At 39.2% G+C, this 60948-nt stretch overlaps 2 protein-coding genes across 14 annotated transcripts in view; both read left to right on the forward strand.

Annotated features, from left to right (window-relative positions):
* agrn (agrin) overlaps positions 1–25729 on the forward strand; it is a 329502-nt gene extending 303773 nt beyond the window's left edge. For 11 of the 12 annotated variants that reach the window (XM_073875252.1, XM_073875243.1, XM_073875247.1 and 8 more), the window contains 2 exons: positions 20214–20317; positions 23265–25729. In XM_073875252.1, coding sequence (XP_073731353.1) covers positions 20214–20317; positions 23265–23422 — 262 coding nt within the window. In that variant the 3' untranslated portion in view covers positions 23423–25729. The remainder of the gene's footprint in view (positions 1–20213; positions 20318–23264) is intronic. The other variant, XM_073875244.1, reaches the window with a different exon arrangement.
* A 2665-nt stretch (positions 25730–28394) lies between these two features.
* ptpn11b (protein tyrosine phosphatase non-receptor type 11b) lies at positions 28395–60662 on the forward strand. Of its 2 annotated transcripts, none has more exons than XM_055187605.2 (15): positions 28395–28562; positions 40079–40201; positions 48672–48866; positions 49651–49843; positions 49933–50049; positions 51425–51538; positions 51864–52040; positions 52160–52315; positions 52787–52918; positions 53783–53937; positions 54150–54217; positions 54324–54475; positions 56042–56142; positions 56550–56664; positions 58877–60662. In XM_055187605.2, the coding sequence occupies exons 1-14, from the start codon at positions 28411–28413 to the stop codon at positions 56629–56631; spliced, it is 1917 nt and encodes a 638-aa protein (XP_055043580.1). In that variant the 5' UTR covers positions 28395–28410; the 3' UTR covers positions 56632–56664; positions 58877–60662. The 2 variants fall into 2 exon arrangements, with proteins under 2 accessions (XP_055043580.1, XP_055043582.1); XM_055187607.2 differs by lacking the exon at positions 28395–28562 and adding an exon at positions 35197–35397.
* Positions 60663–60948: the final 286 nt, after the last annotated feature.

Consider the following 60948-nt stretch of genomic DNA (forward strand, 5'->3'; position numbering starts at 1 on the left):
TGCTATTTAGCATGTTGATGAACATTTGTATAATCATGGTTTTCCTGTAAATTCCATTGTTAAACTGTAGCAAAACCATGTTTAATTTGTTGTTACCATTGCTTAATAGTATTATCTATGTTTTTGGGTTTCATCGTTGTAAAATCATGGTTATTTTTTATTAGGGTGTAACTGCTTGCCAGTAGAAGCATGCATTAATATTTACCAAAGGTTTGCCATGTAACTGCTAGTACATGCAATATTTATGTTTGCTAAAGGTTTGCTTGTTGTTTGGCAACTTGTTCATGGCTACAAAAGTCACATTTATTTGCATATAGCATTTTTATTTCTATAGCGCTTTTTTGTTTCATTGCTTAAAAGCACCTTTGCAAGAAAGACCAAAAAAAGAAAAACAGGGAAATGATTAAATATAGCATATATACATTATATATAGAGTATATATGTAGTATATATATATATATATATATATATATATATATATATATATATATATATATATATATATATATATATATATATATATATATATATATATATATATATATATAATAACAAAATATACTAGATGAGGTTAAAGTTTGTGAACAAACTTTATGTTGGCTTGAGAAAGCCTAGTCTGAGAGTAATAGCTGGAGCTGCAGTTGGGGCAGTTAAGTTAGTTGGGGCAGATGGGTTAGTTGGGGCAGAATTGGGCTATTGGGGCAGAATGGGGCAGATGGGGCATTTGGGGCAGATGGGGCATTTAGGGCAGTTGGGGCATTTAAAGCAGTTGGGGCATTAAGGGCAGTTGGGGCAGAATGGGGCAGATGAGGCAGTTGGGGCATTTGAGGCATTTAGGGCAGTTGGGGCATTTAGGGCAGAATGGGGCAGTTGGGGCATTTAGGGCAAATGGGGCATTTAGGGCAGATGGGGCATTTAGGGCAGTTGGGGCATTTAGGGCAGATGGGGCAGTTGGGGCATTTGGGGCAGAATTGGGTAGTTGGGGCAGACGGGGCATTTGGGGCAGATGGGGTATTTAGGGCAGTTGGGGCATTTAGAGCAGTTGGGGCATTTAGGGCAGTTGGGGCATTTAGGGCAGTTTGGGCAGAATGGGGCAGTTGGGGCATTTAGGGCAGATGGGGCATTTAAGGCAGTTGGGGCATTTAGGGCAGTTGGGGCATTTGGGGCAGAATTGTGTAGTTGGGGCAGACGGGGCATTTGGGGCAGATGGGGTATTTAGGGCAGTTGGGGCAGAATTGGGTGTTTGGGGCAGATGGGGTAGTTGGGGCATTTGGAGCAGAATTGGTTAGTTGGGGCAGACGGGAAATTTGGGGCAGATGGGGCATTTAGGGCAGTTGGGGCATTTAGGGCAGAATGGGGCAGATGAGGCATTTGGGGCAGTAGGGGCATATGAGGCATTTGGGGCAGATGAGGCATTTGGAGCAGAATTGGCCAGTTGGGGCAAAATGGGGCGGTTGGGGCATTTGTGGCAGATGAGGCATTTGGGGCAGAATGGGGCAGATGGGGCATTTAGGGCAGTTGAGACATTTATGTGTGTGTTTGTGTGAGTATGATTGGGTGTGTAATATTGTGTTTGTGTGTGTAATATTATGTTTGTGTGTGTAATTTTGTGGTTGTGTGTCTGTGTGTGTGTAGTTGTGTGTGGTGGTGGGTTGTGTGTGGTTGTGGGTTGTGTGTGTGTGTGTGTGTGTGTGTGTGTGTGTGTGTGTGTGTGTGTGTGTGTGTGTGTGTGTGTGTGTGTGAGTCTGTGTTTTGTGACAGTATGTTATATAATTTTGTGTTTGTAATTGTGTGTCTGTGTGTAGGTGTGTGTCTGTGTGTAGTTGTGTGTCTGTGTGTGGTTGTGTGTGTGTGCATGTCTGTGTTTTTGTGACAGTATGTTATATATAATTTTGTGTTTGTGTGTGTAATTGTGTGTCTGTGTGTAGTTGTGTGTCTGTGTGTAGTTGTATGTGGTTGTGTGTCTGTGTGGTTGTGTGTCTGTGTGTGTGTATGTGTGTAGTTGTGTTTGTCTGTGCTATTGAGTGAGTTTTGTGAGACAGAGATAGACTGAGAGAGGTTGAGAGATTATGTAATGTATTTGTATGAATGAGAGTTGACAGTTAGAATTTGAAAATAAACACTCAGCCTAAACATTCTATGAATGTAAGTCTATGGGACTTTTTTGGGATGTTTGATCGGACGGTTTAGGTGAACCGTAAGTCCGATCCCTTAGAAAAGATATAGCACACCTCCTCAGATCAGACTGAAGGTCTGTGCAAAGTTTGGTGGCTGTAGCTTAAAAGCTCTAGGAGGAGTTAGAGTTAGAAATTTTAGTCTCAGAAGAAAAAGAAGAATAATAATAACTAGATAGGTACATTTCCTGAAGAAAATGTGAAGTGGTGCTTGCCGTGGCAAATTACTCGGCAATATATGATTATACTCCAACCCAAAATTAAAATGGTCCAACCCCCATGTCTCTACGATGTTCTGATGCGGAGATATGAGGCTTTGTTTATTCCGTTGCTAGGGTACTGTATTTGGTTGCTAGGGAGAAAATTGGCATCCCATAGTGACTACACTCTGAGTAACGAGTCAAACGGTCCAACCCCCGTGTCTCTACTAGGTTCTGATGCGGAGATATAAGGCTTTGTTTACTCTGTTGCTAGGGTACTGTATTTGGTTGCTAGGGAGAAAATTGGCATCCCATAATGATTACACGCCGAGTCACGAGTCAAACGGTCCAACCCCCGTGTCTCTACGATGTTCTGATGCGGAGATATAAGGCTTTGTTTACTCTGTTGCTAGGGTACTGTATTTGGTTGCTAGGGAAAAAATTGGCATCCCATAATGATTACACTTTGAGTCACGAGTCAAACGGTCCAACCCCCATGTCTCTACGATGTTCTGATGCGGAGATATAAGGCTTTGTTTACTCTGTTGCTAGGGTACTGTATTTGGTTGCTAGGGAAAAAATTGGCATCCCATAATGATTACACTCCGGGTCACGAGTCAAACAGTCCAACCCCCGTGTCTCTACGATGTTCTGATGCTGAGATATAAGGCTTTGTTTACTCTGTTGCTAGGGTACTGTATTTGGTTGCTAGGGAAAAAATTGGCATCCCATAATGATTACACTCCGAGTCACTAGTGAAACGGTCCAACCCCCGTGTCTCTACGATGTTCTGATGCGGAGATATAACTGTTTGAATTTTATGTTGCTAGGGTGCTCAAAAATGGTTGCTAGGGGCGTGGCTTAATACCTATGTAAGGATCCTGAGAGACTGATTGGATGCCTGAGTAAAATGAGCCCACCCCCATGTCTATATGACACTGTGGTGCAAAGATATCCATCTGGGCATTTTATAATGGCAGTCTATGGGAGATGTTGCTAGGGTGCCCAAAATTGTTGCTAGGGGCGTGGCTTAATAGCTCTGGGATGATCCTGAGGGACTGATTGGATGCCCGAGTGAAATGAGCCCACCCACTTATCTCTAGGACACTGTAAAGCAAAGATATCCCATCTGGAACTGTTTTATTCCCTTATATGGGCATGTTTCCTGCCCCATTATAAGTCAATGGGAATTTTCGGGTGCCTCTTACACCCCAGGGGTACAACTTACACCCCAATGTCATGTATGTTCTTATAGAGTCTACCACCCTCTTCAAATGTTATAACCCACATGTTTCTACAAAATCCTCGAGCGGAGCTATGACCCGTCAAAGTTCGGCGCAATGTTAAGTCAATGGGATTTTTTGGGTGATTTTTTGCCCCCCTTTCGGAAATCCTGCACCCGATCCCTTATAAAAGTCATAGCACACCTCTCCTCAATAAACCGGTCGATTTGAGCCCTCTTTCATGGGACTACGGCAAACCGTGCGGGACGAGTTACGCGCCGAAAAAACGTGCAGACATAAGAATAAAATATAATAATAATATCCCTGAGGAATAGTAATAGTGATGCCTTGCATAAATGCAAGCACCACTAACTAGATGAGGTTAAAGTTTGTGAACAAACTTTATGTTGGCTTGAGAAAGCCTAGTCTGAGAGTAATAGCTGGAGCTGCAGTTGGGGCAGTTAAGTTAGTTGGGGCAGATGGGTTAGTTGGGGCAGAAATTGGGCAGTTGGGGCAGAATGGGGCAGATGGGGCATTTAGGGTAGTTGGGGCAGAATTGGATAATTGGGGCAGACGGGGCACTTGGGGCAGATGGGGCATTTAGGGCAGTTGGGGCATTTAGAGCAGTTGGGGCATTTAGGGCAGTTGGGGCAGAATGGGGCAGATGAGGCAGTTGGGGCATTTGAGGCATTTAGGGCAGTTGGGCCATTTAGGGCAGTTGGGGCATTTGGGGCATTTAGGTCAGATGGGGCATTTAGGGCAGTTGGGGCAGAATGGGGCAGATGAGGCAGTTGGGGCATTTGAGGCATTTAGGGCAGTTGGGGCATTTAGGGCAGAATGGGGCAGTTGGGGCATTTAGGTCAGATGGGGCATTTAGGGCAGTTGGGGCAGAATGGGGCAGATGAGGCAGTTGGGGCATTTGAGGCATTTAGGGCAGTTGGGGCATTTAGGGCAGTTTGGGCAGAATGGGGCAGTTGGGGCATTTAGGGCAGATGGGGCATTTAGGGCAGATGGGGCATTTAGGGCAGTTGGGGCATTTAGGGCAGATAGATGTTTGTGTGTGTAGTTTTGTGTCTGTGTGTAGTTGTGTCTCTGTGTGTAGTTGTGTGTCTGTGTGTGATTGTGTGTGTGTGTGTGTGTGTGTGTGTGTGTGTGTGTGTGTGTGTGCATGTCTGTTTTTGTGACAGTATGTTATATATAATTTTGTGTTTGTGTGGTGTAATTGTGTGTCTGTGTGTAGTTGTGTGTCTGTGTGTAGTTGTGTGTAGTTGCGTGTCTGTGTGGTTGTGTGTCTGTGTGTATGTATGTGTGTAGTTGTGTTTGTCTGTGCTATTGAGTGAGTTTTGTGAGACAGAGATAGACTGAGAGAGATTGAGAGATGATGTAATGTATTTGTATGAATGTGAGTTGACAGTTAGAATTTGAAAATAAACACTCAGCCTAAACATTCTATGAATGAAAGTCTATGGGACTTTTTTGGGATGTTTGATCGGACGGTTTAGGAGAACCGTAAGTCCGATCTCTTAGAAAAGATATAGCACACCTCCTCAGATCAGACTGAAGGTCTGTGCAAAGTTTGGTGGCTGTAGCTTAAAAGCTCTAGGAGGAGTTAGAGTTAGAAATTTTGGTCTCAGAAGAAAAAGAATAATAATAACTAGATAGGTACATTTCCTGAAGAAAATGTGAAGTGGTGCTTGCCGTGGCAAATTTCGGGGGACAGTATATGTTTATACTCCATACCACAAGTAAAACAATCCAACCCCCGTGTCTCTACAATGTTCTGATGCGGAGTTATAAGGCTTTGTTTACTCTGTTGCTAGGGTACTGTATTTGGTTGCTAGGGAAAAAATGGCATCCACTAGTGATTACCCTCCGAGTCACGAGTCAAACTGTCCAACCCCCGTGTCTCTACGATGTTCTGATGCAGAGATATAAGGCTTTGTTTACTCTGTTGCTAGGGTACTGTATTTGGTTGCTAGGGAAAAAATTGGCATCCACTAGTGATTACACGCCGAGTCACTAGTAAAACGGTCCAACCCCCGTGTCTCTACGTTGTTCTGATGCGGAGATATAAGGCTTTGTTTACTCTGTTGCTAGGGTACTGTATTTGGTTGCTAGGGAAAAAATTGGCATCCACTTGTGATTACACTCCAAGGCACAAGTCAAACGGTCCAACCCCCGTGTCTCTACGATGTTCTGATACAGAGATATAAGGCTTTGTTTACTCTGTTGCTAGGGTACTGTATTTGGTTGCTAGGGAAAAAAATGGCATCCCATAGTGATTACACTCTGAGTCACGAGTCAAACGGTCCAACCCCCGTGTCTCTACGATGTTCTGATGCGGAGATATAGGGCTTTGTTTACTCTGTTGCTAGGGTACTGAATTTGGTTGCTAGGGAAAAAAATGGCATCCACTAGTGATTACCCTCCGAGTCACGAGTCAAACGGTGCAACCCCCGTGTCTCTACGATGTTCTGATGCGGAGATATAAGGCTTTGTTTACTCTGTTGCTAGGGTACTGTATTTGGTTGCTAGGGAAAAAATTGCCATCCACTAGTGATTACCCTCCGAGTCACGAGTCAAACGATCAAACTCCCGTGTCTCTACGATGTTCTGATGCGGAGATATACGGCTATGTTTATCCGGTTGCTAGGGTACTGTATTTGGTTGCTAGGGAAAAAAATGGCATCCACTAGTGATTACCCTCCGAGTCACGAGTCAAACGGTCCAACCCCTGTGTCTCTACGATGTTCTGATGCGGAGATATAAGGCTTTGTTTACTCTGTTGCTAGGGTACTGTATTTGGTTGCTAGGGAAAAAAATGGCATCCACTAGTGATAACCCTCTGATTCACGAGTCAAACGGTCCAACCCCCGTGTCTGTACGATGTTCTGATGCGGAGATATAAGGCTTTTTTTATCCGGTTGCTAGGGTGCTCAAATTTGGTTGCTAGGGGCGTGGCTAGGGAGTGGCCAATGATGTGCCCAATTGGTACACCCCTAGTCACAAGTAAAACGGTCCAACCCCCGTGTCTCTACGATGTTCTGATGCCGAGATATAACTGTTTGAATTTTATGTTGCTAGGGTGCTCAAAAGTGGTTGCTAGGGGCGTGGCTTAGTAAGTATTTAACGATCCTGAGAGACTGATTGGATGCCTGAGTAAAATGAGCCCACCCCCATGTCTCTGTGACACTGTGGTGCAAAGATATCCATCTAAGCATTTTATAATGGCAGTCTATGGGAGATGTTGCTAGGGTGCCCAAAATGGTTGCTAGGGTAACCTTACACCCCATTGTGGGGTACGTCCTGAAAGAGTCTAGCACCCTCTTCAAATGTTGTGACCCACATGTTTCTACGAAATCCTCGCTCGGACCTATGACCCGTCAAAGTTTTTCGCAATGTTAAGTCTATGGGATTTTCGCCCATTGACTTTGAATGGGAAATTTCGGGTGCCTCTTACACCCCTGGGGTACAGCTTACACCCCATTGTGATGTATGTTCTTAAAGAGCCTACCACACTCTTCAAATGTTGTAACCCACATATTTCTACAAAATCCTCGAGCGGAGCTATAGCTCGTCAAAGTTGGGCGCAATGTTAAGTCAATGGGATTTTTCGGGTGGTTTTTCGCCCCCCTTTCGGAAATTCTGCCCCCGACCGCTTATAAAAGTCATAGCCACCATCTCTTCAATATACCGGTCGATTTGAGCCCTCTTTCATGGGAGTACGGCAAACCGTGCGGGACCAGTTACGCGCCGAAAAAACGTGCAGACATAAGAATAACAATAGTAATAATAACTAGATAGGTACATTTCCTGAAGAAAATGTGAAGTGGTGCTTGCCGTGGCAAAATTCTGGGGACCATATATGATTATACTCCAAGCCAAAAGTAAAACGGTCCAACCCCCGTGTCTCTACGATGTTCTGATGCGGAGATATAAGGCTTTGTTTACTCTGTTGCTAGGGTACTGTATTTGGTTGCTAGGGAAAAATTTGGCATCCCATAATGATTACACTCCGAGTCACGAGTCAAACGGTCCAACCCCCGTGTCTCTAAGATGTTCTGATGCGGAGATATAAGGCTTTGTTTACTCTGTTGCTAGGGTAGTGTATTTGGTTGCTAGGGAAAAAATTGGCATCCCATAATGATTACACTCTGAGTCATGAGTCAAACGGTCAAACCCCGTGTCTCTACGATGTTCTGATGCGGAGATATAAGGCTTTGTTTACTCTGTTGCTAGGGTACTGTATTTGGTTGCTAGGGAAAAAATTGGCATCCCATAATGATTACACTCCGAGTCACGAGTCAAACGGTCCAACCCCCGTGTCTGTATGATGTTCTGATGCCGAGATATAAGGCTTTGTTTACTCTGTTGCTAGGGTACTGTATTTGGTTGCTAGGGAAAAAATTGGCATCCCATAGAAATTACACTCTGAGTCACGAGTAAAACGGTCCAACCCCCTTGTCTCTACGATGTTCTGATGCGGAGATATAAGGCTTTGTTTACTCTGTTGCTAGGGTACTGTATTTGGTTGCTAGGGAAAAAATTGGCATCCCATAATGATTACACTCCGAGTCACGAGTCAATTGGTCCAACCCCCGTGTCTCTAAGATGTTCTGATGCGGTGATATAAGGCTTTGTTTACTCTGTTGCTAGGGTACTGTATTTGGTTGCTAGGGAAAAAATTGGCATCCCATAATGATTACACTCTGAGTCACGAGTCAATTGGTCCAACCCCCGTGTCTCAGCGATGTTCTGATGAGGAGATATAAGGCTTTGTTTACTCTGTTGCTAGGGTACTGTATTTGGTTGCTAGGGAAAAAATTGGCATCCCATAATGATTACACTCGGAGTCACAAGTCAAACGGTCCAACCCCCGTGTCTCTACGACGTTCTGATGCGGAGATATAAGGCTTTGTTTACTCTGTTGCTAGGGTAATGTATTTGGTTTCTAGGGAAAAAAATGGCATCCCATAATGATTACACCCCGAGTCATTAGTCATACGGTCCAACCCCCGTGTCTCTACGACGTTCTGATGCGGAGATATAAGGCTTTGTTTACTCTGTTGCTAGGGTACTGTATTTGGTTGCTAGGGAAAAAATTGGCATCCCATAATGATTACACTCCGAGTCACGAGTCAAACGGTCCAACCCCCGTGTCTCTACCATGTTCTGATGCGGAGATATAAGGCTTTGTTTACTCTGTTGCTAGGGTACTGTATTTGGTTGCTAGGGAAAAAATTGGCATCCCATAATGATAACACTCCGAGTCACGAGTCAAACGGTCCAACCCCCGTGTCTCTATGATGTTCTGATGCGGAGATATAAGGCTTTGTTTACTCTGTTGCTAGGGTACTGTATTTGGTTGCTAGGGAAAAAATTGGCATCCCATAGAAATTACACTCTGAGTCACGAGTCAAACGGTCCAACCCCCTTGTCTCTACGATGTTCTGATGCGGAGATATAAGGCTTTGTTTACTCTGTTGCTAGGGTAATGTATTTGGTTTCTAGGGAAAAAAATGGCATCCCATAATGATTACACCCCGAGTCATTAGTCATACGGTCCAACCCCCGTGTCTCTACGACGTTCTGATGCGGAGATATAAGGCTTTGTTTACTCTGTTGCTAGGGTACTGTATTTGGTTGCTAGGGAAAAAATTGGCATCCCATAATGATAACACTCCGAGTCACGAGTCAAACGGTCCAACCCCCGTGTCTCTATGATGTTCTGATGCGGAGATATAAGGCTTTGTTTACTCTGTTGCTAGGGTATTGTATTTGGTTGCTAGGGAAAAAATTGGCATCCCATAGAAATTACACTCTGAGTCACGAGTCAAACGGTCCAACCCCCTTGTCTCTACGATGTTCTGATGCGGAGATATAAGGCTTTGTTTACTCTGTTGCTAGGGTACTGTATTTGGTTGCTAGGGAAAAAATTGGCATCCCATAATGATTACACTCCGAGTCACGAGTCAAACGGTCCAACCCCCGTGTCTCTAAGATGTTCTGATGCGGAGATATAAGGCTTTGTTTACTCTGTTGCTAGGGTACTGTATTTGGTTGCTAGGGAAAAAATTGGCATCCCATAATGATTACACTCTGAGTCACGAGTCAAACGGTCCAACCCACGTGTCTCTACGATGTTCTGATGCGGAGATATAAGGCTTTGTTTACTCTGTTGCTAGGGTACTGTATTTGGTTGCTAGGGAAAAAATTGGCATCCCATAATGATTACACTCAGAGTCACAAGTCAAACGGTCCAACCCCCGTGTCTCTACGACGTTCTGATGCGGAGATATAAGGCTTTGTTTACTCTGTTGCTAGGGTAATGTATTTGGTTTCTAGGGAAAAAAATGGCATCCCATAATGATTACACCCCGAGTCATTAGTCATACGGTCCAACCCCCGTGTCTCTATGACGTTCTGATGCGGAGATATAAGGCTTTGTTTACTCTGTTGCTAGGGTACTGTATTTGGTTGCTAGGGAAAAAATGGCATCCCATAATGATTACACTCTGAGTCATTAGTCATATGGTCTAACCCCCGTGTCTCTACGACGTTCTGATGCGGAGATATAAGGCTTTGTTTACTCTGTTGCTAGGGTACTGTATTTGGTTGCTAGGGAAAAAATTGGCATCCCATAATGATTACACTCCGAGTCACGAGTCAAACGGTCCAACCCCCGTGTCTCTACCATGTTCTGATGCGGAGATATAAGGCTTTGTTTACTCTGTTGCTAGGGTACTGTATTTGGTTGCTAGGGAAAAAATTGGCATCCCATAATGATAACACTCCGAGTCACGAGTCAAACGGTCCAACCCCCGTGTCTCTATGATGTTCTGATGCGGAGATATAAGGCTTTGTTTACTCTGTTGCTAGGGTACTGTATTTGGTTGCTAGGGAAAAAATTGGCATCCAATAATGATTACACTCTGAGTCATTAGTCATACGGTCCAACCCCCGTGTCTCTACGACGTTCTGATGCGGAGATATAAGGCTTTGTTTACTCTGTTGCTAGGGTACTGTATTTGGTTGCTAGGGGCGTGGCTTGGGAGTGGCCAATTATGTGCCCAATTGTTACACCCCTAGTCACAAGTAAAACGGTCCAACCCCCGTGTCTCTACGATGTTCTGATGCCGAGATATAACTGTTTGAATTTTATGTTGCTAGGGTGCTCAAAAGTGGTTGCTAGGGGCGTGGCTTAGTAAGTCTTTAAGGATCATGAGAGACGGATTGGATGCCTGAGTAAAATGAGCCCACCCCCATGTCTCTATGACACTGTGGTGCAAAGATATCCATCTGGGCATTTTATAATGGCAGTCTATGGGAGATGTTGCTAGGGTGCCCAAAATTGTTGCTAGGGGCGTGGCTTTATAGATCTGAGATGATCCTGAGGGACTGATTGGATGCCCGAGTAAAATGAGCCCACCCCCTTGTCCCTACGAAGCTGCAATGCGAAGATATCCCTTCAGGAAAATTTTGATTCCCTTATATGGGCGTGTTCCTTGCCCCATTGACTTTTCATTAGGGCACTTTTGGGAGCCTCTTACACCCCAGGGGTACAGCTTACACCCCAATGTGATGTATGTTCTTACAGAGACTACCACCCTCTGTAAATGCTGTAACCCACATGTTTCTACAAAATCCACGAGCGGAGCTATGACCCGTCAAAGTTGGGCCCAATGTTAAGTCAATGGGATTTTTCGGGTGGTTTTACGCCCCCCTTTCGGAAATCCTGCACCCAATCCCTTATAAAAGTCATAGCACACCTCTCCTCAATAATCCGGTCGATTAGAGCCCTCTTTCATGGGTCTACAACAAAGCGTGCGGGACGAGTTACGCGCCGAAAAAGTGTCCGGATGTAAGAATAAAATATAATAATAATAACTAGATAGGTACATTTCCTGAAGAAAATGTGAAGTGGTGCTTGCCGTGGCAAAATTCTGGGGACCATATATGATTATACTCCAAGCCAAAAGTAAAACGGTCCAACCCCCGTGTCTCTACGATGTTCTGATGCGGAGATATAAGGCTTTGTTTACTCTGTTGCTAGGGTACTGTATTTGGTTGCTAGGGAAAAATTTGGCATCCCATAATGATTACACTCCGAGTCACGAGTCAAACGGTCCAACCCCCGTGTCTCTAAGATGTTCTGATGCGGAGATATAAGGCTTTGTTTACTCTGTTGCTAGGGTAGTGTATTTGGTTGCTAGGGAAAAAATTGGCATCCCATAATGATTACAGTCTGAGTCATGAGTCAAACGGTCAAACCCCGTGTCTCTACGATGTTCTGATGCGGAGATATAAGGCTTTGTTTACTCTGTTGCTAGGGTACTGTATTTGGTTGCTAGGGAAAAAATTGGCATCCCATAATGATTACACTCCGAGTCACGAGTCAAACGGTCCAACCCCCGTGTCTGTATGATGTTCTGATGCCGAGATATAAGGCTTTGTTTACTCTGTTGCTAGGGTACTGTATTTGGTTGCTAGGGAAAAAATTGGCATCCCATAGAAATTACACTCTGAGTCACGAGTAAAACGGTCCAACCCCCTTGTCTCTACGATGTTCTGATGCGGAGATATAAGGCTTTGTTTACTCTGTTGCTAGGGTACTGTATTTGGTTGCTAGGGAAAAAATTGGCATCCCATAATGATTACACTCCGAGTCACGAGTCAAACGGTCCAACCCCCGTGTCTCTAAGATGTTCTGATGCAGAGATATAAGGCTTTGTTTACTCTGTTGCTAGGGTACTGTATTTGGTTGCTAGGGAAAAAATTGGCATCCCATAATGATTACACTCTGAGTCACGAGTCAAACGGTCCAACCCCCGTGTCTCTACGATGTTCTGATGCGGAGATATAAGGCTTTGTTTACTCTGTTGCTAGGGTACTGTATTTGGTTGCTAGGGAAAAAATAGGAATCCCAAAAACAATACACTCCGAGACACAATACATACCCTCCAACCCCCGTGTCTCTACGACGTTCTGATGCGGAGATATAAGGCTGTGTTTACTCTGTTGCTAGGGTAATGTATTTGGTTTCTAGGGAAAAAAATGGCATCCCATAATGATTACACCCCGAGTCATTAGTCATACGGTCCAACCCCCGTGTCTCTACGACGTTCTGATGCGGAGATATAAGGCTTTGTTTACTCTGTTGCTAGGGTACTGTATTTGGTTGCTAGGGAAAAAATTGGCATCCCATAATGATTACACTCCGAGTCACGAGTCAAACGGTCCAACCCCCGTGTCTCTACCATGTTCTGATGCGGAGATATAAGGCTTTGTTTACTCTGTTGCTAGGGTACTGTATTTGGTTGCTAGGGAAAAAATTGGCATCCCATAATGATAACACTCCGAGTCACGAGTCAAACGGTCCAACCCCCGTGTCTCTATGATGTTCTGATGCGGAGATATAAGGCTTTGTTTACTCTGTTGCTAGGGTACTGTATTTGGTTGCTAGGGAAAAAATTGGCATCCCATAGAAATTACACTCTGAGTCACGAGTCAAACGGTCCAACCCCCTTGTCTCTACGATGTTCTGATGCGGAGATATAAGGCTTTGTTTACTCTGTTGCTAGGGTAATGTATTTGGTTTCTAGGGAAAAAAATGGCATCCCATAATGATTACACCCCGAGTCATTAGTCATACGGTCCAACCCCCGTGTCTCTACGACGTTCTGATGCGGAGATATAAGGCTTTGTTTACTCTGTTGCTAGGGTACTGTATTTGGTTGCTAGGGAAAAAATTGGCATCCCATAATGATAACACTCCGAGTCACGAGTCAAACGGTCCAACCCCCGTGTCTCTATGATGTTCTGATGCGGAGATATAAGGCTTTGTTTACTCTGTTGCTAGGGTACTGTATTTGGTTGCTAGGGAAAAAATTGGCATCCCATAGAAATTACACTCTGAGTCACGAGTCAAACGGTCCAACCCCCTTGTCTCTACGATGTTCTGATGCGGAGATATAAGGCTTTGTTTACTCTGTTGCTAGGGTACTGTATTTGGTTGCTAGGGAAAAAATTGGCATCCCATAATGATTACACTCCGAGTCACGAGTCAAACGGTCCAACCCCCGTGTCTCTAAGATGTTCTGATGCGGAGATATAAGGCTTTGTTTACTCTGTTGCTAGGGTACTGTATTTGGTTGCTAGGGAAAAAATTGGCATCCCATAATGATTACACTCTGAGTCACGAGTCAAACGGTCCAACCCACGTGTCTCTACGATGTTCTGATGCGGAGATATAAGGCTTTGTTTACTCTGTTGCTAGGGTACTGTATTTGGTTGCTAGGGAAAAAATTGGCATCCCATAATGATTACACTCGGAGTCACAAGTCAAACGGTCCAACCCCCGTGTCTCTACGACGTTCTGATGCGGAGATATAAGGCTTTGTTTACTCTGTTGCTAGGGTAATGTATTTGGTTTCTAGGGAAAAAAATGGCATCCCATAATGATTACACCCCGAGTCATTAGTCATACGGTCCAACCCCCGTGTCTCTATGACGTTCTGATGCGGAGATATAAGGCTTTGTTTACTCTGTTGCTAGGGTACTGTATTTGGTTGCTAGGGAAAAAATGGCATCCCATAATGATTACACTCTGAGTCATTAGTCATATGGTCTAACCCCCGTGTCTCTACGACGTTCTGATGCGGAGATATAAGGCTTTGTTTACTCTGTTGCTAGGGTACTGTATTTGGTTGCTAGGGAAAAAATTGGCATCCCATAATGATTACACTCCGAGTCACGAGTCAAACGGTCCAACCCCCGTGTCTCTACCATGTTCTGATGCGGAGATATAAGGCTTTGTTTACTCTGTTGCTAGGGTACTGTATTTGGTTGCTAGGGAAAAAATTGGCATCCCATAATGATAACACTCCGAGTCACGAGTCAAACGGTCCAACCCCCGTGTCTCTATGATGTTCTGATGCGGAGATATAAGGCTTTGTTTACTCTGTTGCTAGGGTACTGTATTTGGTTGCTAGGGAAAAAAATGGCATCCAATAATGAATACAATGTTAGTCAGTAGTCATACGGTCCAACCCCCGTGTCTCTACGACGTTCTGATGCGGAGATATAAGGCTTTGTTTACTCTGTTGCTAGGGTACTGTATTTGGTTGCTAGGGGCGTGGCTTGGGAGTGGCCAATTATGTGCCCAATTGTTACACCCCTAGTCACAAGTAAAACGGTCCAACCCCCGTGTCTCTACGATGTTCTGATGCCGAGATATAACTGTTTGAATTTTATGTTGCTAGGGTGCTCAAAAGTGGTTGCTAGGGGCGTGGCTTAGTAAGTCTTTAAGGATCCTGAGAGACGGATTGGATGCCTGAGTAAAATGAGCCCACCCCCATGTCTCTATGACACTGTGGTGCAAAGATATCCATCTGGGCATTTTATAATGGCAGTCTATGGGAGATGTTGCTAGGGTGCCCAAAATTGTTGCTAGGGGCGTGGCTTTATAGATCTGAGATGATCCTGAGGGACTGATTGGATGCCCGAGTAAAATGAGCCCACCCCCTTGTCCCTACGAAGCTGCAATGCGAAGATATCCCTTCAGGAAAATTTTGATTCCCTTATATGGGCGTGTTCCTTGCCCCATTGACTTTTCATTAGGGCACTTTTGGGAGCCTCTTACACCCCAGGGGTACAGCTTACACCCCAATGTGATGTATGTTCTTACAGAGACTACCACCCTCTGTAAATGCTGTAACCCACATGTTTCTACAAAATCCACGAGCGGAGCTATGACCCGTCAAAGTTGGGCCCAATGTTAAGTCAATGGGATTTTTCGGGTGGTTTTACGCCCCCCTTTCGGAAATCCTGCACCCAATCCCTTATAAAAGTCATAGCACACCTCTCCTCAATAATCCGGTCGATTAGAGCCCTCTTTCATGGGTCTACAACAAAGCGTGCGGGACGAGTTACGCGCCGAAAAAGTGTCCGGATGTAAGAATAAAATATAATAATAACTAGATAGGTACATTTCCTGAAGAAAATGTGAGTGGTGCTTGCCGTGGCAAATTTCTGGGGCCAGTATATGATCATACTTCCAGTCACGAGTAAAACGATCCAAACCCCGTCTCTCTACGATGTTCTGATGCGGAGATAAAAGGCTTTGTTTATTCGGTTGCTAGGGTACTGTATTTGGTTGCTAGGGAAAAATTTGACTTCCAATAGTGATTACGCTCCGGGTCACGAGTCAAACGGTCCAACCCCCGTGTCTCTACGATGTTCTGATGCGGAGATATAAGGCTTTGTTTACTCTGTTGCTAGGGTACTGTATTTGGTTGCTAGGGAAAAAATTGACATCCCATAATGATTACCCTCCGAGTCACAAGTCAAACGGTCCAACCCCCGTGTCTCTACGATGTTCTGATGTGGAGATATAAGGCTTTGTTTACTCTGTTGCTAGGGTACTGTATTTGGTTGCTAGGGAAAAAATTGGCATCCCATAATGATTACACGCCGAGTCACGAGTCAAATGGTCCAACCCCCAAGTCTCTACGATGTTCTGATGCGGAGATATAAGGCTTTGTTTACTCTGTTGCTAGGGTACTGTATTTGGTTGCTAGGGAAAAAATTGGCATCCCATAATGATTACACGCCGAGTCACGAGTCAAACGGTCCAACCCCCGTGTCTCTAAGATGTTCTGATGCGGAGATATAAGGCTTTGTTTATTCGGTTGCTAGGGTACTGTATTTGGTTGCTAGGGAAAAATTTGAATTCCAATAGTGATTACCCGCCGAGTCACGAGTCAAACGGTCCAACCCCCGTGTCTCTACGAAGTTCTGATGCGGAGATATAAGGCTTTGTTTACTCTGTTGCTAGGGTACTGTATTTGGTTGCTAGGGAAAAATTTGACATCCCATAGTGATTACCCGCCGAGTCACGAGTCAAACGGTCCAACCCCCGTGTCTCTACGATGTTCTGATGCGGAGATATAAGGCTTTGTTTACTCTGTTGCTAGGGTACTGTATTTGGTTGCTAGGGAAAAAATTGACATCCCATAGTGATTACCCGCCGAGTCACGAGTCAAACGGTACAACCCCCGTGTCTCTACGATGTTCTGATGCGGAGATATAAGGCTTTGTTTACTCTGTTGCTAGGGTACTGTATTTGGTTGCTAGGGAAAAAATTGGCATCCCATAATGATTACACTCAGAGTCACGTGTCAAACGGTCCAACCCCCGTGTCTCTACGATGTTCTGATGCGGAGATATAAGGCTTTGTTTACTCTGTTGCTAGGGTACTGTATTTGGTTGCTAGGGAAAAAATTGACATCCCATAGTGATTACCCGCCGAGTCACGAGTCAAATGGTCCAACCCCCGTGTCTCTACGATGTTCTGATGCGGAGATATAAAGCTTTGTTTACTCTGTTGCTAGGGTACTGTATTTGGTTGCTAGGGAAAAATTTGACATCCCATAGTGATTACCCGCCGAGTCACGAGTCAAACGGTCCAACCCCCGTGTCTCTACGATGTTCTGATGCGGAGATATAAGGCTTTGTTTACTCTGTTGCTAGGGTACTGTATTTGGTTGCTACGGAAAAAAAATGCATCCCATAATGATTACACTCAGAGTCACGAGTCAAACGGTCCAACCCCCGTGTCTCTACAATGTTCTGATGCGGAGATATAAGGCTTTGTTTACTCTGTTGCTAGGGTACTGTATTTGGTTGCTAGGGAAAAAATTGGCATCCCATAATGATTACACTCTGAGTCACGAGTCAAACGGTCCAACCCCCATGTCTCTACGATGTTCTGATGCGGAGATATAACTGTTTGAATTTTATGTTGCTAGGGTGCTGAAAAGTGGTTGCTAGGGGCGTGGCTTAATACCTATGTAAAGATCCTGAGAAACTGATTGGATGCCTGAGTAAAATGAGCCCACCCCCATGTCTCTATGACACTTTGGTGCAAAGATATCCATCTGGGCATTTTATAATGGCAGTCTATGGGAGATGTTGCTAGGGTGCCCAAAATTGTTGCTAGGGGCGTGGCTTAATAGCTCTGAGATGATCCTGAGAGACTGATTGGATGCCCGAGTGAAATGAGCCCACCCACTTGTCTCTAGGACATTGTAAAGGGAAGATATCCCAGCTGGAACTTTTTTATTTCCTTATATGGGCATGTTTCCTGCCCCATTATAAGACAATGGGAAATTTCGGGTGCCTCTTACACCCCAGGGGTACAACTTACACCCCAATGTGATCCATGTTCTTACAGAGTCTACCACCCTCTTCAAATATTGTAACCCACATGTTTCTACAAAATCCTCGCTCGTACCTATGACCCGTCAAAGTTTTTGCAATGTTAAGTCTATGGGATTTTCCCCCATTGACTTTTCATTGGGGCACTTTTGGGCGCCTCTTACACCCCAGGGGTACAACTTACACCCCAATGTGATGTATGTTCTTACAGAGTCTACCACCCTCTTCAAATGTTGTAACCCACATGTTTCTACAAAATCCTCGAGCGGAGCTATGACCCGTCAAAGTTGGGCGCAATGTTAAGTCAATGGGATTTTTCGGGTGGTTTTTCGCCCCCCTTTCGGAAAACCTGCACCCGATCGCTTATAAAAGTCATAGCACACCTCTCCTCAATAAGCCGGTCGATTTGAGCCCTCTTTCATGGGTCTACAAAAAACCGTGCGGGACGAGTTAGGTGCCGAAAAAACGTGCAGATGTAAGAATAAAATATAATAATATCCCTGAGGAATAGTAATAGTGATGCCTTGCATAAATGCAAGCACCACTAATAAGTTTAATAGCAATAACAATATATTGGCTTTTTCAAAGCCAACATAATAATAAGTTTAATAGCAATAACAGTATGTTGGCTTTTTCAAAGCCAACATAAATATAATATGTATTAACATGAATGTATAAATAAATGTTTACAATGATCTTAATTGTTTTTAAATCTAAAGGTGTATGGTTAAATGCTTGAAATCACTTTCGTAGACAAAAAATATACCTGTGGCAAACAGAATAATTTCTGTTATTAGAAAACTTTTTTTTAAATAATTTTTAATGGATGACTTGAATATTGAAGAAAAAGCACCCAACAAGAGCCCAGATGAAATGTGAACTCCTTCAATATTCTTTCAAATTCATCCTAAGGTGAAACTAAAAAGCTTATTGATAAAATGACACGAGTACGGTTTTGCAATTTCTAGGCAAAGTGTGACTGCACTTCAGATGATAAGTTTTTCAAAAGTTTGATTGATTTTGGATGCTTTTAGTCACAACATAAAACCAACAGTTACATTTGTGTAATACCATAGTTGGTATGAGTTTATTATTATTATAATGTGGAAAGAAATATATAAAAAAAGTATATTCATATTTCTACTATATTTTATAGGTTATAACAACTCATCTATAGTCAAGATAAATAATAGTAAGTTGAAATAATTAAGGCAGCAAAGAATTGTTTTACAGTGGTCTTAAAGTGGTCTTATAATGGTTACGACACTCATGTACAAATCCAATGTGTGGAATCTGTACCTTATTAAATTGCATGGCATCATATTTTTTCATTGCATTATACTGCATTGAATAACATCTTGTTGAACCAAATCGATAATCAGACCGCAGTGCATCGTAATGAGGTGAATTGCATCGATAACTGCTTCATATGTATCTGTAATATATTGTGTCGTGGCTATGCATCTAGATCTCAGTTATGGATATATATATATATAAGGGCCGGGACTCAATAAAAAAAATGAATCTAATTAATCAGAGGCTTTGTAATTAATTAATCGAAATTAATCACATTTTAATCACATATAAATATTTGACCTGAGAACATTGAGAAGTTATTTTTTCACATGGATTTTTAGTATACCATGAATAATGACTGAATACATAAGCTTAAGCAACAAAATATTGTTTATTTTTGTTCAACCAAGTCGTTGTACTCGGAGTCGGGCTAATGTCCACGCTAGCTGCTATATGTTTTGCATTGAGATGATACTTGAGGCTCGATGTGCTGCGGTGATATGTGAATTCCTTGTTGTATAGCTTACACACAACCATGCTCTTATCAACGCTTCCATCCGTTCGTTTTTTATAAAAACATTTCCCATCCACGGGGCCAACCAAAGCGATCTCATTAGCTTCTTCATTCATGTTCACTGTGGTTTGTTGTTGTCTGAAGTCATGAACGCTAGTTGGTGCTCCAGTATAATCGGGCCGCCGAAACTCATCCAATGAGAAATGTTCTGCGGTGCAAAATATATATATATATATATATATATATATATATATATATATATATATATATATATATATATATTGTTCTTTATTGTCCAGTTTTTTACAGAAAATTGGTCTTTGGACTAGATAAACATATATATAATGCAAATTTGATATATTTTTTAGTAGACATGTCTTTCCATCTTACATGGAAATGGCCTTTAAAATACCTCTACCAATACAAATACCCATATCTCTACAGAACTTCAAACTACTGTTTATGTGCTGCTAATGTACAGTATTCTTACTGCATATCTGTGGAAAGAGTAATCTTCCGTTGTTTTTTACAGTTCTGTTGCATTCGTTTTTTTCCAGTTGTTTACTATTCATCTCTGCTTTCTCGACAGAGCACTGAGAGATGGCTCTCTGCAGGTTGGTAATGAGGCAGCTGTCACTGGGTCATCGCCCTTGGCTGCCACACAGCTGGACACAGACGGCGCACTCTGGTTGGGTAAGTCCTTGGGTAAACTCCTTTGCTAAATCTTGGCTCGTTTATAACCAAATACACACCTGCTTTGCCACAGAGAATAAATTCTCCACTTTAGCTTGTACTCTCTAATTGGATCTTGCCCCACAGCAAGTGTTTTTATGGCCTAAATCTCATTCCACTCGAGCATTACCCGAGAACTTCATGGTTGCACCTCATTTGTTATTAAAATAACATGTTATTGGCTTGTTCGAGATTTGCTGTAAGTTAATGGGTAATCATTTGCTTAAGGAGTTTTAAAAATGTCTATGTTTGACATGCAGATATGTTTGACAGTATTAAAAGAGAGAGTTTTAAGGATGTGGCCTAGACGACTTGAGAAATGCATTTGTGCCGAGCAACACAAGGCCAGCAGGTTTCAATGAAACAGGTGCTGTGGATGCCCGATAGCAAGAATACATTATTCTTACAAGGCCTGAACATCAAAAGCTCTCCCTTAAAATTCCTTCTTTCAAATGCTATTATTTATTTACTTCACCCAGATGTAATTCACTTGAAATTTGCCCTGTCAGTCCTTCTTGTCCAAAGCATACAATCCGATTAAAGGGGACAACACAGGGAGGCACAATAAAGCAAGACTACGTGAACTCAAAGCTAACAAATTATAACAGAATACATTTCATGCTCAAAGAGAGAGAAACAGAGATGGATTTTGACAGCGTGAAGGAATGAAGCTCTCACTATGAAAGCTTTTTAGCATCCCTGGAGCCTGAACTTCCAAAAACACATTTTGAACTTCCCACCTGTTCCTGAGTTCTGCTCAACTGTCTCTCAATCTAAGACCCCTACGTTAGACACGTATGTGTTTTGAGAGTGATAACGTTTTTAACTCTTTCCCCGCCATTGACGAGTTATCTCATCAATTAAGAGAAAATTTGCATTAAAAAACATGTTTCAGATTATCCACTAGATGCAGGTTTCCCACGGGTCCTTGAAAGTTTGTGAATCTGGGGAAAATAATTCAAGGCCCTGGGAAGTTTTTGAAAATTTACACACATAGATAAAAGTCATTGAAAGTGCTTGAATCTATTTTATGCAAGAAAATCCATATTATTCCCTGTGTTGTTTAGGATAATATTATACAATTTGTAGCCAAACTGTTCGCTTTAAATGCTTATAATATCTTCTGTATGCGAATGTTGATTCATACAAAAATGCTTTTTTGCCTAGTTGTGTTGGACACATGAAAACGTCTTGGGTTACATATGTAACTGTTGTTCCCTAAGAAGGGAACGAGACGCTGCGTCTCCCTTGCTATACTTCCTGCGTCCTTGTAACGCCGTCTTTAACAATATTTCAGATAGCGATATACTTCCTGGCTCCCGTGTCACAATGTCTTTGTCGTTAAACCTCACCATTGGTTGAATTTGATATACACATTCAGACGCACTTACCTCTGGAGGCGTCCCCAAAGTGTCACCGCAGTGACGCAACGCGAGTTCCCTCGAAAATTATATAGACAGGATGTTTTTTTCCCGTTTTGTTTATTTGTTTATTGTTTGTTTGAAAGCAGTTTTTCCATCATTTGATATATTTGTATGTTCATATATTTTTAGAAGAAAATATTCCTGGAAGGCATTTTGTGAAACTTTTGTGAAAATCACAAAAAAATGCTGGCGGGCAACTTTTAAAAAAAATGACTGGCGGGGAATGAGTTAAGAGTGTGCTAGGCCGAATCTCCATAACAGTATTATTATTTTCTTATCTTTATTTTATATTAAGATTTCATGGCCGGCAGGTGTGAGTTCACTACTCTATAATGGGTTAAATGCAGAGGTCACATTTTGAGTATGGGCTACAATACTTGCCAATCACACGTTGTGTTCATATCTATTTTAAGTTACACAATGATTTGCCTATTATTTTGAATCTGAACAACACTTCAAACAAACTTTAAAATTGCATACTTGCCTATTGTACAATAGTTGATACATACAGAACATACTGTAATCTGCATGTAACTGAAGTGTGTGTCCTCTGCTTTAATGCTACACACTTTATACCACCAAGAGTACTCAGAAATACTCAAAAATGTATACGTAAGCAATAAGGTACGAGAGGCTGTGCTGTATCGTGAATAAGTAACGGCTGAAGGGCGTTGTTAGGCACGACGCGAAGCGGAGTGCCTGCAACCCCTTCAGCCGTTACTTATTCACGATACAGCACTTGCCTCGAGTACCTTATTGCTTTTATAAAACGGTTACTAGACAATATTAAAGTAAAAAAAATATTAGTGCAACTTTCATGAAGTTAAATCAATAAAAGCATTCCTTCCGCTAGAAAAAATAGTCCCTGACTGCGAACAACAACATGAAAGCTCAAATAAAAACAACAAACTGTTCTCAAACATTAGCCGTTTCTCAATACCAAGTACGCCAAACTCGGACTTGTGTCGAACTTAGTTCGAACTTGCAAGTTCAGACTCGGAAGAACGAACTCCTGACGCGAAATGCATTCTGGGAAACTTCGCTGTCATAAGTCCACACAAGTCTCCTCTGATGCATCCTCGATAAAATGGGCGGATCAAGAACACATCCGGGGATTTTATGTGAACTTGGGCTTGATGCGAACTTTGAATTGGAACAGTACTTGGGCCGCGACTGATGACGTTTCACAAGTCCACAAGAACGCAAGTACAGACAAGAACGCATATTGAGAAACGGCTTTTGTCTCATTATATGTTTATGTGTTGCTATGGGTGTTGCTAAGGGCGCAGTGATATTAAATACAACTGTTGGGTGAAGCGGTCATAGCAGTGTTTTATCGTGAATAAAGCACACCTATTGACCAATCAGAATCAAGGATTGGAACTAACCGTTTTATAAATAAAAAGTAATGTCAAGTACTGTACAGTCATTATTTTTCAATCACGTGTACTTTATCTGATCATTTTAATATTTTTTTTCTCAAGGTGGTCTGGAGGAGCTGTCGGTGGCTCGCCGTTTGCCCAAGGCTTACAGCACAGGCTACGTCGGATGCGTTAAAGATGTGATAGTTGACGGGGTTGAACTTCATCTGGTGGAGGACGCCTTAAACAGTCCCAAAATATTACACTGTTCTGCCAAATAATGCGGCATCCCTTCCTCCCAACACCATGTCTACTGCTGTAATTATTTTTTCTTTTATTTTGTATACTATTCTTTTTCTTTTATATTGGAAAATTACATTGTTTTAAATATAATTTTTTGTTTTCTTTAATTTTTTTCATCGTTGCACCCATCACATCCTCAGTTGCAGGTGAACATGGTGTCACAGGACATGCAAAATGCGTATTAATTCAGTGCTGTTTCTATGGCAGACAAAATAAACATTGACTTGCTCATTACTTGAACTGAGGCAGATGAGGTTGGTGCTTTTGTGCTGTCTGGATTGCCTTCCGGTGCCATATCTCACTGATGTCCGGCAATCACCATACATTCCTCTGAGCTGTTGCTGCGGTCCATTACTACATCTAAGAGATCTAAAAAAATGACTTTCTGCTTCATCAAGAAACGACAGCAGCCGTGAAATAAGCTGAGCAAACGTATGTACGATATTTCTCATTTATGATACCACTAACAGGGGTGAACGCTCAGCGATTCGGAGCTTTGCATCTCTAGACGATAGTAGCTGACATTACACTTAGCATTCCTCAAAATTCAATATTTTTTTTCCATGCAAATGTCATTATTGACCTGTGAGATGTAATAAATAGTAAAGAAATACATGAGACTGTGAATTTTGAAGATGCTATTTTTTGTTGCAATCGTTCGTCTCATGTGTTGTGCATATCTAAAGAGCAATTACATATATATATGAATATATATATATATATATAATATGACCACTTGTTGCATGCATCTTTTTAAGTGTTGAGTTGATTTTCCTTTGGTTTTCTTGATATCCATTATTCTATTCAGGGCAGAAATGTAGCTTACCAGGAGGACTACATTGCAATGTAAATGACCTTTATTACAGTACTTCTGTTTCGACATTTGATCATTCAAGTTGGGAAAAATATTGAATTTTTATATATATTTGCTTTTTGTCAATCTGGACTTGTGTGTATGTGTGTGTGTGAGACGGATGGATAAAAACAGTTACAACAATTCAACATCAGGAGGCGCTGTAACACAGAAAGAGATTAGAGACTCATTGAACACATCAGATGGACATAAAAGCAGAATACTTGGCATGTTCAGTCAATGAACAAATATCTTGTATTCACGGCATTATTTTCTATTCTATATCGACCGAAAATGTTGCTTTAAAATGCTGCCAGCACTTGCTGTAATGGGATGACGTTTGTTGTAGACCCCCTTGCATCCTATGACTGTGGCCCCCAAAACAGCTGTCATGTCACAACAGTAATCAGTGAAAATAGTAATGCATGAGTTTGTCATGTCAAAATGGTTTTTGTAACCTGTTTCAAGGCAGATGCAATGCTATGGTTTCTACTGCTGTCTCATTGTAAGAAATATTACGAGTTTGATACTAGATGCTTCGCAATATTCAAAAACAAATGCCTGTTCGAGGTAAATTACCACTGTATGTTTTTTGTTTTTTTGTCATTTTCTTTCTAAATCCTGGGACATGCAAATTCATCATCATGTACAGCCCTGTGACTATCTAAGTTACTGAGGTTTTGTTTTAGTATTATACACTGGAACTAAGTCTGACTATACACAAAGCATATCCAGATGTGGCTCATATATGAGGGATGATATCAGGAAATATTTGATTATGTAACAGGATGTCTAGTGTTGTAGACTAAGACCAAGAGCCCATTGTTACTGCAAGAGCTATGGATCATCCACATTTTTAGTATAGTGCCCTCATCTTTTCAACCGGACTCTTTCTCTTTTCTATGCTCCTGCATACTCAAGGAACGAGGCTCATGGTGCAGATCGCCATGGAAATCTGCTCCGCGTGTGAATGGAAACTGAGAAATGCCTTAAAGTCATTCACCATTCATGGGTGACAAAAGTTAATGTCCATACTGTTCTGTGCTCTCACTTTAGACAGTATTTTACTCTCATTCCCATGATGTAAATTAATACATAAATGTTGATAATTATATTAATAATGCTTATAAAAAATTTCAGAAGCCTCAATAATAGTGGACTCTACAAAGTACTATTTACTGTACAAATACTATTTTCAGAATCGTATTTATGTTGATTCCCTGTCTGGCATTTGTAACTATACTGTTTAACTATACCTGATGGGCAGTGCACAGAATGAGAGGCATGACATTACCATTACTAACTTTATTACCTGTGTCTTGTGTTCCAACCACCATAAAATAAAATGTAAAACAAACTGAACTGACTTTGAAACCTTTCTGTAACATTTCTTCCTGATCAAATCCGTGAATAAATCCCTACATTTCCCAAACTAGATGTCTTTTATACCCAGTGTACTGTTTCCACAACATAGACCTAACTATTCTTGTTTTTTGTTACAGTACTGACAAACATTTGGATGTTCTGTGATAATTTACTTGTCTTAATGTTTTTCTACAGTAATTCTGTACGACTTCCTTGCATGGATAAAGAATTATATACTGAGTAATATCTGAGCTGCTTTTTCCTAAAATGAAAGTAAATAGGATCACACTTGTCTCTATCTAATTTTAATGTACAGAAATTAATAAAGTACTGTGTTCTCTTAAAGCCACATAAAGTTACCAAACTCATCAAAGAAATTTGTCAGGTGTAAGAAATAGTTGATGAAAAAATCTATTAGATCTAGAAATATATTAGATTTCTCTGCAGGGCAATACGTATGAAATAATTCCTAGATGAGCAGAGATTTGTTCTGTATTTATATTCATACCAGTGCAATAAAGGGGCTTTGACTGCAAGTAAAAATGTTTCAGCTGTCTGACAAAATCAGGGGATCTGTGGCTTTCTTTGTTCTTCCTCACGGGTTTTGGTTTGGACCATGGAGTCATCAGGCTGTAGGGTCAAGGGGCATCTTGGAGGGAAGGGGGCTTGTCGGTAGCACTGGTTCTTCCTTTGGGGAATGATTTCCTTTAGTGCACTTCCTTAAGTGAAATATACGGCACCCCTGTCTACAGTTCAGAAAATCTAATAAAATTTTTTTTTTTGTATTTTAACTCAATTTAATTAGTGAATACATTGTAAATAAAACACATTTTTAAGTATAATCAACTTGGATTTACAAGTCATTTCAACTCTTTAATCTAGATAGTGAAGATGCTGTAATTTATAAAAAAGTTGAATTATTAAGTTACAGCAACATGTGTCAAGATAAAAAAATCTAAGTTGAAATGACAAAAAAAAAGTAAATCCAAGTTGATTATACTTAAAAAAATTTACAGTTATAATTTTATTATTCTGAATGTGTGAATTATTGTGACACTGTTTGTGAAATCTCAATCTAATTATGAGATTAGAGTTTAATTTCAGTCATTGATTTCACATTGATTTAAATTAGTACTGTGGGCAAAGATTAATCACGATTAATCGCATACAAAATATGCGTGTAATTATTATGTATATATAAATACACACACATTTGTGTATGTATTTAAGAAACATTTACACGTGCATATATATTTCAATATGATATACATTTAAAAAAATATATTTTTTTAAATAAAAATTTTTGCAAAATATGTTATTCTACACATACACTGTAACAAATTTGCTGTAAAAGATAAAGACTGAAAATGTTTTACGTTCATTTAACTTTGAACAAACTGTTGCCAGTAAATAACATTAATGTAAAATCTACAGTAAGTTACTGGCAGCTAGTTGCGCTTTAAAAAAATCTGTAGAAATTACAGTATTACTGGGTATTACTGGCAACTAGCTGCCAGTAAATTACTGCAAGATTTTACATTTATGTTATTTACTGTCAACAGTTTGTTCAAAGTTAAATGAACATGAAACATTTTCAGTCTTTTTCTTCTACAGTAATTTACTGGCAACCAGCTGCATAATTACAGCTAATTTTTTACAGTGTGCCAGTAATACCCAGTAATACTGTAATTTCTACAGACATTTTTTTACAGTCATTATGAAAAAAATTAACTTTTATTTTGTATGCGATTAATCACGATTAATCTTTGCCCAGCACTACAAACCGTGAATCACAAAATAATATTTTAGCTGAGATTTTGCAGACTGGGTCACAATTGTGGGTCATTTAATTCATTTGGGTCATTTGTGGGTGTTTTTTACTCTACCAGTATATAAATAAAATAGTTATTTGCACAATACAAAACTCTCAAAGATGATATTACCACACACATTGTTTGCATTGGCTTCTAGACTACACAGAGAACAGCAGGTCAGACTCTGTACAGAGAGAGAAATCCATAGATAAAGTAAATTGCATAACCACATCCCCCAGCAGATTAATCTCCCTTAGGGCCACTGACGTCATGGCAACCATGACATCACTGCAGTGACCTGCTGGCTACAGACTGTGCCCACAGCTGCCACCTTAAAAAAAAAAAAAAAAAAAATCTATGCAAAAAGATGCAATTCGCTGTTGTTTAGTGTTGTGTGTCCTCTATTTATGCCATAACCTGAAATAATAGATAATACATTTTGCTGATACTGAATTTATATTTTGAAGTTGTGATAATGACGTGCAAATGAGGACTTTGATAAACAGAAGTAAATGTATAGCATGTGCAGTAGTTCTAATTGTATGTCACTACATTATACATCTCGGATTTTTTAAAAATCATTTTAACCCCTTGCACGTTTGCACATAAAGTAATATTATATTTTTTATTTATAAAATATGGTTCTATTCTGGTACTAAATAATGCCGTTTTTAAGTTAACTTGCTGGTCAGGCAGAAATAAATAACTAAAAGAAATAAATATCTTTTACAGGTTACGAAACATCATTGAGTACCACTTATCGTTTTTACGGTGGTATAAAACAGAATTATAATAATTGACTTTTTAAAAAGCACTGGATAAAGTTTGACAGCCTGTTGTGTGTGCGTGCGTGTGTATGTGTGTGTGAGAGAGAGAGAGAGAGAGAGAGAGAGAGAGAGAGAGAGAGAGAGAGAGAGAGAGGCGGAGTGAGTGAATGGGAGTCGGGCGCTGTCCTCGCTCGCGCGCGCGTTCTGCTTCAATCCGCTGCATTGACTCGGCGCAGGATTATTTTGTTAGTGAACACTTTCCCCTGCTGTCCCCTTACACACCTCTGACAGCCCACGGAACGGCCATGACGTCTAGAAGGTAAGCCAAAGACAACATTAAAACGATATGAGGAGGTACTGATGGTTACTTTCGTGCACGATTCACTGTCTACTTTGGGCCATTGCACCGAACCGAAGACTGTTATGTGTTCGCATGGGTCAACAACCACGCAGTATTAATGATTAGTTTTTCCTATTGTTTATGCCAGTATGTATATTTTATCGTTCTTGTTATCGGATATCGATAATAAATCAGCATAACGCAAACTCACTGTAACAGTTCCACGTAATAAAACAATCTTGAAACTGTTTAATGTGACGGTTTATTGGGAGGTTTATGGTAATGAGCTGTTACTGTCTGTGGTCGTATTCATTATGTCACTGTATTTACTTCAGTTCACCAGCTCGTGACATTAGAGGATAACGGTAGTTTATATTCGCATACGGTTAAATAAAACTGTTTACTCCTAGCTTCAATACTGTTTCCACTTAACGTAACTAACGCAGTTAACATAAATGTATGTTACTATGCTCATTGTTGGTTTTTATGTTGAGTGCTCCCAAATTTTAAAGTTTAATAAAATAAATAAGAACGTTGAATTAAAGCGTCTTTAAACTGAAAAAAACTGTAATGTAATAAAATCAAACAATTTAAAATATAAGTTAAAATGGTCACGTGAATCATGTTGCGCTTTAAATATCGATTTAAATGTAGCATAATTTGTAGCCTATCATAGTTAATGCAAATAAAACAAAGCAGATCATTTGTCCATACGATCTGCATTGTCATATTTGCATTGACAGTTTAATGCACATAAACAAAGAGCTGTAGCACACATCAGTTATTGTGACAGTTTGCACAGCTGGCCTTTAGTAAACATACACAGTATGATGAGAAACCCTCAATTCTTCATCACACTTACCGTTAACACATCATACAATATGCTTCAGCTTTCAGTTTGTCAGAGTAATAGACTGTGAGTTTGGGCCTTTACTTATATCTGTATAAATTGTTACACTGCCAACAGTTATCATACACCGTTACTGTAAAAATGCATTGAGATACATTTGTGAAAATCCATGCTAAAGTCTTATAATCTAATTATGAGATTTGGTGCATTAAAGTTTTGGAGTTTACATTTATTTCGATCTCGATATCAAGGTTATATTTCCATAAAATGTTCTTTACATTACACTAGGGTGGTTTGTGTAAAATGAAACCACAAATGACTTCAGCTGGTTTTCACAGACTGTATCACATTTGTGCAAATGTCTTTTGTTTTGCTCACTTTTGAGTAAAAGTGTCTTCTAAATGCCTAAATGTAAATGTAATATAAATTACGTACTGTAATATACTGTAAGTTATGTTCATGAATGTGTGTGACTCAGTCATAAACAACAATAGGGGTCCTAGTTGTAAGAAGGCCATAAAAGTTGTTTTCCTTGATATAGTGTGGAAGACTTTATTTCCGTTTTGTCTCAAGATTATGAATCATATTTTGTGCAGTTCTTTGTGTATGTGTGAGTGTGTGTGTCTGAGTTACCGTGTACGGGAAAAAGGAAAAGGAAGAGATGGCTCATTGCATGCTAATTTTTGTGGGGTCATGTCAATATCTAGGTCATAAATACGTCCGTTGTATGTAAATAGTCATCGTTCTCAAAATTTCCATGTGATTGACTCATACATGTTAATTCTGCATCAGCTTTTTCCTGTCAACTGCATGTATGTCAAAAGTTTGACTCACAAAATCTAAACTCATAGGGACGGGAGCGATAGCGTAGTACTAAATATTGACAGACAGGAAAGCAGACTCTCCAGTCTGCTGAAATGAGATAGCCTGTCCGAAATTTCCTGGAATTCTGCTAGTTATAAGCAAAATAGTTTGCTGGGAATAGTTTTTCCTTGTATCGCAGTTATCCATTTTTAATCTTTTATTTTTTGTGATAGCATTTACGGTAAAATCGAAAGTGTTACGTAATTGATGATCACTGGTTATATGGTTCCTTAAAATAATATGTAAGTCCAGTAGGCTCACATAAGGAATTATGTAACCCATAGTGTACAATCACAAAAGGAATACTATTCAGTAGATACTGTATGCCAACGTCAACAATAAGGATGTCCTTCATTTCATGAATAACTATATAGAGAATGGCTCTCGATTAAACTTTAGCCCGTAAAGGCAAGTGCTTGATTCCATTCCAGGTCTCTGTTTCTATTGGAAGGGTTGTTATCAGCTGTTGAGAATTTGAATATGATCGTTGACGTTAGATTTTGTTTCACGTGTCCTTGGGCTGTCTGTGTCGGGGCAAGTTCAAAAATGGTAACATATCTGTGCGACGGCGGGGCCGGTGCGACGTCCAGCCTTGAGTGTGCCATTCCAGTTTACATTTACTTGACCTCATATTTATGTGCTTGGGGTCTTTGTAATGCAATCTAAAATCAACACACTTACAGATCTACTGAATTATGTCGCATAGGTAGAGAAGTAGGATGTAAGAGATGTATCAAGCATGCATGTTTACTTCATCACAAAGCTTGAATGAGACAGATCAGCTTTATTTGCAGATGCTGCAGATTCATTTTTTTTATCTTTATGATGTAGGTGTTGACAAGCTACAGTGCTGTCTGTGTGTTTAAACTGACCCTGCGGGTCTTCTCTAGACTGACATGTGGCAGCACAGTCAGCTCTTCTAAAAATATCAGTAAGGCTACCAAAATCCAGCCAGCAGGACTCGTCTGCACCCGATATAGACACGAGAGGGTCTTTGAAGCTGAGTTGGGGGTACTAAGTATATCACTTTTTGTCACCAAGCCTGCCTCTTTAAATAGTCAACTATGGCGAACTTGAGACATTATGTAAGAGGCAGATCGCTGTGTGCACGTGGGTCCTTGTGTTTCCCCTGTCAGAACACTGCAGCAGCACTTTCCGCCTGATATCTCTCTCTCTCTCCCTGGCCCACGCTCTATAACCCGTTTATGCCCCTGGGTTATCATAAGCAAAATTATTTGAGTCTCTGGTGTCACTCAACAGCCAATACCGATGTGACAAAAGAGATTTATATGCAGCAAAAATATGTTAAATATACGGTAGAAAAGTGCCAGCTGTGCTGCCAGGAATTTGTGTGAAGAAACCAACACAAAATTTCATTGCAATTCGTATGTATTTTACAATTTCATTTGTACGACTACATTTTTATATTTTTGTATGATTTTGTCACCCCTGTGATGTTGGGCTTAAAGGTGCAGTGTGTAAATTTTAGCGGCGTCTAGTGGTAAGGTTGCGAATTGCAACCAACAGCTCTGCCATTGCTCACCCCTCGCTTTTGAAACGCATAGAGACGCTACTGTAGCTGCCACCGAAAAAACATGTCATCGTTGGAGACAACTTAGTAAAAAAAGTTTGTCCGTTAAGGGCTTCTGTAAAAACATGGCGGCACAAAATGGCGACTTCCACGTAAGGGGACCCTCGGTGTATGTAGATAAAAACGTCTCATTCTCAGGTAATAAAAACATAACGGTTCATTAAAAAAGGTCTTCCCTGAACATATAGTTTTGTAAATTATTTTGCATTTCTGCCAAGAGATCCTTCTAAATATTACACACTGCACCTTTAAAGGAGGGGTTTCATTTTTGATAATCGTACATTTTTTATGATTCAATTTGTCCTGTGAGATCAGTCTGCCAAAAACAGCGAAAATTATATTATATTGTTCAGTTTTGTTGTTTTTTTATAGTGCATTGCTATTTTTATCAAGCTGCATGCTGTACAATGGCTGTTAATTATTAAACCAGGGGACCATATTTCATCAAAGGGGAAGCTGAAAGAACAGAAGCACTTTTTCCTTTGCGTTCATTAATCCAGCCATTATAACGGTAATGGTCTCGGATTCCACTTACCGTATGTTTATAAGGTTTACAGGGAAGTTACTGGAAGTTATTTTTTTCCTTGAAAAGGGCGGGTGATACGGCATTAAAGTGACTATTAGAATAAGACATTCTTCAATGTATGCCAAGTAAACTATAAGTAAGCCATTTATATGTAAAAAATTACTTTTCTTCCAACACAGCAATGATTGAGTATGGGGGTGGGACTGTCTGTTTTTTGACCAATTAAAGAAAGGGGAGTATTTGGTTTTTATTTTTGAAATAGCGTGTGGTGGCGCAGAAATTACACACTTTGACGTTTAACTAAAGCTTAGTGGAAAGCCTCTTAATATTTTAGACTCATGATTGTACGTCCACATCTATTCTGGGAAAATTAGGGTGCTTTCCTGACTCTCAAGGTCTGCCTTACTTCTCTTACGTCCCATAGTGACACTGAACTCATGCCAAAGTGTCTCTGTAATTAGAAAAAAATCTATGTAAGCCTCAGCTGTAAATTTCATGCCCTTCATGTTGTTTGTCGAGTCTCCTTTAAAGGCGGGGTGCATGATCTCTGAAGGCTAATGTTGATATTTGAAATCACCTAAACAAACATGCTCCTACCTTAATAGAATCTGGTCTTTTTTTTGATATACCCGCCCCACACATACACAATCCAGGCAACCATGTCAGTTATTAGACATGCCCTTTACTGCTGATTGACTACAAGTGTGTTTTGGTACTCGGCCCGACTCACTTTTCCAAAGTGTTTTTCAAAAATCATGCACCCCACCTTAAAATCTCAGTCATGCTTCATTTTCAATTAGATTTAGATTCATACTGACAAGCAATTTTGGTAGCACACAAGAGCAAGAGCACACTGTCTGCATAAGCTCAAAAGTGCTTACAAAATGTAATCAAAAGTACATTTAATGCTTTTAGAAATTCCCATATGCACTTCAAAAGTCAGTTATGATTCTAGATAAAAAACTTTTTTTAATATGCAAAATTGTGAATTGTTTAGTACACCAATAAACTGATTAAGAAAGCGTTTATTTGATTATATAAAAAATTTTCTTGACTTGGGGATATTAGCACAATAATAATTGTTTCCATGCTATAATGAATATATTTGCTCTTGGCACGTTTATCAAATACTTTCACTTCCAATCTGCTTAATCCCGGCCTCAGGCCATTCAGAAATACCAGTTTGTTGGCAGAATCTGTTAAACACCTTGATGAATTTCTGCAATTCTGCATGGAAGAAGAATTGACCTATCGCTAAACCCCACCCCTTGAACGCAGATGAGCCAATGGCAGTTGAGTATCAGTTGCACTGGGAATGGAACTCGGACAACTGCGGGTTTCAGCGCCATAGAAAGCATTGTAAAATCATAAGCTTACAGTGATTTTATTGTTTATGCTCCTAAAATAGTAAAAAATTGTGCCTGGGTTCATTATAACACTAATCCAAGGTCTCTTGGGATAATGTCCAGATCAGTGGCGGCTGGTGACTGCTCTTTCAAGGGGCGCAAATTCAAAATATGTGTTCGGAGTGTCACGTGTGTTGCTCGTGTTTTCAAAATATGTGTTTGTTTACGTCATGTGTACCATGTGCATCACGTGTCTTGTCAAAAAAAGTGCCTGTTGCACACGCGTCAAAACCGTTTTTGATAAAAGAGACGCTCACATTCATAAAATACTCGCAAGACACTCCCTTAACAGTAAACTCTGACTACGCATGAGATTATGCGAGTATCTGGCAAACACGAGCGTCTCTTTTATCATAAACCCTTTAGACGCGTCTGCAGCATGCACTTATTTTGACATGACAATTGATGCACACAGATCACTCGACGCGCAGTACACATATTTTGAAATGACGAACCACATGATGGGCCACATACATGTTGTGACGAGCTTCGCATCGCACAACCTCAAAAAGAAGTCACGGGCCGCCACTGATCTTGTTTCCCATCATATTTATATTCAAATCTTTATATTAATTTCACTTTGTGTCATATTTAAGTCCTATTTGAATTCTCCTCACTGAGATGTGGTACTTCTGTGTCCAAAATATATCAAAAACATCCTGTGACAAGGTTTTCTAACCAACAGCTCCCATTGTAAAACCGCTAGCAACCATTTGTTTGTCTGAGTTTGAAGCAGTAACTAAGGGGGGGCGGACTTAGCGATAGGTCAATTGAATGAACGACAGCATGCATACGTCAAGGTACAAGAGTTTTTTTCCAGTTAAAGGAGGTTTACTGAAAATATTGACAGAATTCTTTACCTCTTTACCTTTATTCAGAAAGGATGGTTTGAAGAGTGACTGGAGATTTTTTTTTTTGAAGTGAAAATTTTTGCATGTACTAAGAAGGTTTTGCAGTAAAAGACAAAAGTCAAATTTGTTACATTTGTTTAATAACAATGAAATGACTAAAGTGATATTTGTGAAAATAAGGCACTAATAACCTTTACATTGCCACAAGTTGAATTACTGAAAATAAAATAAAAATGCTAATTTACACGAAAACATGTCAGATGCACTTAGAGTAGATGGCTTTCCATCTGAGCTTTTCATATACTATTATATAAGGTTTAATTTGATGTTCCTTTTGCTTTTTTGGTATGTACAGACAGTATTGTATTTTTTTAAAAGCAACTCTTTCCATTAAAGCCTAATGACAGCAGAAATAAGGGGTGTAGGAGCGTTCCAGACTGCGTCACATTCAGAGAGAGAGAGAGAAAGAGAGAGAGAGGAAGATATGAGGGGCGGGAGGAATGGACAGTTGCTCAGAAGCCGATTGTACGAGCAGGCTTTTCTATCAGGGCAGCTCACACGCTTCCAAATCCCAGATTAAAACCCCCCACCTTTCTTTCCAACCAGCAATACTCCTACAAGTCCCAGCCCCCTCTCTCTTCTACCTTGTGTAACTGTACTGAGCGTGGATTACTAAGCGTTGAGGCAAAGCGGGGGGCTCTGACAGGCTCCAACCAGAATGGTGAGGTAGGAACATGAGGCAATAGTTTCTGTTATCATTTCGTATACGAGCTGCGCCGTTACTTGCGATTGCATTACACCTCTCTTTTATTTGGTCTCGTGGTTTGTGGGAAGTTTTGTGTGTGTGAGCGCAAAGATGGATTGTTGTGTCTATGTGTGTTGTGCTGATAGAAAGCTGCTTCTGGAGGAGGCTCAGAAGGGCTTACATCTGACCCAGAGCTGTTTGTTACTGGGAGAATTTGTGCATAATATGGCCTGTTAGAGTAATGGACCAGCCAGTAAAGAAAAGATGGGGCCCTGCATCATGAGATCAAAACATGCAATTTTGGATCATTATTAGAGTGGTGTTGGAAAGTTGTCGATGTTGGCCACCATCTAGTTTCAGAGAATATAATTACCGTGATTGCACCAAGAGCTGAGGGGTTTTATTTATATTTGGGAACTCTGTAAGGAAGGTTGAAAAGTCAGACTGTGTCTGCTGTCATTGTTTTATGGAAACACATGCAGTAGCAGTTTAGCAGGGATTAGTGTCACCTGCTGTTTAATGCAAAATTAATTTATGTTTTTTTCCAACTAAGCACAAATCCCAAAGTTAAATAAAGTTTTTTTATTAAATGCAAATATAATACAAACACATTTTTCACATTTTTAAAGAAAGTCATCATTTTTTTAGCAGTTTGCTGGGTTATTGGCGTTCTATAATAAAATGTCCATTATAGATTTTTTTCTGTGTAATAATTTTGTAGTTCGTTCTGTAATATTTCACATTTGACTGAATTGTGTTCATTTCTAGAACAGAAAGGTTTCTGGTCCTCAGCTTTAAGTGTTTCTAAATGTTATATACCTCATGCATTATCAGCTAATGTATGAAGGCATGTTTATCTACAGAGCCCAGACCACATTTAGTGCACTATCTTTCTTGCAGTTATTCAACATATACAGTACAACATTTTGTTATAATATACATTATATATATTACAGGGGTTTTCAAACTGTTTTGTCAGCCGAACCCCCTTAACCTAAATTATTTACTTGGAAGTATCCCCTGCTTTTAAGTAAATCTTTTAATAATCTAATAACACATTTGCATGTTTAACTTCAAAACATTTATTTAGTTTTATTAGTAGTATTTTACATAGTTATTTTTATTATTACCTGTTATTGGATCGTCTGGTAATTTTCTTTTATTGGTACATAAAACTTATCTGTCTATTTTGCATGAGTTCTCAGGTTTCTGATAGCCTACAAGTGTTGTGTTATGGTCACATGACATTTAGAATGAACAAATAAAATGTATATATTTATAAGTTAGTAAGTATTTTATTTAGATTTTTTAATTTTAGTTTAATTAATTGATTGTTTATCATCAACTCACAAACCCCCTGCAATTCTCTGGTGGAGTCCAGGGAACCCCAGTTTGGAAAAGATCAAGCATCAGAACTTTTTTTAAAAAGCCCTTGAAGCCAATTTTTTGCACATATAAGATTAAGGTCTGAACTTACTATAACCATTATTTTTAGAGGATTTAAAAAATATTTCCTATAGAAATATTAAATTTTTTTTAGATTATCATTAAAATATAAATTATCTCAAGATGGCTACCAGGTAAGCAGTATTTATTTTTCTCTCCAGATAAAAGTTTAAATTTTGTTTGTCATAGTACCTAGATAACTTTTTGGTTCTCATTACCGCAACATGATATAACATAAATATATGCATTTACAAACTCATGTTTCGGTAATGAGAACCAAAAAGTTGTCTAGGTACTATGACAAACAAAATTTCAACTTTTATCTGGAGAGAAAAAAATAAATACTGCTTACCTGGTAGCCATTTTAAGTATCACAGTCAATTATGTCCCTTCCAACAATTTTTTTTGAAAATGTTAGTTCCTTGAGGGCTTAAACAATGATTGAAAATTTTTGTGGAGGATGAGAAAATTGGTCTTGGACACATATATATTCCTTATTATTGTCTCTACATTTATCAATGATCACCAAATAACATGTTTGTTTACTGTAAATGTTTATAGTATAACATGCACTGAAGCTTTTTATTTTTTTTATTTTTTAATTATTAATATTTCCATGTCAAAGAACCCAAATCCAGTCACGTTGCGGTAATGAAAATTTTCCCCTTAAATATGGAAAAAAACAAGAACAATTGGTTTGTATGATGTCATTTAAAATCATGTTCAAAATAATAAATGAAGAGATGTTTGTAACTGTATGCTTCTTATTTTGATACTTACTGTACTTTGCATTTAGTTTTTTTTTAATCAAAATGTTTCAGGACGCCTCATAAGTCTAATTTCACGAGATTCACCCTGATATATTTTGATACTGTTACAGAATATTATAATATTGGCTTAATATTTGCTTTAGTAACAATAGATAGGAAAGTTAAGGACTGCATACTCTAATAAAATGCTAGGGTGTTTCACCCCATGGTTGGGTCAAATGTGGATAAACCCAACTCTAAATGGACAAATGGACAAACCTAACTCTTGTGATACATAGACTAAACGTGTACTAGAAACTTCTATGTTAATTTGACCCAACATTTGGGTTTGTCAGTAACTGACCCAACATGTACTGAAACAACCCACATATTTTAATATGTATTTTAATATGAGTGTATGATTCAATAGGAGAGGACAATAGACTTTTGACAAACATGATTACATGATTTTTACTTAAAGGTATAGTGGAAGATTTTCGTTTTCCGGGTGGATCACCTTTGTTATTGGTCATCCCAGATGTCAATCATTCTGATTATATGTTGACGTATAACCGTCGTACGTGCTCGCCTCTAGGTTCGCTTTCTGCACATGCGCACTTTCACGTGTATGTGTGTTGTGCTACGGTTTCAATCATTCATTGAAGCTCGCGTTCTCGCTGTGTTTTTTTTTCAAAATGTCTGAGGGTCGCAAGAGAAAAAGTGTCTACGAATTGTATGACAAGAAGAGAAAGGACTATAAAGAAAATAACAAGACCAGAGTGTTTATGGGAGAGTATTTCACACGCTGGCTGCTGGCGTGAGCTAAAAGGACAGGTTGGGCTTCCCACGTGAAGTTTCTACTGGAAAGTTACATTTTGTCATGCTATTTGGAGAAATCCATTTAAAATCACTGCTAGTAAAAGTTGATGTAAGCTATGATTAGCGATGCTAGCCCTGGCACGAGTCACAGACACGGTAAACATGCCGACAGCAACTTGTAAACAGAGCGAAGAGAAGAACTAGGCTCCTGCATGCTCTCTCTCTGTCTTGTGCACGCGTTTAACAGGCGTTCCCTCTCGGGAGGAGGGAGAGTGTTGCGTGTGCATTTTTTTTTAAATATGGAGGGGCGGTTCTTTTAAATAATTCGGGAAAATCTTCGGTAACACTTTATTTTACGGTGTCTTTGTTACACATGTTACATGTAATTATTATAGTAATAACAGTTAATTATGCATAATCACATGCAACTAACCCTAAACCAAACCCTAATCCTAACCCCAAGTACATGTTGTTAATGATTATTACTTAGTACTTAAATGTATAATTACACTGTAACAGTGATGCCGTAAAATAAAGTGTGACCAAATCTTCCGCTATACCTTTAATTGACATGTAAAAACTCATACAATAAAGGTAACTACGGCATACCTTTTAGGTTAAAGAACAGGAGATGTTAAGATAGGATAAGAAAAAGTATTTTAAACATTAAAAAATTCACACTTGGGTTTAAATCCTCTAAAATGCGCTGACATTTGATTTTTATCTGGTTGTCAACATGCAGCTTAATTTTTCCAAGAAAACTTTTAATACATACATTTTTTAAAACATTTCTATTTGACAACTGTGTTTAATGTTTATACATGACCAGTACCACCAATACAATGTGGTTTATATTAGGATTTGCACAGTTTGGTCAAGGTGAAAGTAAGTAACCACATTCTGTCAGAGATTATAAGGTGGAGTCTACACAGGCAGCCACACTTACACACAGCGTACAGATAAAATTACTCCTAACCCCAGAACAGCCATTTACAAAGCATTTTCATGTGAGAGACCCTGTGTAAACCCAGACGGCTGCATGCAGTCAGACAGCTGGACCCATCATTAACCCAGATTACACTTGACCCTTATCACCTTCTACCCCCATCAACCCCAAAGGATTAGAAAATAACATAACTGATTAGTAACTGTGTAATTCACTGTGAAATTAGACACAGATATGCATGTAGATAAGCTGGCTTGATGACATCATTAGAAGAGTGGGCCAGGGGAAGGGGCTTGTGAAGTACAGGACCATGCTAGATTATAGGACCCACTTGATTTGAACATAAGTTACAAATCCTGATAAAAATATTTAAAGATGTGAATCTAGAAAGGCATAAAGATGCGAAGGAACAAAGCGTACCAGTGTTATGTCATTAAAATGTGTTTTTTTCTTAAATAAAAGCCCAGCTTTATGTCTTTGTGTTAGGTGGCCTGACTCCCAAATCTCTCCTGTTGAAACTCACACCCTCCAAACACAATCCGATTTCACATCCGTAAACAAAACGCTTAATAACATTTTAATATGCTTTTTTTAATAGCCCACACATTTAATATATTCTGCTTACATTTCTGTTATTTGCAGCTATAGCTTTTTGTGCACACTGCGAGTAAAACATTTACTAAGCTTTGGCTTTTATTCCAGGTGGTTTCATCCTAACATCACCGGAATCGAGGCAGAACACCTCCTTCTGACGCGGGGCGTCCACGGCAGCTTTCTAGCGAGACCCAGCAAAAGCAATCCAGGAGATTTCACTCTCTCCGTCAGGTTCGACTTTTAACTTTATTGTCCTGTTTTTGTCGCATCTCCGTGCTTGTGAATGAAGCTGATCCAATACTCTGATTCAAAGCATGGGACACTTGTGTTGTTCATTTATCACATAAGAGAGGTGGCATGCTTGACCTGATGTGATTGAGCTTGAATCACATCTCTCCGGGTAAATGTTTATCTGTGTGTTATTGATTACTTAAAAGGGAACTGAATGTTCCCAGGCTGAATGCATTTCTCTGTGCAACAAGAATGCATTTCGATCTCAGTCAATTTTATTTAAGAGTTTGTTTACATTTCCTTTATTTCATGATTCATCAAATTGTGTTATATGGGTCAATACGATATACTTTCTTGCAAGTTTAGGTGCTATCAGCGCCTCTTTTATGCCCTAAAGTGCTCAGAACCGGTTTGCTCAGCACAGATTTTGCATTATTACCAGATTTGCATAATTGCTTGAGTGACCTCATATATGAAACAACTTATGATTCTGATTATGAATGCAGTATGCATACTTGCATACAGCAGTATTTTGAATGATGTCCATCAGTATTTTACGTCTGAATATAAATCACATTAATGGACAGCACTTTCCCCGCTGCTCTTTAGGACCTCAGAGCATTTAAGTTGCCCCTGGGCTGGTGCTTAAGGATTACAGTGTCAGCTTGTGGGCAGGTCTGTGAGCCATTGCAGCTGCTTGTCTGATGAGTGATTGAAAGAGAGAGAGAGAGAAAGACGACCAGTTTGTAATAGACTGAAAATGTGGAGACCCGCTGTTTGTGGTTATTATATTGGTGGGACTCTCACTGTATCTAATGTACTCCAGACTCAGGCCACGTGTCCCGGCTCCACCACAAGCCTTCCAGGGCCGAGCCCAGATGTCTGTAGGCTGATGTATCTGCCCAGCTGCTCAGCTTGTTCTGATTATCGGGATCATGACACATCGTTGTCATACTGTTGTTGTTTAATCGAACAAGTTAATAGTGTCGATTAACGGATCAGCGCATTTTGAATGCATGATTTGCCCAGTACTGAAAAGTGCTTTTTGGTGCTTTTAACAGTACTGTTTAAAGTGATCAGCACTTATTCAAATGAGTTTGGGACACCGATTACTTATTTATCCAAACAATAGAAGGTTGGAAGGATTTTTTTGTCTTATATTTGGACATTTTTGTCTGTATATTTGGCCCATGTTCATATTTACAACTTTTCCACACATCACTGGAATGCTGATTTGGACAGTGAAATGTTTTTGTATATAGTGGCCCTGTAGCTCAATTTGAGAGCATTGTAGCAACCCAAAGGTTCCAAAGAAACACGCACAGTAAAGATTGAATGAACTGTAAGTTGCTTTGAATGAAAGCATCTGCCAGGTGCATAAATGTCAATGTAATGTCCAATAAATTGTATATTTGCATTGTCCCAGTACCAGCGATTACAGTACATACACTCACCTAAAGGATTATTAGGAACACCTGTTCAATTTCTCATTAATGCCATTATCTAATCAACCAATCACATGGCAGTTGCTTCAATGCATTTAGGGGTGTGGTCCTGGTCAAGACAATCTCCTGAACTCCAATCTGAATGTCAGAATGGAAAAGAAAGGTGATTTAAGCAATTTTGAGCGTGGCATGGTTGTTGGTGCTAGACGGGCACTCAATTACTGGGATTTTCACACACAACCATTTCTAGGGTTTACAAAGAATGGTGTGAAAAGGGAAAAACATCCAGTGAAAATTCCTTGTTGATGCTAGAGGTCAGAGGAGAATGGGCCGACTGATTCAAGCTGATAGAAGGACAACTTTGACTGAAATAACCACTTGTTACAACCGAGGTATGCAGCAAAGCGTTTGTGAAGCCACAACACGCACAACCTTGAGGCGGATGGGCTACAACAGCAGAAGACCCCACTGGGTACCACTCATCTCCACTACAAATAGGAAAAAGAGGCTACAATTTGCACGAGCTCACCAAAATTGGACAACTGAGGACTGGAAAAATGTTGCCTGGTCTGATGAGTCTCGATTTCTGTTGAGACATTCAGATGATAGAGTCAGAATTTGGCATAAACAGAATGAGAACATGGATCCATCATGCCTTGTTACCACTGTGCAGGCTGCTGGTAGTGGTGTAATGGTGTGGGGGATGTTTTCTTGGCACACTTTAGGCCCCTTAGTGCCAATTGGGCATCGTTTAAATGCCATGGCCTACCTGAGCATTGTTTCTGACCATGTCCAATCCTTTATGACCACCATGTACCCACCCTCTGATGGCTACTTCCAGCAGGATAATGCACCATGTCACAAAGCTCAAATAATTTCAAATTGGTTTCTTGAACATGACAATGAGTTCACTGCACTAAAATTGCCCCCACAGTCACCAGATCTCAACCCAATAGAGCATCTTTTGGATGTGGTGGAACTGGTGCTTTGTATTAATAAGCAGTATATTAAAAGTTTCTAAAAGGCAACATTTGTAATTAATAGTAAATATATGTGAATATGTGTTACCCCATAGTGTTATCAAAGCATTCAACTGGCCTACTGCATTGACTGCATCATTTGCTTTTTTACAAAAATGTCTCCCTATATATCCAGAGAAAAACTCTTAAAATTCATTAATAGATTAAAAGAGTAGTCATCTGGCCAGATGGACACCCAGGGACTCCATCACATTATGCCTCTGTTTCTCTTATCTCTCTCTCAGCACTTTTCCTGGGTGGAGTCTATTCCTCAGCATCTGTTCTATTGTTAAACGTTAAGTTGCAAACGCTGCGAGCCGAGTCAGAGGAATGGCGCGTTGAGCTGCAGTGTAATGTAAGATGTGTCAGGGCCAGGTGAAATGTGTCAGGAGATGTTTCCTGTCTGTGTGTTATGGCTATCAGGAGTAGGCTACAGGAAGTGACCCCTGGACCTGTTTTCATTGTCACAGAACACAGTTGGACACACTACTTTGAGTTAAACTTTCACTCTGGCTCTTATGTGTATACCTATCAATCTAGAGATCGGTAAAGAGAATTTTTGTGGGAATTTAGTAAATATTAACTCTGTGCTGCTAACCTTGTATTGAATTTTTCCCACTGTACCACATACAGTAACTTTCTGATATTTAGGCACCCTCATATTGTTTAAACCTGTATCTATTTTTTTGTTGTTGTGTTCCTGACACAAAAAGTTTTATTAAACAGTGGCTGTCAAGTGGCAAATTATTACAAATCTTGCTTAAGAAGTACAAACTAGTTCAGTTCTGGGTTTTTATGTACTTTTTGGACTTTGAACCCAGCAAGCAATAGCTGCAATTTCACCATCTAGGGGTCTTCAAACCTTTTGTGAGCAAGGGCTACCAATGGATAAAACAATCTGGAGGGCTACTTTTTTGATATAGTCTAGCTAACCCACTTTTTAGCTAAAAATAACATTGAATTTGGTTGCATGTAGTTTTTGCCAAAATACCTTAGTTGCGAGATTTATGATATTCTATTATGTAAGCAAAGTAAACATTAACACTTGTTTTAGCCTAGACATCTGTGCTATGTTTGGACGGCTATTAGACATCTTTTAAACACAAAAATGCTTGCTGTGAAGAGCTGCATGATTTTTTTAAGATATGTAACAGGTTACAAGAACATGGGTCATTAAATAGTGCCACCATTTTTATTTTTATTAAATATTTAACCCAGGGCTGGGTAACTATAGGACAGCCATCAACCATGTTGAAACAACCCAGCAGTTGGATTGAAGCGGCCCATTGTTTGGGTCGCTTTGGCCCAGAGGTGTGTTCTGTCCTATAGTTGCCCAGCCCGGGGTTAAAAACAACCCAATATTTTTTTAGAGTGTGATTAACTAAATTTAAGATGAACCAACAAATCTTGCTTTACAGTCTATTTATAGATCTTTACAATTTTATTGATATAAACTGGATTAAACAGTCCTTTAACCCAATTAGATTACCGGTAAAAATACAACAACATTAGATTATGGGTCAATGACATGACGTTAATTATTTTGTGTCCGTATGGTTCAATTAAATGTAAAAGGGTTAAAATTTCAAAATAAATTTGTAGATTACTTGCATACATTCTCTTTTTTAAGGAACACGTCTAAAATTTCTTGGAAAATTTGGGGGATAATTGCAAAAATGTCAGTGTGGTGAAACCGTTCTGTGTCAATTGGTGTAACTAGTATTTTTTTTATGAAAATATAAATATATTCATAAAAAACGTGGAATAAAATATAATCATCTAGTTTCGTGTAATGATTTTTTTACATACATTTTTACATCTTTTGTCAAAGATTATTTAGAAAACAGAGCTGTGTAATAAAATTGTATTTAATTGTAACTTGTTTTAATAAAATTATATTTTAAAATGATTTTTTTTTAGGATTACGCTTACATGCCATTAAGGTGGATAAAATATTTTAAATTTCTCTTTCCTTGGCGCAATTGGCGGTTACACCATTTGATATTTTCAGGTCCATTCAGTCTTAACTTTCATAAAAATGGTGCAAATTAGGGCTGCACGATAAATCGCATGAGACATCACGTACATCTCGTCAGTAATTGCCCGGATTGTCCGTGAACTACGGCTCTGTGTAGTAAATGCCGCTCCATCTGAAAGCAGCTGATGGTGATTTACTACTAATCAAGGAACCGTCATTACTGATGAGATGCGTGTGATATCGCATGCGATTTATTGCGCAGCCCTAGTGCAAATGTCATTTTTTTATTGCATAAAATCAACACAATTAAAATAATTGAAATAAACCTGATGCATGCTTTTAAAACAAGTTTTTTTTTTAAGATTTTTAAATTTCTCATCTTGACCAAACCATTTTTGTCACTGCCCCTTATAAACGTGTTAAAGAAATAAATACAATATAGTTTGGCTACAGCTAAATCAACCACTGCTCAAATTCGCCTTGGGGTTCTACCGCACAGCTTTGCAGTGTAAAATGTGTGAATCACCATAGAAACAATCATGTTTCTTGTTGCAGATGGTCATTCATTCGCGAGCATCCGTTGCTCCAGAGACAACAGAAAGCTAACAGTTACAGCCTGCAGCTTTATACATGGACTTCAAGTACAGAGGAGCTCAATAGCAGTATTGTGTTTCTCACTGGGTTTCTGCGGAGGACGGCTTTAGCAGGAAAATCAATGCTTGAAGATAAATTTAGTCAGCAGGCGTCCTTGAATCAGTAGCAAAAGTTCAGTGACTCTTTGCTGTGACTTTTAACAAATAAAATCTCTTTGCAAATGCGTGAATCACACCTACATGAATGTTTCTGTGAAACGAATTGGCTGGGGTGATATCACTGTGTTATAAGATAACCAATCGACCTACAGTAGCAAAATACAAGAATGTTGGCAAATAGATGTGCTCTATACCAAAGAAAGCGATTCTTGTTGCTTCTTCATTTGCTTATGTGATATTCATCAAGCTGAATATGTAAATAAGAAAGTTTGAGATAGCAGGCACGCAGTGATATGGTGTATACGTGTGCGTGGCTGTGTGACAGTTTCTGTTTTGACCTACATTAGGGTCACACAATAAAGGAAAACTTGACACTGGCTGCATGACTTTATAAACATACTAAATGTTTTAATGTAAAAATATAGATGAAGTTTAGAAATATGGTTAGGAGAAAGTCCCTACAGTATAATGAATGAAGTTCATAACTTACACAAATCTGATTAAAGGGATATCTCACACAAAAATGAAAATTATTTCATCATTTACTCACTCTCCTGCTGCGTTCACACCAGCCGTGGTAGAGGCGTCAAGCGAGAGTGATTTCAATGTTAAGTCAATGTAAAGATGCATTAACGCGCATCTGGAGGTCTTGCGGCACGAATTAGGTATTTAGCACGGCGCAGTAGATTCGTCTAGTTTGCGCGTGAATGACGCGAATTGAGCGTTGCAAAAATTTGAACTTTGGGGGGGGGGTGCTTGAATGTCTCGATGACTAGAATTTCCAGCGCGGCTTTCACACACACGAATGAAGCGGGTATACTCAAAATGTTCAAGCGTCCAATTACGTGCGATAGACATGAATTTGACGCCTAAAATGCGTCTGGTGTGAACCCACAGTCAACATGTACAGTATACATTTCTGTGTTCTAATGATAATGAATGAAGATGTTTTAAGAAATGTTGATCAGACCGATCGGGGGCCCCATTGACTTCCATTGTAGGAAAAAAGAATACTGTGGAAGTCAATGGGGCCGCCGATCGGTTTGGTTACAAGCAATCCTCGAAATTTCTTCATTTGTCTTCATCAGAACAAAGAAATGTATACAGGTTTGTCATAACATGTGATTTTCATTTTTTGGGTGAACTATCCCTTTAAACCTACTTCTTTATTATAATTTTTTCTAGCGATAACGTTTATGATTAGTCTACAGTCATTACAATTAGCTTAATAGAAAAACATTAGAATATGGCTTTATTTAGGTAGCTAGATATAGCTAATGGTCTGTGCTTATTTGGATTGCATTAGAGACCCTCACAGACCCGTAGCACCGGACCGCTCATCTGCAGCAGTCAGCAGCTATTAGCCCTTCACTACTGAGACCATGATGCCATGCTGTTCTTGCTCTTCTGTTACCTCCATAATGCAATTACACAGAGGAGGGAGCAATTTCAGGAGCCAGGCCGGTGATGGATAGAGCAGTAGATGCACAGAGAAAAGCAGAGGGGAAAGAAGAAAGGTCTTTTATTTGCTACAATGCTGCCGTTTTATCCGTTTCACGGTTTTTATGTTTGTTTGTGCAGTCATTTGCGTGAGCGTGTGTTTTAGCTGAATTGCAGTAGTTATGATCTGCTCACAAAGCGTGAGGTTGTGGTTTTGTGCCCGAGCCCAACTGATTTTATCTATGCAGGTGTGCCTTTCTGCATTTTCCATACGCTGGCATTTAAAGCCGCAGTGCTGTTTCGACTTTTGCCAAGAATAAACTTGAAATCTGCAGAGAATAATGTTCCCTTAGGTACTGTATGTTGCTCCAAAAAACTGACTGCGCTTAATTTATTTAATTTTTATGACGGTAACCTTCATTCCAAAACACTATGGGTACATTTGCTTGCCTATGCAGATAAGAATGTCTTAAAAGTTGACCTTTAAACAACGCCTGAATTCAAATGCAGTTTCAGCATTTTGTTACGTAACGTAAATAGATCTTTAGATGGATTATTTCTGCTATGTAAATTTGTCCTGGTTTTGTTCTGTATATCAGTTTTTCTTTTTATGCTAACTTTTTGTCTCATTGTGTACACCCATAAGTCCAAAATTAGTCAATTTTCTTAAAAAAAAATCCAGATAATTTACTCACCACCATGTCATCAAAAATGATGATGTCTTTCTTTGTTCAGTCGAGAAAAAATTATGTTTTTTGAGGAAAACATTCCAAGATTTTTCTCATTTGAATGGGCTTTAATGGACCCCAACAATTAACAGTTTTAATGCAGTTTAAAATTGCAGTTTCAAAGGACTCTAAACGATCCCAAACGAGGCATGAGGGTCTTATCTAGCGAAATGATTGTCATTTTTGACAATAAAAAGAAAAAATATGCACTTTTAAACAACAACTTCTCATATATATCCCCAGTCATGTGACTCACCAGCGCGACCTCACGCAATACGTCATCATGTCAAGAGGTCACAGAGGACGTATTCGAAACTACGCCCCAGTGTTTACAAGTGTGGAGAAAGAGGACCGTTCCGAAGTTGTTGTATGTCGAATGATACAAATTAATGTCTTTGTGTCAGTTTATTGTTAAAAATGGTCAGCAAATGTGCGTATATATGTAACACGTGACCTTTCGACCTCATTACGCAATTAGCACGAGCTGGCGCTTCACAGGACCAGAGATAGACGAGAAGTTGTGGTTTAAAGGTGAATATATTTTGTTTTTCTTGTCGAGGGTGACAGTCGTTTCGCTTGGTGGGACCCTTGGGCCTCGTTTGGGATCGCTTAGAGTTTTTTGGAGCTGCATTGGGGCTGTTAGGTGTTGGGGTCCATTGAAGTCAATTGGAGTGATGGGGATCCTGGAATGTTTTCCTCAAGGGACGTGGTTTCTTCTCGGCTGAGCAGAGAAGGACATCAACGTTTTGGGTGACATGGTGGTGAGTAAATTATCTTGATTTTTTTTTTTTAAGAAAATGGACTAATCCTTTAAGTACCATTATCAACATCCAATTTATCATAAGTCAAATGAAAAATAACATGAAAAGCTAAATCTTTCTATATATACCCCATAACGTGTTTAAGTAACACTAATTACTATAATAATTGCTTTATGGGGGGACCACAACTAGCTAGGATTTCACATCTCCATAAAATCTAAATATCATAAATTGAACATTACTTTAAGTGTCAGATTTAAGCCTGCTGGTAACTGTTATCTGTATTTTCCATCCTTGTGTCCCCCGCCCATTTTCCCTGTTGTGTCCCATCTGTTTGTTCTGGACAGGAGGAACGATGAGGTCACCCACATTAAAATCCAGAACTCGGGGGACTATTATGACTTGTACGGTGGGGAGAAATTTGCCACACTGGCTGAGCTGGTGCAGTACTACACCGAACAACACGATTCCCTTCGGGAGAGAAACGGAGACGTCATCGAGCTCAAATACCCTCTAAACTGCAAGGACCCCACATCTGAGAGGTACGACAGAGACTCATCCATCCAGTTTGCTTTGACTAGCTTGACATTGGCTTTAGCATGATTAAAGGAAACCTGCCCCCTGGTGGTCAAACCTAAGAGAAGTTAATTCTCCACCATCCAGGTGCTTTTGTTGTTTAACTGAACTAGGCCATGCTTATCTTTATTTTAATGACTAACAGTTTGTTTCCATCTGTGGTACTGTTTATGTCTGATGTTTATGTGTCTCATTTTAAAAAGTTTACTTTTTAAGTTCCGACCCCTAAATAAGTTAAGACTTGGTGTTTAGCTTTCTGTGTACTGTTAAACATCCTCTAAGTCACAAAGTCAAGGTAAAATATTTATGTATGTGTATAAATACATATAAAACATAGCAGGTGAAAAGCATTATATTTACATTCAAAGAATGTAGATGGTTGGTTCTTGCGGTTTTTCCATTATATGAAAACAGACATGAGCGAGCACCTCCTACGCATATCCTCATATCATAACAGCTCGTACCCATTTGTATCTACACAGGCTATACGTGCACCCCTGTTAATTTTCCAACCACAAACATATAGTTACTATAGTGAAAGTTTGATATTTGCATTGCAAGTCAAAACCGAAAAGTCAAAGTTGTTTTGGGTTTTTTGTGTGGGGCCAGGTATTGTTAATCACATATTTTGAGTTTTAGTTTTGCACCTTGCAGGTAAAAACATCATATCTACGTCTGAAAATTTTCGGTGTTTTTACTTTATGTGCATCATTTTTAAATGAAATGTCTATTTCTGATAATTGTTTTCAGGTGGTATCACGGACATTTGTCGGGCAAAGATGCTGAAAAGCTCCTCCTGGAGAAAGGCAAGTCTGGCAGCTTCCTTGTGAGAGAGAGTCAGAGTAAACCAGGAGACTTTGTGCTTTCCGTCCTCACTAATGAAGAAAAGCATGAAAATGTTGACCGCAAGACTAAAGTTACACATGTCATGATTCGCTTTCAGGTATTGTTTATTTACAGGCTTGAAAGTTTCCTTAGGAAATTCAAAACGAGTTTGTCAAAGGAATCTTTTTGTCTTATCTCTTTTGCCAGGATGGGAAATATGATGTAGGAGGCGGTGAAAGGTTTGACACTTTGGCAGATTTAGTGGAGCATTACAAGAAAAACCCCATGGTGGAGAAGAGCGGAATTGTTGTGCACCTTAAACAGGTAAGGAATAATTGAGTAAACTAACCGAAAGATTAAACAAAACACATATTAGTCATACCGTTTTGGAATCCATTCAGCTGATCTCCGGGTCTGGCGCTATCACTTTTAGCATAGCTTAGCATAATCCATTGAATCTGATTAGACCATTAGCATCATGTTAAAAATAAGAGTTTCGATATTTATCCTTTTTAAAACTTGACTCTTCTGTAGTTAGTGTGTACTTAGACGGACGGAAAATTAAAAGTTGCAATTTTCTAGGCACATTCATTGATATTACGCATTGCCTGAAAATAGTCTCCTTGGAAACTTTCAATAGCAGGGGACTATTTTCGGGCACTACGTAATATCATTGTGCCTCCTGCAGCCATGTTACAGCAGCAAAGTGCTTGATTATTACGCCAGAATGAAAGTATAGCTGCTAGCCATATCTGGCTAGAAAATCAAAACTTTTAATTTTCCGTCAGTCTTAGTACACAATGTAACTACAGAAGAGTCAAGTTTAAAATAGGAAAAACATCGAAACTTTTTGGTTATTTTTTAGCGCGATGCTAATGGTCTAATCAGATTTAATGGATTATGCTAAGCTATGCTAAAAGTGGTACAGCCAGACCCAGAGATCGGCTGAATGGATTCCAAAACTGTAAAAATCTAATATTTTACTCTAGGGGAGCTGGAAAATGAGCATATTTTCAAAAAAAGTTGAGTTTCCCTCAAAAGACCGACATGCTGCAGGAATGATGTATTTTTAGGCCAACCCGGAAATAAGTGGGACACATGTTCCCTAACTAAAAAACCTGTTAATTTTTCCCATTGACTTTTGGATTATTGCATATTGTGTTTAACAAAAGTTTATGACACTTACAGGTTTTGTCCAATCTGTTAATATTTACAGATGCACACAACTTTTATGTTTTTTGAAGTCTAAATGTGTTTACTAGAAATAAAAACAAAAAACTAATTTACAATTCAAAATTCACAAAAGTTGTATTCATCTGTGAAGATTATCTTGTTGAACAAAAAAAATGTAAGTGACATAAACTTATTATTTTTATTATTTTAATAATCCAAAAGTCTATAGGAAAAATGAATAGGATTTTTAGTGAGGGAACCAGTGTCCCACTAACCTCCGGATTTGGCATTACAAAAATACATCATCCCTGTGGGGCGCTATTACACGGCAAATTTGGATGACTAAATATTTCAACTAATGTAGCATCCTGTGTCCTGTTTTTATGTCATGGGGGGACATGTATCACATACTGCATGCACGTTACCATTTAAAAGATGTTTTTGCTTATATTTTATTCAAAGATTTCAAAACATTTAACACACTGTATTTTCTTCTTTTCTAATGTTTCTTCTTTTCTTTTCAAAGCCATTCAATGCCACAAGGATAAATGCAGCTAACATTGAAAACAGGGTGCGAGAATTAAACAAAGTTGCCGACAATTCAGAGAAACCCAAGCAAGGCTTCTGGGAAGAATTTGAGGTATTTCAGTTTATATTGTCATTGGTCTACTCATATTTTCATCATCATGGGAAATTATGATTTAGTCCAGATTCCGGAATAGGAAGTTGTGTACTTTCCTGTAATACACTCATTAAATCTCTTTGAACTGTTGATAGTAGAGTTGTTTAGATAAAGACTCTCTGCATATTGACCTCTCTTACTCTGCACTTCCTGTTTGGATAAGTTAAATGAGATACTCCTGCAGGGGGTGCTCACCTAACATCTCATTACACAGCAAAGTATGAATTCTGTTATGTGACATTCAATCATTTGATCCCATCCTGTCCCCTTTTTGATTTTGTAGGTTTTACAGCAGCAGGAATGTAAACTACTTTATCCCAGGAAAGAAGGACAGAGACCGGAAAATAAGAACAAGAACAGATACAAGAACATTTTACCATTTGACACCACAAGAGTACAAATCAAGGAGGTGGATCCTGATGTGCTTGGCTCTGATTACATCAATGCTAATTACATACGAGTAAGCCCCTCCCATAACTCATAATGTCACATATAAGTTTAGTCCTGTGATCAATGTATTCTATAATACATTGTATGATTTTTAAAATGCTGATCTATTTGTTGATGTCTGTGGTTTAGAGCACGCCTGAAGAAGGCCGTCATACGGATGAAGGTAAAGTGTTTATTGCCACACAGGGTTGCCTTCAGAACACCGTTTTAGACTTCTGGAAAATGGTGTACCAGGAAAACACTCATGTTATCGTCATGACGACCAAGGAGATGGAGAGAGGACGGGTGAGGTTTAGCCCTGGAGGTTTTATTTGTGGAGTTGTTGTTTTAGAAGTTCACATCACACACAGCAGGAGAGCAATGATCTTTGCAGAATTAGAAAATGTTATAGAAACAAAACTGATCATATTTAATTGCAATGCATGTTGTATTTTTAAATATGTTATGTTAAACAAAAAATTATGACATCATGTGGATTAAAGAATAAGGTTCAATGTGGATGATGTATGTGTAAGCATCAGTCGCACAAAAAACACATGCTTTATTTCTCCGCATTACAGTGTACAGGAAATTCTAACACATGGCTCGATGCTAATGCGCTATAATTCAATAATAAAACTTTCCCCACACTTTATGGATGTAATTTGACATTAAGATGTATTTGCTTCTGCTCTGCGGTTCTCCACCGGTTTTCACATTAACATTTCTTCGAATGCCGGTGCATTTAGCCAAAACTAAATTCACATCTGTCCACAGAATAAGTGCGTCCGGTATTGGCCGGATTTAAATTCAACGAGGGAGTTCGGGAAGTTGAGTGTAAAGAACATTGAGGAACACACAGCTCAGGACTATATACGACGAGAACTGGAGGTCACACGTCTAGATAGGGTAAGAGCATCATGGGGCAGCAGTGCTTGAGGGCAAACGTGACCTTTTCTGTAGGTCCACAATTTTTTAATACAGTTTTAAAGGAAAACACCACCGTTTTTCAATATTTTATTATGTTCTTACCTCAACTTAGAGGAATTAATACAAGTCATACCTATTTTTTTCAATGCGTGCACTTTTAATCTTTGTACAGTGCTTCTTGAATATGTTAGCATTTAGCCTAGCCCCATTTATTCCTATGGCTCAAAACAAAAGTTTTATTTTGTGCCACCATACTTACTCATGTAACAGTCTTTAAATACGGAAAACATGGAAGTGTTTGGCAGCTTCTAAATTCATCCCTGTTTGGAGCCATAGGAATGAATGGGGCTAGGCTAAATGCTAACCCTACTGAAAAATCCAGCTAAAACCAGCATAAGCTGGTAGCTGGTTTTAGCTGGTTTAAGGTGATTTACGCTGGTCCTCCCAGCCTGACAAAGCTGGTCATGCTGGTGGGCCAGCTGGTATTCCAGCATGACCAGCTAAGTCCAGCTAGACCAGCTTAAAATGTGACCAAAACACACCTAGACCAGCTTGCTACACCAGCAAAACCAGCTTCCTACACCAGCAAAACCAGCCAAAACCAAGCTGGGGACCAGCTAAAACCAGCTCACCAGCTTATGCTGGTCTTAGCTGGATTTTTCGGTAGGGAACACATTCACGAGGCGCTGTACAAAGATTAAAAGTGCACGCATTGAAAAAAGATAGGTATGTATTAATTCGCCTAAGTTGAGGTAAGAACATAGTAAAATATTGAAAACGGTGGTGTTCTCCTTTAAATTTCTCTTAGCCTAATAACATGTAATTTTTCATCTGTAATTTAAGAGGGAGCCTCCCAGGTGTATCTGGCATTATCAGTACTTGAGCTGGCCTGATCACGGTGTTCCCAATGAACCCGGAGGGGTCCTGAGCTTCCTAGAGCAAGTAAACAGAACCCAGAGTGCCATTCCAGAAAGTGGACCTATAGTGGTTCACTGCAGGTAAATTCAATAAGATCCTTTCATGTTCTCATTTGTGTCGATACCCAATGAACTGGCTAGCATCTTCTTATGCAGCCTACATCCCTACGCAACGTACGTCCTTGACTCTATTTACTATATTGTACAACAACAACATACTGTTTCACAGTTGCTTAACTTGACAAACTCGTGTCGTTTGAAATCCTAATATGTATTTGTGACTGTCACTGCAGTGCAGGGATTGGAAGAACAGGCACGATTATTGTGATTGACATCCTTATCAACATCATAAACAGGCAAGGTAACTGCTTGATGCTTTTAGACAGGATTATTTATTTATTTAATGATACAAGCCCCTCCAGATGGTTTGTCTGCTGTAGTCACTTCATCTTCCCATCTGTCTGAAGGCTTGGATTGTGACATTGACATCCCAAAGACCATTCAGAGAGTACGCCAGCAGAGATCTGGTATGGTTCAGACTGAAGCCCAGTACAAGTTTATCTACATGGCTGTGCAGCAGTACATCGATACGGCTCAGAAGAGACTTGAAGAAGAGCAGGTACTTGCATTGTTTAATTGCATAGGGTTCATCATATAACACATGGTTTTCATTGATGAAAGTGCATTCATGTGATTTTGTGTTGTAAATGTCAAACAAAATGAAAACGGTCATATTCTCATATGCACAAAAGGAGAATTTTCTATACAGAGACAATTCATAGTGGTTACATCTGTTAAACTGAAGAAAAAAACGAATCATTACAGTAAGCTGATTCTTTTCAATGAACCAGTTTTTCTTGTTCACAAAACACACTAGACTAGTTGTTCCTGAATTTGATTCAAAAATTCTGTTTGTTCTTCATACAAAACTATAATGTAGTTGAAGCTACAATAGGTGCGTTTGCATGCAACCAAATAATCCATTTGTAATCGTATTGAGGGCTCAATCGTATTAAAAAGCCTTTTTGTAAACACCTTATCAATTTGTTTGAGGTCGATCGGATACAAATTTCGATCGTATTAAAAGGGGTGGTGTACTCCGATCTGTGATCCGATCATCAGAAGAAAAGTACACACGTGAATGCGTAGAACATTGTGCAGAACATTTGTGTTCAAGTTTGGTTTCAGCAGTAACAACATAAACAAGCGGCTTTCGTGGTTAATACGTAACTTACGGTAAATTCCGCTAAGAATAAATAACAACAAAGTACTTTAAACGTAGTTTATTTATACAACAAGCAAAATAAACATTTATTTTCTATGAGGTATTTTGTTCAGTTTAGCAACTTGTCAGACCATTAAAAAAACTGAAACCGGAAGTAAAGTTCGGACCAGACGCGTATCGCGTCACCGCATATGCGTCCGATGAAACCGTCTATATGTATCACATGATTCTCATCAAAGAAACACGCAATGGCAATACGCAATATTAAGGTAATGGGGTCACACGCTGTACATTCTGCAGCGTTCATGTGTACTTTCATAAAATTAGGTTACATAAAGCAATAAAATAGCATTGTGCCTTTAGAAAATTGTGTTTTTATTACCTTTATCTGAAAACTTCTTAAGAACTTTCTACAACTCAGCTTTGACTTTTATCCAGATATAAAGCGTGAACTCGGCGTTGCCAAGTCCTCTACTTTTTTCAAGTTCGGATTTGTGCTAATGTTTAACTGTTTCCACCAGTTGTTTTCTTTTCTGCGTGTTAAAGATGAAAGGATTTTGTTGATTAGTTATTAGTATTTGGCCTGTGAATAGTCATTGGGATGATTTTGGGCTAGTTTTGTATGTCCATTGGGATGGTTTTGATACGCGAATCTGGCAACCCTGGCGGTGTGCTTGCGCAGACATTCGGTTCGGATTATATAGTATGTACATGTAAACAAACATTTTAATCAGATTGCAATGTTTAGGGTACATGTAAACGGTATTGTCAAAACCTTCAATCGGATTAAATTCAGTCGGATTTGACAAAATGTTGTGCATGTAAACATAGACACTGAGTTTTATAGACTATTATTGCGATGCTTTTTTTTATCTTTATGAATTTTCATTGCAAGGTTAAAGCTGTAACTAGTTTTTAAATAATCTGTCATTTTTGTATTCCTTGTTTTTGACCTTTCAGAGAAATAAAACAAAAGAGAGAGAATATTCAAATATCAGGTATCCACAGATGACAAATGCCAGAGCGAAGCCAAACATGAGCTCATCTCGCACTTCATCTGTGTAAGTGCCAATTTCCTTGCACACAAACACACACATATACAGGCTTTGAATATATGGCTCACTGCTGTTCTTACTGGAAAACAGTTAATCATTAAATCAGTTACCTTGTGTAGACGGTACTGGCTCCCACACTTCCTCAATTCTGAATTTATTTGTTGTTAAGTGAATCATTTTCCGTCAAATGGGTTCTGACGCTGTCATGAGTCACTCTTTAAATAAAAACTGACACAACAGTGTTGTTTCTTAGGTTTATTTTTACCTCAAGGGCTTGTTGCTCAAGAATAAACTGCTGAGTTTAGATGGTGTAGCAAGCTGGTTTAGCTGTTTTGGTTTGGCTTTTTAAGTTGAGGTTAACTTACTTTATGTTCATACCAGAGAACTGAATCTACTTTTCAATTCTTTTGCAGAATGAACGATGACTCTAGTGTGTACGAGAACTTAAACATCAAAAACCCAAAGGGCTCTGCCAGCGCTAACACCAGGAGATAAGCCACATGTGCCGCTGATTCAGAATCTATGGAAGTATGTGTTGTTTCACCATTACTTTCAAACACAAACACGCTTGGGTGATTATCACGCAATTAGACTTATGAGGTGTCATGAAACATTTTGATTAAAAAAGGAAATGCAAAGTAAGAGTATCAAAATAAGAAGCATACAGTTACAAACATCTCCTCATGTACTATTTTGCACATGATTTTAAATGACATCCTACAAACCAATTTTGTTGTTTTTTCCACATTTAAGGGGAAAATTTTCATTACCGCAACGTGTCCATGAATAGATTTGGGTTCTTTGACATGGACATATTTATAATTAAAAAATCTAAAAAATAAAAAGCTTCAGTGCCTTTACATTAAAGAAACGTGGTATTTGGTGATCATTGGTAAATGTAGAGACAATAATAAGGAATATAAATGTGTCCAAGAAAAATTTTCTCATCCTCTGCAACAATTTTCAATCATTGTTTAAGCCCTCAAGGAACTAACATTTTCAAAAAAAAAATAGTTGGAAGGGATATAATTGACTGTGGCACTCAAGATGGCTACCAGGTAAGCAGGTCTTATTTTTTCTGTCCAGATAAAAGTTGAAATTTTGTTTGTCTTAAAGCACTATTCGGACAGGATTAGTTTTCCAAACAACGTTTTAGTTTCAATGTGTCCCCCAGGACGTCTTTGATTTTATGTACCGATTCGGACGGGATTAAAATGATGCAGGCTATTCCAGAGATGGGAGTGTATGTTTCATGCATTTGGGCGTTGCACAAGAGCACGTGCTCTGGATACGCGTGTTTATAATGTTTAATATTTTGCTTTAAATGTAAAATTATGACAGAACATGTAATTTATTAATTTAATTTTAACAAATCAAAATAAAACATACAAATCGTACTAAAGTAACATTAGCCTACATGTTTTATAGAACTGTCTGCTTATAACAAACCCAAAGAAATGAAGAAATAATGATTAATAACTATTGTTACCATTCCGGAGTTGAACAACGTTAAACCGAGTTTCTTATAACGTTAATGATATTACAGTGGCCAGTCTTAACAGTGTTTGATATTCAGCTCATCTTGATTTAATTATTTTATTTTGCCGAATGCGTAAAAACATCCATATTTGAATGAACAGGACTCAGGAAATACAATATACATGCATTAGTAAGACCTTACGGCAGATCACGTTGGCCAAAACACGAAATGAACCGCGTTTTCAAAAGATATTGCGGGCAAACACAGACATTTGCATCCGGACGGGATTAAATTTCTCAGAGGACGTCTGAGTTCGGCGAAAAACAGTAGGTAAATTGCTCTGGAATTCTTACGGAGGTCGTCAGAGAAATGGCCGATTCGGACGGGATTAAAAACACAGAGGACCTCTGAGAAGCACGATTTTCTCAGAGGTCCCCCTGTAAAACTAATCCCGTCCGAATAGAAAACTTTTTAGTTCTTTTTACCGAAACATGAGTTTGTAAATGCATATATTTAATGTAATATCATGTTGCGGTAATGATAATTTTTTTATAATGATAATCTAAAAAATTTAAATAATTATATAGGAAATATTTTTAAATCCTCTAAAAATAATGGTTATAGTAAGTTCAGACCTTAATCTTAAATGTGCAAAAAAAAAAAATTGGCTTCAATGGCTTTTTTAATAAATCTGATGCTGGACACCTTTTAAGTCTGAATTTCATGAGAATCACCCGCTTTTCCACATGCACGAGAACGAGTAGAAGGGGAGGAATTGTGTCTTTGTTGAAGCCCTTGATCAGCCTTTACATAACACACAGTAGCATAATCCTCTTGAATAGCGGTTGTGGATGAATTGCCTTGAAAATTACATAGCACATCAAAGACGATGGACTTTCAACTTTTGTGTGGTTTAGAATTGAGATTCCTTGATAATTCCGACAGTTTAAACTGTCAGAATGAGCATTCATCATTATTTCCTCCACTTGATGCAGAATACACACTATTATCTATATGTGGAAAAATGTAGATGTGTAAAATATGTGGCTCATGAGTTCGAACGTGAGTGCATGCGATTTCATCATGGGCATTTTTTTTTTTTTTTGCTGCAGAGGCTTTTGTAGATAAAACTCACTTGGCACCTTTCTGACGCCTACAACATTAATATAGCAACTACATAACCCTGAACTGAATAACAGTACAGAATCTGAATAGAGTACAGTAAAAACAAAGCCTAAGGGTTCTTAATGTCTTCATCAGGTTCCAGAAGAGGTGCCATATACAAGCACCTGTCCTTGGAGCGACTCTGAATAGACCGTCGGCTCCTATCCCGAAGCTGCTCATCTGGAGGCTGAATTGAGATCTCTACAGTTTTCTCTCCTTATTTCTTACATCCGCTCTCAGCCTGACTGTGACTGAGATACTCACACTCCTAAACCAAGTGCCTAAAGCAGCCGAAACTGTTTCCCAGGAAGAGGACTTGTAATTGGGTGCTTTCCCCCCTTTTAGTCGAATGAGCCTCTAAACTGCACTAAGCTATATAATTGTTTGTTTATATATGTATCGAATACATTTACACTTACTCAATATTTATATGAAATATAACTTTCAGCTGCGCTCTTCCCGTGCTCTGTACGGCTGTTTCCAGACTCTGCTTTGCTGGATGTCATCCGCTGTAACCAAAGACCTTTGATTTATCTCTCAGTATCTTTACGGGCAACCGCCATTAGCTCTTTGATGAGTGATGTTGGCAGCGCTGTGATGTCAGAAGAGGAGAACTGTACTGTACAGTATGTCAGGCCTCATGAACCCCTCGCTTTTTGACAGGGGTATGAGAGGTCGTGAACATGGAGGAGCTCTGAGAGTTTGGTCAATGTTTGATCTGATATGCTAAGTAGGTGTTTTAAATTTGGTACTTGGGTTTATACAGTATGTGCCAATTATAGCATCCTGTACATAATGTTTTTTGCTTCGATGCTGTTTTTTAGAGCATCGCCTCCAGCATCTTGAAAAGCTGGAGGGAGTCAAGTGCTACTGGCTTATCCACCAACCAGTCTCTTCTCCAATTCTGCTTAGGCTTTCTTGTTCTTTTTTGTTTGTTTGACTTTTTTGCCAACTATGATCCCTTTAGAAACTTGATCTTTTGTTGTGATGTTTGTGAATGTGATTATGAACCACATATGCTGTTTGGCAAGTGGTTCTTTAAATGACCGAATTGCAGAAACGTAAATACGTGACCACGTAAATTTCTTATAAACAGGGTCTAAATGGCGTGGTCTTATAACATTCGATAAGCCATAGAGCTTTACAGTACGTCAATTGCATGCTAATGTAAATGAAGAATGGATTTTTACTAAACATCTGCGAGGGGGGCGCGTCAGGATGTCGGCCAAGCCGTTGACGTGTACAGGCTTCGGTGGAGACTTTAGCTAAAATGAGCAGGCCAGATGGCCCTCGGCTAAGATTAAAGAATAGATTTGTGTAGGGAAAAGTAATTTAAAAGATGGCTCTAATCCAGGCGTTGCTATTGTTGGTTGAGTTTAGCGTTGCTGGTGATGTCATAACATGCTATATGCGTGTTGGCCTAGATAAAGGAGGGCACGATGTGTCTGATTAATAACAGCGTTTGACTGTGAAAGTGGCATTAGATGACCACATGAAGAGCTTGGATCTGTGTACTGTATAAAATTTGGATTTTATACAGAAGTTTTAGTTTTTATTAGATCTCTTGGGAGGTTTTATAGGAATGTCACTGCATATGACAATCGTTTTTAATCATACATGCGGTCTGGTTTAAGCACATAGGATTGTGCTGGTCTTGAATGACTGACTGAATGAATTTTGATCTGTGATTTATGTACCTGATCATGTAAGAGTATTAACTTGCAGTGTGGTAAGGTGACCAGATGGCCCCGTTTTTCGGGGGCAGTCCTGTTTTTTGGTGTTTGGTCCTACACAAACCCACGACGAAAGCATTCAAAAAGGTAATAACAATTTCAATATTTTGACCACTGAACTAGGAAATGTCCCTGCTTTTTATTTAAAAGGGACATATCATGAAAATCTGACTTTTTCCAGGTTTAAATGTTATAATTGGGTCCTCTGTGCTTCTTTCAACCTAGAAAATGTGAAAAAGGAACTTAGTTTTGGTAAACCATTTTCTGCAAGCATGTGAAAAAATAGATCCTTGAAATTTGGCTCCCCTTGTGATGTCAGAAGGGGATAATACCGCCCCTTAATCTTCACTATCCAACCGCAGCACTGCCATTTAGTGCAGAGATCAACTGATTTGCATTTTAAAGGACACACCTAAAAACAGCACATTTTTGCTC

Source organism: Misgurnus anguillicaudatus, chromosome 13, assembly GCF_027580225.2.
Source record: "Misgurnus anguillicaudatus chromosome 13, ASM2758022v2, whole genome shotgun sequence".
NCBI lineage: Eukaryota > Metazoa > Chordata > Actinopteri > Cypriniformes > Cobitidae > Misgurnus > Misgurnus anguillicaudatus.

What these genes read in the sequence shown, in the direction of transcription:
- ptpn11b (XM_055187605.2), top strand. Translation starts at nt 28,411, where the DNA reads ATGGGAGTCGGGCGCTGTCCTCGCTCGCGCGCGCGTTCTGCTTCAATC. An exon ending in ATGTCATGATTCGCTTTCAG is followed by an intron (nt 49,844 to 49,932) that starts GTATTGTTTATT and finishes CTCTTTTGCCAG; the next exon opens with GATGGGAAATATGATGTAGG. An exon ending in AGGTCACACGTCTAGATAGG is followed by an intron (nt 52,919 to 53,782) that starts GTAAGAGCATCA and finishes CTGTAATTTAAG; the next exon opens with AGGGAGCCTCCCAGGTGTAT.